Source organism: Cavia porcellus, unplaced genomic scaffold (genome assembly GCF_034190915.1).
Source record: "Cavia porcellus strain 051 isolate PalLab524CR breed Dunkin Hartley unplaced genomic scaffold, mCavPor4.1 scaffold_7, whole genome shotgun sequence".
Lineage (NCBI taxonomy): Eukaryota > Metazoa > Chordata > Mammalia > Rodentia > Caviidae > Cavia > Cavia porcellus.
The window spans coordinates 34,027,922-34,100,010 of record NW_026947490.1 but is presented as its reverse complement, the minus strand read 5'-3'; the positions used below and the strand labels follow the sequence as shown (position 1 = coordinate 34,100,010).

General features: G+C 43.3%; 1 protein-coding gene and 2 long non-coding RNA genes across 7 annotated transcripts; 2 read left to right on the top strand and 1 right to left on the bottom strand.

Annotated features, from left to right (window-relative positions):
* Positions 1 to 4,217: 4,217 nt before the first annotated feature.
* LOC101788369 (leukocyte immunoglobulin-like receptor subfamily A member 5) lies at positions 4,218 to 8,845 on the top strand. 2 transcript variants are annotated; one of them, XM_063253281.1, is made up of 8 exons: positions 4,218 to 4,312; positions 4,412 to 4,447; positions 4,642 to 4,884; positions 5,030 to 5,332; positions 5,636 to 5,734; positions 6,027 to 6,155; positions 6,325 to 6,371; positions 7,420 to 8,845. In XM_063253281.1, exons 1-8 carry the CDS (start codon positions 4,279 to 4,281, stop codon positions 7,606 to 7,608), a joined length of 1,080 nt encoding a protein of 359 aa, XP_063109351.1. In that variant the 5' UTR covers positions 4,218 to 4,278; the 3' UTR covers positions 7,609 to 8,845. The 2 variants fall into 2 exon arrangements, with proteins under 2 accessions (XP_063109351.1, XP_063109350.1); XM_063253280.1 differs by having other exon boundaries at positions 4,221 to 4,312; positions 4,606 to 4,884.
* A 34,999-nt stretch (positions 8,846 to 43,844) lies between these two features.
* On the top strand, positions 43,845 to 59,848 carry LOC134476917 (uncharacterized). 2 transcript variants are annotated; one of them, XR_010048745.1, is made up of 3 exons: positions 43,845 to 46,245; positions 50,267 to 53,708; positions 56,283 to 59,848. It is a non-coding gene; the product is annotated as an uncharacterized LOC134476917 (long non-coding RNA). The 2 variants fall into 2 exon arrangements; XR_010048746.1 differs by lacking the exon at positions 56,283 to 59,848 and having other exon boundaries at positions 50,267 to 52,617; positions 53,538 to 55,631.
* A 380-nt stretch (positions 59,849 to 60,228) lies between these two features.
* Positions 60,229 to 69,766, bottom strand: LOC134476916 (uncharacterized). 3 transcript variants are annotated; one of them, XR_010048743.1, is made up of 5 exons: positions 69,621 to 69,766; positions 68,944 to 69,082; positions 67,615 to 67,766; positions 67,011 to 67,162; positions 60,229 to 63,217 (listed from the first exon to the last, which is right to left on the bottom strand). It is a non-coding gene; the product is annotated as an uncharacterized LOC134476916 (long non-coding RNA). The 3 variants fall into 3 exon arrangements; XR_010048742.1 differs by lacking the exon at positions 60,229 to 63,217 and adding an exon at positions 63,252 to 63,532; XR_010048744.1 differs by lacking the exon at positions 60,229 to 63,217 and adding an exon at positions 63,252 to 63,532 and having other exon boundaries at positions 67,615 to 67,762.
* Positions 69,767 to 72,089: the final 2,323 nt, after the last annotated feature.

The window sequence follows — 72,089 nt, the reverse complement described above, 5'->3', positions numbered from 1 at the left end:
CCAAACACAAGGCAGCCCTGTACATAAAGTAGGCTTTGAGTTGGGGGAAAACCTTGCAGGAATGTAAATGAAGAAGCCACTGATGGAGAGGAGGGGGAGAATGGCTCTACATTTCCTCCTTAAGCCTGATCTGCTTGACAATGAGGTCATGACAATCTATCTACCAGCTTGGGTAAGCCATGTTTTCCCTAGGATGATGTAATGCTGTGTGATCATCCATGCTCACACAAGTTGGGACCCTGATCTCTGAGCCCCACTGTGGATTTGTAAGTACCAAGCTCACTGAGTGCTATTCGTTATCTGATACCACAGCACAAGGAGGACCAAATGGAGGGTGGGACAGGAGTTCCCTGAGCCTACAGCCTCCCCACAGTTGCTAACCCCCACATCCCATGGTGCTGCCTTCAAGGGTGCAACCTGGGGCTCTTATCCCTCCCCTTCCTCCTGCCCGGACTCTACAGCCAAAGACTGCCTTGTGCACCCAGGACTGTGAGCCAAGCGCAGCACCACCCAGAACTCAGCATCCATCAAACCCATGTGGAGGTCAAGCTTCCTCATCCTCTGAGCCCACAGAGCACCTGGAGCAAGGACCTCGGCTTCTCCTGAGCAGGTTTCCTCCACGATGATGTTGCTTCTTCTCAAAATAGCTCTAGATGAATCTGCACAAGGTGGGACCATGGTCCTATCTCCAGAGTCCCTTTGCATTACCCAGGCTCCTGTGACTCCATCAGTGACCCCAGATGTATGGGTATGAGTCACACTCAAGACCTCACTACTGGAGGCTATATTTTCTGAAACTCTTCTGTAATAACACCTTAATTCTTGGTTGGCATGTCCAGTTCACTTTCTTGGAATTATCTCGTAAAGTTTCACAATGATGAAGTGTTCTCTGCATTTGAGCTATCAAAAAGGGCACTGCCGAGCCATGAATACCATTTACACTAAAATTAGAATAAAGAATAAAAACTTCATCACATTGCCCACACTTGCTGGAACTCAAAAGCTGACAGGGCATGGGGAGTGGAAGCTGTGATGCAGAAATGTAAGAATTCAGCCCTGTTCCCTTGTAACTTTCTCCCTACTCTAGGTCAATGGTGCGAACTGAGATTCATAGGTCCTTTTTGTCAGAAGCCCCACAGAGAGCCTTGCAGAAACTCACAGACTATAATATGTTATGATGATGGCAAATTACTTGGACTCCTGGCATCAGATAGCAAACAAAATCTCTCCTGCACTGTCTCACACCTTCTGCCCTCCTGGAAATTGCTGGGATAGAGACTTTGCCCCAGCACTGAGACTGTAAACTTATCCTGAGTCCAGTTTCTGTGAACAGGGAGCCATCAAATCTCTCTTCACTCTGTGTGCTCTGGAAGTGGGTCCTTTGAGACCACCCCAGGCTCCCTTCATCCATCTTCTTCCCTAGAATCAGTGTCTGTGCAGAACAAGCCCTGGACCACTACTCTGAACTTGGGGCTCCCTAACTGTTGGAATTAGCACACAGTGTTGCTTCCTATGGAATTCCCCATACTTCTTCAGCACTCAGTGTGGACACAGTTTCCCTTCATCTCTCAGGCCTAGTTAAGAGAGTCTGTGCTCCCCATGGTATCTGTGGCCTGTGGTGCATAATTCCCTGTTTAGTACCTGATCTCCCTGGACTCTCATACGTGAAACATCAGTGCTCTAAGGCCCAGGTGATTCCCATTCATCTCTCTAAGCCAGGTGTCCTCCAAGAATCCTGTCCACATGAGTGTTCAACACCACCTGACAGGGAATTGTGCTGTTGTGTACCCCCGAGAGAGGCAAACTCTATTAACCCCAGGACCCTCTAATGTGACCCAGTCACTCTTTTCTCCCTGACACAGTAGGGAGATGTTGCTTCTTCCGCTGATTGAGGCCTGTCCCGCAGGGACACAGGCTGTTCAGTAGGTGAGTGGAGTCCACACGCACTGTTAGCCTTCTGTGTGCAGGTCGGCCACCCATGCTGCACGACACACATGGTCCAAGCTGAAGAGGACAGGGCAAGTAGGGACAGAGAGACATCCACAACCTTTCTCTCCCCGGACCCTGCATGGAGCTGGGCCTGATGCGGCTCACCTGGTGCAAAGAGGAATTCTACACCAGCAGCCAACACTCTCAGTTTTGTATTACAACACAGCCAAACTCTCAGAGGTACATGTTGTGTATTATCTTCCTCAAGAGTGATTGACAACAGTTTGCAAATCAGACCTTAAAAAGGTTTGACACTTTGTGGTCATCATTTTCACTGTATAGTCTTGTGTAACTACCAACAATTTTATGTGGGGGAAAACCTGTTAACCAACTTTCCAGGGGTAGAGGTTTTGCAGCTGTTATCTTGCTCCCTGTAAGAAATGATCAGCTGACCTAAAGATACAGTGGTCAAATCTATTTGAGTAGAGCAACTATCTTACTGTGTGTTCCAGTGTTCTCTGTTGGCTCTTTCTTCTGAGTTTTGTAGCATACAGATTTGATCCTATGTAAGGTTTTTTCATAGATTTTCTGTGTTACTTTAAGTTCCTGGGAGAAAAGAGATGTTAAAACTTTAGTATGCAAAAAGGACAGCAACTCTCTCAAACTATTAAAGACCGTCCCTTTCTTCGCCTGTCTTCTCTTGAGCATCACATTCACTGTCTCCACTTGTCTCCATGTTCTGATGCTCTAAGCTCTCTCCAGAACCCCAGGTAAATAACTCATCTCCCAGCACTCTAAGCTGTCTCTTGCCTGCTGCTCCCGACTTTTCCAAATTGCACTCCTAGACCAATTCTACAGCTACTCCCAGTAGTGTCTATAGCTCATGTGACTCGGGACCATTCTTGATCCATCCACAGGAGATGCTGCTCCTACTTTGCTCTGGTCACACTGTTCTGGTCAGAGGTCACCTCTCTCTGTACCTATGGACAATGTGGAGACTCAGAATTGAATACAGTGATCATGGGCCCAGTGTGTTCCTGCACTTCTAGACGTGAGGACTCTGAGCCTCCTGTCAGGGGAACACTCAGTATGCTCACCCCAGGTGCACAAGAGGTGTCACAGTAATGACCTCCTTTCAGCTCAGTCCTTGTCTTTGTAAGCAGCATGTTCTTTCAGCATTGTCACCTTTCGTGGTGCTTTCTTCACTCAGGACAAGGAGGGGCTCACTGCTCCCAAGGTGCTGTCACCTAAACAGTGTTGTTCTGCATTCCATGGTGAAGCCCTGCAGCCCTTCTCCTTCTCCTTGGTCCAACACAGGGCACTGGGTAGGCAGAGCCTCTGTAGGCCCAGCTGAGCACTCAGCACTGGAAGGAGCACATCAGGGAACAGCAGGAGCAGATGCTGTCCCTGAGTGTGCACAGCACTGACTGTCACTGTCTTCACACATAGGTGAACATCCCGATGGTAAAGCACACACAGAAAACAAAAAAGTGCACGTGGAGGTTGGCCTGCCCCCTTCTATTCACGCATGGCCACACTCTATTTGAGAAGAGCCCAGACCCCTGGGACACTGAAGTCCAGCTGAGCTGTCAGCCCACTGCACAGGTGTGGTGAAAGCTGCAGTAACTTGCTCCGGAGCAGGGCCAGGAGTCGTCCTTCAGGTCCTTAAAAGGAAAGCCATGAACATCGGAAATGGGAATCAGAGCGCAGGAAGCAGCACACATTTATTTCAGCTACTGGGTCAGTCAGTGCGTGATTACTACAGTGAAATCCTGGAGACAGTCACTATAGAAAGAGGAAAACCTGATGAGGGAAGAGATCCCCTCCATCTCCTGTTCCTGCAGGATGAGTGATCAGACACTGAGTCTCCTCTGAAGATCTCCCCCTCAGCACACAGGCTACATTCTCCTCTAGACCATGAGGTATTTCTGGATGAGGTATTTCTGGAGTCTGGGAAAACTCTTTTAAGTAAACATGCATTTAAATTGGCCTAGGCGTGTCAGTAGAGAGGAGGCTATCAGAAAGTGAGTATCCTGGTTGGAGTCCTGCTTCTGAGGCCATGAAAGACAGAGTTCAGGTGCTTCCTTTAATGAGTGGGCTCTTGCTATGTGGGAAGTTCTGAGACTAAGAGATAAATAAGAACTAGGCTGATATATCTCCACAGAGCTTTGGATCCTGAGACTGCAGAAGCCAGAGCCTGGCCGAGGGAGGAGCTCTCTGTCCCCATTGGGTGGGTCCACAGAGGTGGGGACAAGAGGCTAAAGAATCTCATTTTACACTTCCGTTCATCTGCATGTCCTGCAGTACTGAGGTCTCCTCTGGCAGAGGCATGCTGTCAGAGTAGGCAAAATGAAGCGCACCATACCTGTTCTGCTCTACCTAGGTAAGGGCTGGGAGGAGAAAGACACCAGGCTGGGATAGAGAGAGGGATCTTGTGAGGTATCAGACAGAACCTCTGACAGGACAGGAAACTCTCTTCCAGGGCTGAGACTGCACATGGCACAGCAAGGACCCTCAGGTGAGTCCTACCCAGCACTCTGTGTCCTAGCCCAGCCTCAGCTCCTGGCCTTCAGCGGGTTAAACAGAGGCTTAGGCTGAGGTTTAGTAAGAGGGAAAGGCCTTGGAATTATCTAGGGGACAAAGAGGTCCTAGATCCAGGCTCTGATTTCCTTGCAGGGACCCTCCCAAAACCCTCTCTCTGGGCCATTCCAGGCTCTGTGATCCCAAGGGGACGTAATGTAAGCCTATGGTGTCAAGGGATCCAGGGTATCCAGAGTTACCGTCTGAACAGAGAAGGAAGATCAAAGTTCTTGGGAAAACCAAATCTACATGGAAACAAGGCCAAGTTCTCCATCCTATCTATGACAAGAGATGATGCAGGGCGATACCGCTGTTACTATCTCAGTGGTGCTGACTGGTCAGAGCCCAGTGAAGCCCTGGAGCTGGTGGTGACAGGTGAGAGGACACACAGGCTCCAAGCCCAAGCTTCTGGCAGGAGGAAGAAGTCTTACTCTCAGGAGTGTCCCCTCCTCACAGTGCCGTCTTGGGGACACTGTGGGAGGTGTGGGACCATTTCACATGCTACCTCCTTCTCTCCTAGGAGTCTATAGCAAACCCAGCCTCTCAGCCCTGCCCAGCACTGTGGTGACATCAGGAGCCAATGTATCCCTCCAATGTGCCACAGAACAACAATGTGACAGGTTCATTCTGACTAAGGAAGGAGAAGCCAACATCTCTTGGAACCTTGAATCCCGACGTCTTCCCAATGGACAGTTCCAGGCCCTGTTCCCAGTGGGACCAGTGATTCTTGGTCCCAGGTTATCATTTAGATGCTACAGCTATGACAAGGAAAGTCCCCATGTGTGGTCCATACCCAGTGACCCCCTGGAGGTTGTGGTCTCAGGTAGGAAGACCTATACCTGTCCTCTCTCTGCTTAAAATGTCACTCAGGCCCTTAAACCAGGGGCCATTTTTTTGCAGTTGGAGTAAGGATTATTTGGGGATTCCAGTCAGGGAGAGTCCTTCCTCTAAGACAACAGGGCTCCTTCAAGGCGAGCTCACTCCAGCCATTTGATTTGAATTTAAAAATTGCCACATGGTCAGGGGAGGGTTTTTGAGCAGCCTCGGAGTTCATTTTGGACAGTGAGCAGTGGCAGGGTGCTCAGGGACAGGCTTGGACATTACATTTTCATATTTTGATTGGCAGAATCATCTACTCCCAGTCCCCCATGCTCAGGGCACATCACCACACCAGGATGCACTGGGGGTCCCATCTCCCCACCCACTTCTCTCGGCTCCACAGCAGGTGAGTCTTGGGCTCCATCCCAAAGATCCTATGTCCAGGCTGCCTGGAGATTCTCTGCCCTTCTCGGCACTTCTCACAGCCTCAACTCCTTTTGTGTCCAGAGACCTGAGCTTCAAATGGTGTGGACAGGACCAGGCAAGAGGGTCTCCTCTCTGGTCATTGATTTTCTTATCTGTATATTTCCAGGGTGGGGACAGCAGTGCCATGTTGCTGGATTCTGAGAGTTTGAGGAGATGGGTGTAGCCACACAAAGAATAGGGTTATCAGTTAAACAAATCACTTCATAATCTAGATGCCACTCATGGCCATGGTCTGGGAAGGAACCTGGAAGTTGTGATTAGGATCTCAGTGGCTTTTCCCCTCCTGCTCACCATTGTTGTGCTCTTGCGACTCCAGCATCAGGGCTACTGCAAGAAGGCAGGTGAGAAAGGAGAGGGTGACCTGGGCTGCACCTAGGGAGGGATCAGAACCTGGGCTTAGTACCCCAAAAGCTCGAGGATCCCATGTCTGACACCAATGATGAGAAGTCTTAGTAGATGCAATGAGGACTCCACGTGGGTGTCACAGGGCTGCCTCCTTCCCATCACCAGGACCCAGCTCTGCTGACACCTGCCCAGAGGACTCCCACAGCCACCAGGTAAATCATCTTCCTTCCACCCCTTGACTCTCACCCCAATTCTCCCTCACCAAAAGATTTCCTTGTTTAAATCTATGCCCCTTGATTTCAAGGCCCTGAGCTCCTGAGGGCACGGACCCTCTTCTGTGTCTTCACTGTGTACTCACCAAGCTCCTTGCAGGCTGCTGCCCAGGGAGTGAGGAATGGTGTACTACATCCCGACCTGTTCGTGCAGTTTCCATCAGCAGCCACACAGGGAGCATTGCCTCTTTTAAGGTTCACTGTCTGTGAGGCTAGGAGTGTGGCTGACGCCCACCAAGACCCAGAAGTCTGTGTCCCCAGAGCAGGGGACAGACAGAGCACTGACCAGGCACAAAGACCTAGGCAGTGCACAGCACTGTGTGCCCCACATGGCAGGGAAGGGCCAGTGCCTATGTGAAGAGAAGGAAAGGCTCTAGGGAACAGTGCAGAGAGGACCCTATGGCTACCTGTGTGTCAGCAGAGACCTGAATACAGGACTTGCCTGTGACTCTCCCAGGGAGAAGCATTCCTGCCACAGAACAAGAACTGTGAGATCAAATGGGGACACAACACCTTGTCCAGGAGCAGTCTGAGGCCCAGTGTCACTTGAGCTTATGCATAAAGTACAGATTCAGAGCTCAAAGGGCTCAGTACCGTAGTTCTCTGGGCTCTAATGGGGTTTGTGAAGCTAATGAAGTTTGTTCAGTGAGTGTCCAAGCTGACTGCTGTCACAGTACTCACTCTGGAGCTCCTGTGGGACCCAGTGATGGTGCAGAGCAGAGTCAAGGTGCAGCCTTTGTCACTGTCTCCCTGCTGCAGAGCCCTGAGCTTGAGGACCCCAGGAAGTGACCTACACTCGGGGGCAGCCCTCCAGGCAGGATGTGGTGAGGTCACCCCTGCTTCTCCAATGTCAAAACCATTCGAGGGCCCGAGTGACAGAGCCACAGGAGAGATGCAGAGGGACAGGAAGTTGAGTCCAGTCTACTGCAGGTCCCCCGAATTTCCCAGAATATACCCTCATTCCAGTACCCACCCTCTCTCCCTCCAGGCAGCTGACTCTGAAGGCAACCAGGGAGTCTATGCCCAGCTGAACAGCTTCAAGCTCAGAGGGGAGCCAACCACAACCTCTTCCTACCAGCAAAAGAAGTTCCCAGCTGTAAGCAGTGCGTATGCCCATCTGGGTGTCCATCAGCACAAGAGAGACCTCAGAACCCACAGTCCAAGAATTGGCTCCTAGGGACCTCAGGAGGGAAAACAGTTTCCCCATGAACCTTCAGCTAAGGACTATGGTCAGCCTAGCGGCCTGACGTGGGACCTGAGATGTTCTAGAAGTTGCCTGATCATGAAATCCAAGATAGCTACATTAACACATCTGAACATTTAACAAGTAAGTTTCTAAAATAACTAAGACTCAGCAAAGGACATCACAAACCCATCAGATTTATCCTAAGATTAAAAACATGCATCAAGGTCATGAAGTATGTGTACTTCAGAGTAAAGGAAAACCTTAAATAAACTGAAATGGAGAAACAAACAATTCAATGATTGCTAGGTGCAACAAAATGACATTAATATTGACAAGGTGTGAAAGTAGGAAATAATGACCATAGCAACAAATAGTAATTTAAATTAAAACAATATAAATATAAACTTAACTTGAAAGTCTAATAAAGTTGATGATACCCTGAGAACATTTCAAAGGAAAACAATATTCACACAAGAAATACAGAAGGAAAGTGTCTCAACTTGTGCAGCTGGGGACATGATGGTCCCACCAGAAACTCTCCCTCATTTTTCATTAGAGGAAAATGGCAGCACAGGACCCCTGGGTTAATCAGCAGCAAACAACACACCCTGGAGTCTAAAAGTATGAGCAAGGTGGGGTTGCCTCAAGAATCAGGACTGGGTGAGTCATTTAGATCATCAGTGTATTTTACTGCACTTACAGAAAAAAGGATAAATGTGTTCACCTGAGCAGAGGAAGAACACATTCTTTGGAAAGCCAGCAGGTGTTCACAATTTCAAATATTAGGAAAAGTGCTCAATTTAATTGGATGGAAACTTACACAGCACCTGGAAGAAGCCTCCTACTTACAAAGGAACTTGGTATCTTTACCCCAAGAATTAAGAAGGAGAGTAGATGCTTTGTTGCTGGGCTCATGTTCAACATTTCTCTGGAGGTCTAGGCAAGGATTGAAGGCAAGATGATGACAGCAAACAGAAATGACCATGAGGACAGAGAAAGCTGAAGGATGGGCTGTGACTCTTCAGAAATTGTCAGAGTCATCATGTGAAAGGAGCTTGATTCTGCTCCTATAAAACAGAAATTCATTAGGAGGAAGATAATAAACATATCAAAATAAAAACTTTTTTTGTCTTTTTCCTTTTTCCTTTTTTTATCGGTACCAGGGATCGAACTCATGACTGCCTGCTTGCAAGGCAGGCACTTATGCCGCTGAGCTAAATCCCCAGCCCCCAAAATAAAAACTTTTTCAAAATGAAAATTAATGTCTCCAGATATTTGTGGATCCCAGGAAAAACAGATAGACCTGATCAACAGGGGGACCAAAGGAGCCTTCAGCCTGTGCTCCCAGGAAGTCCCAGGTTGAGAACTCACACAGGGTGACAGGGTTAGGATGTGTTTCCAGGTGGGAGGGAGATTCTTGGGAAGGATAAGGAGGACAGAGAGGAAAGTAGGACACAGACAAGGAAGCACACAAGGCCACACCCAGGAGGTGACCTAGGACAGTCTCTCAAGAGATGGACAAAGGGACAGTTCCCAGTGGGGTCATCAGCAGGGTCCCGAGTGTAAAAGGTGGAGGGGTCAGGATGGGGCTTCTTTTCCTGAGCAGGGTTCCAGAAGCCTCCCCTACTCCCAGGAGTCAGGACAAGGCAAACTGAGGTAGGCCTTGGTGGGGTGGCTGTGAGGGACAGACCCTAGAAAGTATGCCCAGTGTGCATTGGCTCATGGTATCCTAGGAAGAGCAACCTGAGAAAGCTTTCTCTTCATGCCTTGGCTTTGTATTCTACCTTGGCAAGTTACCAGGATGTGACCTCTAGGACACCTTCATTTATAATCTCAGGGAGATTCTGTGATGTCCCCAGGCTTGATGGGAAACAGTGGGAGAGAGAAGGGGCATTTTGGTGAGTTGGTGACAAGCCACAAAGTTTTCTTTCAGCCACCTTCATTCCACATTTTCCAGAGAGTCTGAGGCTGCAGCCCCTCCCCAAAGCTGCAGTTCCTGAGCTCTGTCAGACACAGGCAGGAGGCTGCTCAGCCTTACTGGGGTCTGACTGAGGGTGAGGCTGAGCCCCCAGCACAGCTGGGGAAACACCAGGCTTCGGGCACCCCGGGGCATGGCCCTCCTGAGTCCCCTGGGCCTCTGTGCTCTGTCCTCACCTGCGACTAGAAAAGGACCAGCGCTACTCCCTGGGTCACCGGGGTCTCTACCCAGCAGGTCTGGAGTGCAGTGCTGCTTAGTTCTGTTAAGCATTTGGGTTTCATACTTGTGTATTGCATTGTCTTTTTCTGTAAAAATAACAATTTTCTATGAAAATTCACGTACATGAATTTGTACATAAAAACGTACATAATAAAACTGTTGAATACTAATAAGTGAACTTCAGCAAAATTTTTGAAGTTTCATTAATTGGAATTGTGTATATACACAGAAAATTTGTAATATGATCCACTATTTTAAAAATTTGTGATAATATTCTTGATGATTTTATGTTTTCAGAATAATATTTTTATTAAAGGAAGCTATTGGTTTGTATACATTAATTTATTTTATATTACCTTAAGATTTCTTCCAATAACTTTTTAATAATCTATGATCATTGATAAAAGACATGTCAAGAAAAATTGATTTCACAACTGAATATCCACTAGTTATTATTATACAATATTGATATTTTATTATATCTAGATCTACTTAATTCATATCCAAGGATATTTATCTTTACTGTCTCTCTGTCTCTGTCTCTGTCTCTGTCTCTGTCTCTGTCTCTGTCTCTGTCTAGTACACTAGAGTAAGAACTTAACCCAGAAAACATGAAAGATCATTTGTTCAGGAAAATAACATAGGCAAAACACAGGAGTCAGGAAATTACATGGGATGAATGTCCTGGGAGCACACATATAATGATTGTGCTTACAGTGTGTGTGTTATATGTTTGCATTTTTTTTCACTTTCATCCATATCCTTTACTTATTCTGCTTGTATCTTTTTACATATTTACTATAGGTCATTCTACATGGATTTATATATGTGTAAACCAGATGCACTGATTTTAGGAAAGCCTGACATTTCCACCTTGTGAAATACAGACATGTGTATGTGCCTGTGTGTGTTATCCTGCACGTGTTTGAAACCATGACATGATTATTTAAGATGAGGTTCCAAGGACAAGGGGATTTAGGGGCCGTGGCAAGGTCACAGGCCCAGAAGTTCACCCTCCATGAACTTGAGCTTCAGGATCCCTGAGGGTCAGAGCTTCATGCTTGGACTCTGGTCCTCAGTCAGTGAATGAGGGCAAACTCACCTCAAGGGGAATCCCTGTACATTGGGCTGTGTTCCAGATAAATCAAGAGCTCACAGTGCTCGCTAATTTCCACACTGGGAATCATGTTTGTTTCCAGTTCTGAGCTCTCTGAACTCAGACAGCCTTGGTTCCTTAGGGACTTAAACCCAAATGCAAAATTCACAGAGCTCAGTGAGGATGCAGAAACCACTAGGGAGATGAGAGGAAAGCCTAATCCAACAGTGAAAGGCCTCCTGTGAATTTCATGAAGTCATGTCATGATGGTAAGATAGAAGTTTGCAAAGCCCAGAGAAAAGGCTCTGGTCCTGTAATGATTCACACATTTTGTTCTTCTTTGATTCTCCAGAGCGATAGAGATCTTCAGCCCATCACAAACCTGATCAGACTCCAAAACTGGTGAGCAAGAGAATTCACAATTATGGAGTTAGATTCAAAGGTCTTTGGAGAAGGCAAGTACACTAGCTGGATATTCAGGAATGCTGGGGTGATTGTAGTTTTTTTTTTTTTTTTTTTTTTTTTTTTTTTTTTTTTTTTTTGTCCTGTTTGTCACTAATCCTGGCTTCAAACCCCAGCATCACATAGTGGACAGTCTCATATGGATAGGCCTGGTTGACCTGGTCCTGGTGATCCTCAGGACCCCACTATTCTACACTCAGCACAGCCAGAGAAGTATCCACGTGCAGTCAGGAGCTGAAATTGTGAGAGGGAAACTCAATGAGCACTCACTGGTGGAGACATGGAAATAAATATGTCTTCCTTGAATGTGGTTTGAGTTTCATTATGCATGGTGTTATCACCCATTTTCAACCTATTCAGCCCAATAGTTGAGGGTTTTCATAATGTCCAACACTCTCATGGGAGGTGATCTCCACTATCACACAGAGAGGACAAAAGAACTACACTACTATTTCTGATAAAAGACTGTTATTAGCCCCAAGTAAAAAAAAGAATGAATAGAGATAATCATGCCACCATTAACAATATAAAGGAAATCATTGAACATAATAGAGCTTAAGCTGCTCAGATATTGACATGCCGTAAGTATGAGAAAAGGCTATAGCTATACCACTCTAACCCCTAGAAAAATGATCCACCATAGCAATAGAGATACAAAGACAGGGCAAATTTTGACATCAGCACACGTCTAGTCAAAGCATCAGCTCTAACATCATTAACAGTAGAAAAGTATTCAGCAATAGGATCCTAGAATAAACTAGAGAGATAAAAATTTAAAAAGCATTATAAGTAATAAAAATAGGTATGAAAGGGGTGGTGAAAGGAAAACAGAAAGAAAGAAAATTTTTAAATATTGACAAGGGAGAGAAGGGGAAATTGGAAATGTAAGGTAAAATATCCAATTGAAGAATAAAATAAATTACTAGAATTAGAATAAAATTACCAAATAAAAGTCAAAAAGAAAAGAGAGATGAATAAAGCAAAGAAGAACAATAAAGCAAGAAAGCAAACAAACAGAAAACCCTAAAACAAAATAGAGAAAAAGATCGAAAAATTCTCCTTTGTGTTTGGGTGAGTGGTTTCTTCCCGAGCTCTGTAAATTGGAATACACCAGATACTGGGGGAGCAGTGAGTCATAGCAAGAGCTTATTCCATTTCAACCCACTTCTTCTGTGTGTGTACGCTGATTCCTGCCTCACAGTACTGTTAGGGAGCCGAGTTAGATAAAAATGTCATAGGCAATCAGGTAGATTTGGGCCTCACAGAAACCAGGGCAGAAGACCAACTGTGGGCGAGGCAGACACCTCCCACTGTGGCAGGACCTCAAGACAAAAGATCAAACACATGTGCCCACATCCTAAGCATAAAGCATCAGGGATTGATATCCTAAATAGGTCTCTATCACCCTGAGGAAGCCAGAAGGAGCCATTAACCTAACCACCTACAGGCACAGAGCCCCTGCTCTATATTCATATATGATTGCTATATGACTTGCTTCCCCACTTGTCCCCAGTTTAATCAATCTTAGCTGAGCAATTATGCTCATAATCTTATTGGTTGCCATAGTTCTTTTTTACCAGGGATCGAACTCACAACCACGCGCTTGCAAGGCAGGCGCTTATGCTGTGGAGCTATATCCCCTGCCCCGGTTGGCCATAGTTCTATCCCACCTCATGCACATTTTGTGAGTTTCCAGTTTTCCCCACCTTGGACCTGCCTACGTTTGTGGTTTTTGTTCTATAAAATCCCTAGAAAATTCAGGGTCCTCCACAATCCACTTGGGAAAACTATTGTCTCTGAGAGAGAAGCTTTGTTTCTCTCAGTAAACATATTCTACACTAAGCTTCCTTTGTTCTTAAAATTCATTCTGTGACTTTAGAGAACACAAACTCATACCAGACCTCTAGTAAGTTGGGTTTCTTTCCACTCTGTCACTTCCTACAGGACAGTGTCAATCAATGATGTGGTGTCTCCGTTTATGACGCTGTTCATTCCAGCTGCTCTTAGTGTTTGTGGCCCTCTGTGCCCCAAGTGCCTACTAACTTCTACTAGCTTCATGGCCACTGGCCTTGTGAAACCCCCTTGCCACAGAGCTCTCTCTGTCCATACACCCCAGTGTGTGGCAACTGTCTAAGCTGAAGCATGTCCTTAATCACACTGGCAAATGGGAAACATAGAGATCTCTGAGGTCTGTGTCTTCTGAGGCATCAAGGGGTTGGATTAGGCAGGCAACAGGACTTAATGCCAGCACTTTCACATCCAAGCCTCCTAGAAACTCACAAGCAAACAGCCTGGCTTACTGCCAGAGACATAGTCTACTATGTCCTGCCTGCCTGACCTGAGCTCATCCTTGCTTAACCTTTTCAGGAAGTCTGTGGCTGTGATTGTCTCTTGTGCTTCTCCCACCCAGCACCTATGGTGGGTGTGATCCAGAAACCCTGAATGTGGTGACACTGTGACTTCTCCTTCCTGCAGTATATTACCTTTAAGAATTAACCTCTTCCCCAAATGGCTCATGATTAACCCCTTCCAATATAACAGAGGCTACAATGGATGTCTTTTCCAGGTCTAGTCAGTCATGTGAAAGTAGACACTTCCAGAGTGTAATCCAACATTGTATTTGCAGTTGACAATAACCACGGGATTTTCTTGGTGCTACCTTTTCTTGTTCAGTCCATTGTTGCTCTCTGAGATGCCAAGCCTGTCCAAATTTCCTTTGTGTTTGCAAAGGCAGGATCCTTTCTCAATAGTTGCGGTTAGAATTCCAGGCTGCTTTCTTCTTTTCTCTGCCCTGTATTGTTTCTCCAGTTCCTCTGTGATGTCTAGTTCCCTTCCATTGCTTTTCCTTGAGTCTCTTGGCCATTCTTCCTTTACACTTCCGTAAGTCATTGTTTGCCCAGAGTCTGGCTTTCTGGTTATGGAGACACTGTATTATCCTCTTCAACTTTAATCTGCCACATTCCAATTTTTTCTTGGCACACTAAAATTTTTGAAAGCATCTAAAGTTTACCAAATTGTAGAAATAATTTCAGTAGTCTTCATCTTTAATAAGTTGACAGAGAAAATGATGACCAGGTTGGGCTGTATGGATCCAAGTGGTAGAAAAATGTTGCAAAGACATTTTCCCTTCTGATTCTTCTCAGAAAATGTGGTCATTTAAATGTTTCACACAACATGAGAAGTCCTTCTCCAAAAACATCTCAGGGGATCCACAGGAAGTCCCTGAGCCATCAGTAGAAACATGGCAATCCTAAATGGGTCCATGTAGCACCAGAGCCCAGGAGGGAGAGAGGAGGATGAATCAGGCAGAGCTGGTGTGGTAGGGCCAGGACTGCACTGCCTGGGGAGAAGATGTTGTCATCAAGGAACAGAGTAACAGTAACCACAAAGTGACACCTCTCATAGGTTTTACTCAAAAACATAATTATTACAATTATAAATATGCATATCTCAGGGTTTTTAGGGCACAATTTGAACTTTCATAAAATGGTTCAACAAATGAAAACCCTGAATACACACCACATGAGGAAAGCTTTCCTTCACTGTAGGAAAACACTAGTCACTTATTTAATGTAAACATTTATCATAATAATTACATGTTATGGATATTAACTGAAGAAAATTACAGAATAGCTCCATTTGAGATCCTAAAATTCAAGTCAGACTTTGTCCAGCTTCATCATGAGTTTATTTCCACATTGTTGAGAAGACTTTCATGTATGGGAAGCATGGAAGTTTTCATCTTCTGTACATCTGCATTGTAAACCACTGCCAAAACTAGCTGAATGATGTATTCTGTGCCAACTTACCTGTAGCTACCATTAGGTCTTTTCTTCTCTCTTTTTTTATGCTTTGAAAACACTTTCAGCCTCTTTTCAGATCTCAAGTGTTCAGTACTATTTTGGTAACTGCAGTAAAGCAGAGCTATGATGGGGAAGTTGAGAGATGTAGGTCATGGGTCCTAATGTACATGCAGGAAGAATGAGTCATGGAGATCTGTCCACACTATGAGGACCATACCTCACACAGCTGCATCTAAGAAAGCTTTCTTTGTTCTTCTGAGCAATGTATGTTCTCTTTCAATTAAGGAGATTGATGAAGAAATTCTCCACTGGGCACAAGGAAAGATCTAAAGAGATGCACTGTGTGTCTTCCTCTGGCTGAAGACAGGAGAATTTCACTGCCCAGTGTGCTACCTGCCCCATGCGCTCATCTTCAGAGCAGCTCTCCTTTGTTAAAAGCAAAAGATCATGAAGGTCAAGCACAATTGTAAGCTTCTTTAGCAGTATGAAAAATGGAAACCTTCAACGGAGTAGAGTAAAGTGTTGTTCACAAGAATAGGAATTATTTAGAAAATGACAGAATTAAAATATAAGAAAGCCTCTGAGAAATTAGAGGCACCATGATTTTCTCTTAATAACAAAACACTGAAAATACCACTGAATTTTCAAAAACATTTTGAGTTAATTAAAGATGTTTACTCACTTTACTAACATAACAAGTTAAGTGGATATAAAGCAGTTAATTTTCAAAGTTTATCTTTAAACGTTAACATAGTGAATCACACAAAGGACAGGGTTTCTGGGGATGAAGGCTTAAGCAGAGTGTGCAAAAGGGGCTGGAAATGTACAACAAAGTAAAAATAGTGACCCAATATAAAATGGAAATGGAAGACAGATCAATACCACAATACTCTTCTAAACTGTAATCTGTGAGGAAGATGTGTGAAATGGATAAAACGCATTTGTTTGATAAGTTGTCAGTATTTGCATATTGGTCACTATGTTCAGGTGGCAGGGGCTGTTGCCTAGAGGAGCAGAATCACATGTGGGTCTCTCAGAGGGCAGAGAGTACACAGCAATGTCTCCCTGTGGTTCCAGATGCAGCAGTACAGAATTTGCAGTGTGCACACATTGGGACTGCTTGGCCGTGGGTTCAGTGTGGCCTTGGTTAAGGCTGTTACACCCTGGGCCTCATCTGAAAGTTTCATAATGCCCTGCCCCCACTGTGCTCTGTTGAGAAGGACCTGGTCATCTTCCTGTGTGGGTAGCAAGAAGTAAACTTTGCAAGTGTGACCTGGGGCTGTGACAATCACATCCTACATGTTTTCTAGCTTTTCCCAGTTTCTAACTCCTGTCCTGTTGAGAAACAGCATGTCCCAAATCAGTCAACCTCCCATGTCCTGTAAATCCTGGAAGGTAATGCAGCATAAGGTCATTGTGGAAAAACCTGTCCTGAGGCATGGGGTCCACAGGACCCAGGCTTGAGGAGGAGTCTCAGGAAACTCAGTTCATGCACTATTTTCACTCAGTCTAATTGGTGCAGGCCAACACCCAAGACCAGGCATAGTCATGGAGAGCAGGGTCCACATGGGCACAGATCACCACCCGTAGGATTGTCTCTCCAAGATGTTGTCTGGCCCAGATCCTCTGAGACACATGCTGTCCTCCCTGTCCCTGCTCACCCCTCAAACACAAAGGGCTTTCCAAGTGAGAAGTATGGGGTGGGTGCAGGTAACATAGCAGACTTTCCTGGGAATTCCCTGCCAGCACATGGGCAAGGTGTCTCAGTACCTGAGGGGCTTATTCTGTTCACAGAGCTGAAATGGCTCTGCCTCGTGCTAAGCCGGTCTGCAATAGGAGCCTGTGATGCTTAGAGTCCTGGATCTCTGGGGTGAGCTGGAATCACTTCTGTGAGGAGGAAGCCCCTCCCTCTTTCCTCTCTAATCCTGTTCCCCTTCCTCACCTATGTGGTCATGACAATCTTTCTAAGTCCTGGTTTCCCTAGGGATGATGTGATGTTGTGTGGTCAGCCATGCTCAAAAATCTTGGCCTCCTCATCTCTGAGCCCCACAGTGAAGTTTTAAAAAACAAACTCACTAAGCACTGTTCTGTATTTGACACCACAACACAAAGAGGACCAAATGGTGGGTGAGAGAGGAGCTCCCTGAGGAAACAATCTCCCCACAGCCACCAACCCATGCTGTAGAGGATGAGGTGAGGAGAGACAGACAGACATCCACACATTTTCTCTCTCCAGACCCTGCACCAAGCAGGGCCTGGTGCAACTCACCTGGTGCTAAGAGGAAGCTGCACCAGCAGCAGATACTCTCAGCTTTGCAGCACAGCACAACCAACCCCTCAGAGTAACAGACTGTGGATTTGCTTTATCAAGAGTGATTGAGAATAGATTACAAATGAGACCTTAAAGTGTTTTTACACTCTGTGATCATCGTTTCCACTGTATACTGGAGTGAAGATGCCAACCACTGTATGTGGGGAAAACATCTTAACCAATTTTCCACTGGTAGAATTTTACAACTATTATCTTCCTATTTATTAATGATGATCACCTGACCCAAAAATACCATGGTCAAATCTACCTGTTGAGGGAATTCTCTTCACAGTCTGTTTCAGTGTTCTCTGTTTGTTATTTTCCATCATTTTCCTAGTATGGTCTTCTGATCCCTTATAAATTTTTCTTAGTATTTCTCCAGTGCTTTCAGTTCACGGATGATATGAGATGTTTACATTTTAGTTAGCTAAAAGACAACAGCTCCTCCAAACGATTAAAAAGCAGTCTTTGTTGCACTTCCGGAGACAGTGCTTATTTCCGTCTGAAGCCTTCTGAGCACAACATTCACTGTCTCCACTTCTGTCTGGGTTTTGATGCTCTAAGCTCTCACCAGAACCCGAGTTCCCCCACCAGCACTCTAGGATGTCTCCTGCCCACTCCTCCACACTTTTCCAGATTCCACTCCTAGACCAATTCCACAGCCACTCCCAGTGGTGCCCATAGGTCCTGTGACTCCGGACCATTCCTGATCCATCCATGGGAGATGCTGCTCCCACATCAGGCTCAACTCTTGCTTCCCTGTGCTCTGGTCACACTGCTATGGCCACAGGTCACCTCTGCCAGGGCTTCTGGCAACTCTGGAGCATGTGAAGTTTCTGACTTGCACACAGGGACCATGGACCCACTGTGTCCCTGCACTTCCTGGTGTAAAGACCCTGACTCTCTTATCGGGGATCAGTCACCAATCATACCCCAGGTACACATGAGATCTCACAAACCAGGAGCTCCCACCAGCTCTTGCCACTGCCCATGTGCTCAGAAGCTCTGCACACACTGAGGACAGTGACTCTGCAGGGGAGGCTCAGATAGAGCCTCACCACTCAGTGTTCTCTCACCACTGTCACCTTTCACAGTGCTTTCTTCACGCAGGGCAAGGACAGGCTCCTTGCTCCCTGTGACTTGGAATATGGTGCTCTGTAAGCTGTGGTGAATCCCTGAATCCCTTCTACTTCCCCTTCCATCCATCACAGTCACCTGGGCAGGCAGAGCCTCTGTAGCCCCAGATAAGCCCTCAGTCCTGGAGAGAGCATGTCAGGGAACAGCAGGAGCAGCCGTTTTCCCTAGGTGTCCAAGCACTGACTGTCACTGTCCTCACACAAAGGTGAACATCCTGGTGGTAAAGCACACATGGAAAGCAAAGACCTGCACGTGAGGCTCAGCCTGCCCCCTCCTATTCATGCAGGGCCACACTTTTCCCAGGCCCTGGGGACTGTGAAGCACAGCTGAGCTGTCAACCCACAGCACAGGTGTGGGGACAGCTGCTATGACTCTTTCTGGAGCAGGAGACAAGAGTTTCCTTCAAGTCCTTAGAAGAAAAACCATAAAATGGGAGTCAAAGCTAGGAAGCAGCACACGCTTATTTCAGCTGCTGGGCCAGTCAGTGTGTGATTACAGTAGGGGAATCCTGGAGACAGTCACTATAGAGAGGGGCAAACCTGATTAGGGGAGAGGTCCCTTCCACCTGCTGTTCCTGCAGGATGAGTGATCAATTGCGAGGTACCCACTGATGATTTCCCTCTCAGCACACAGGCCATGTGCTCCTCTAGACCACAAAGTATTTCTAGAGTCTGGGAAAACTCTCCTAAATAGACACTCATTTAATAAGGATCCAGGAGTGACAGTACAGAGGAGGCTCTCAGAAAGTGAGTGTCCTGATTGGAGTCCATCTTCTGAAGCCAGAAGGACAGAGCCCGGGTGTTCCCTTTAACAAGAGGGCTCTTGCAATGTGGGAAGGTCTGGGACTAAAGAAAAACTCAGAGCTAGGCTGAATGATATTTCTCCACAGAGCTTTGGATCCTGAACCTGCAGAAGCCAGAGCCCAGCCTAGGGAGAAGCTTTCTATCTCCTTTGGGTCCACAGAAGTGGGGACCAGAGGCAGCAGCTCTGACTTTCCACTTCCTTTCATCTGAGTGTCCTGCAGCCCTCTCCTCTGTCAGACCTGGTATAGTCAGAGGAGGTGACACACCACTTTTGGTGCCTATTTTGCTCTGCCTAAGTCAGGATGGGGAGGTGCAGGGGACTAGGCTGTGGTCGCGATAAGGGATGTGCTGAGGCATCAGATGGAACCTCTGAAAGGACAAGAAACTCTCTTCAGGGCTGAGTCTGCAAGGACCTGCAGGGGAGCCCTCCCAAGCACACTATGTCCTGCCCAAGCCTCAGCTCCTGACTCTCAGTTGGGGGAACAGAGGATTAGTCTGAGCATGAGGATGAGAAAGTACCTTGGAATGATGCAGGAGGTGAAGGCCCTTAGCCGAGCCTCTCACTTCTTTGAAGGGACCCTCCAAGCCCACACTCTGGGCCAAGCCAGGCTCTGTGCTGCCATGGGGGACCTCTGTGAGCATCTGATGTCAGGGAATGCTGGGAGCCCGGAAGTACTATCTGTACAGAGAAGGAAGATTCAGAATTCTGGATGTATCACTCTTGCTTCAGAGCATGGCCAAGGTCTCCATCCCATCCATCACAAATGGCCGTGCAGGGCAATATCGCTGCTACTGTGAGAGCACTGCTGGCTGGTCAGAGCAGAGTGATGCCCTGGAGATGGTGGTGACTGGTGAGTGAACACTCGGGGAGCCAACCCCAGGCTCTGCCCTCAGGAAGGGGTCAGCTTTCAGGAGTACCCCCCTCTCACTGCTGATACCTGGTGACAGTGTGGGAGGTGTAAGTCCATTTCACGTGCTGCCTCCTTCTCTCCTAGGAGTCTATGCAAACCCAGCCTTTAGCCCTTCCCAGCCCTGTGGTGATGTCAGGAGGGAATGTGACCCTCCAGTGTATCAAAAGACAACAATTTGATGGATTCATTCTGACTAAAGAAGGAGACAAACTCTCATGGACTCTGGACTTAGGGCAACTTCTCAATGGACAGTTCCAGGCCCTGTTCCCTGTGGGTCCTGTGATTTCTGGGAACAGACGGACATTTAGATTCTACAGTTATTAAGAAGGAGCCCTCAAGTGTGGTCCATATCCAGCAATGCGCTGGAGCTCCTGGTTTCAGGTGGGAAGACCCTGTCCCTGTCCTCTCTCTGCTCAAATGGCCTTTAATCCCTTTACCTGTAAAGAAATTTTTCTCAGTTGGAGTGAGAATGACCTAGGATTCCAGCCAAGGGAGGTTCTTTTCTCTAAGCCAGCAGGGCTCCTCCAATGCATGCCCACCCAACTGGCTTGATTTGAATTTAGCAAGTGCCATGTGGGCAGGTGATGGTGTTGGAGAAATCTCAGGGGTGATTTTGGACAGTGATCAGTGACAGGGTACCCATTTCCAGCCCCCCAACCACTGGACCCATCAGCACACCAGCTTATCCACAAGATGCTCTTGGGGTTCCCTCACCCCGTCTTCAATGCTTGGCTCCACAGCAGGTGAGTCTTGGTCTCTGCCCCGAATATCCTGTGTCAAGGCTGCCTGGAGACTCTCAGCCCATCTCAGCCCTCATCACAGCCTCAGTTCCTCTGGTGTGCAGAAACCAGGGCTTCAGGTGGAGGTGTGGACAGGGGCCTGGGCAGGACAGTATCCTCTCTGAACATTGGTTTTTCTCGTCTGTAGACTGCCTGGGTGAGGACAGCATTGCCGTGTCACTGGATTCTGAGAACTTGAGGTGATGAATATAAACCCCACACAGGGCGGGGTCATCAATTAAGCTCATCACTTCCTGATCTACATATCACTCGTGACCAAGGTTCAGGAAGGAACCTGAAGCTGCTGACTTGGATCTCAGTGGCCTTCCTCCTCCTCCTGCTTGCACACCTAGTGCTCTTGCAACTCCAGCATAAGCACCACTACAGGAAGGCAGGTGAGGAGGGAGAGGATGGCCTGGGCTCCACTCAGGGAGGAATCAGTAGCTGGGCTCAAGACTCCAAAATCTGGAGGAGCCCAGGTCTGATATGGATGATGAGGTGCAGATGCAATGAGGGCTCCACATGAGTGTCACATGCCTTCTCCTTCTTATCACCAGTTCCTAGCTCTGCTGCCACCTCACCAGAGGACTCCTGCAGCCATGAGGTAAATCATCCTGCCCTCCAACCACCCTCTCCAAACCACTCTGCTATTTTCTCCATTCTTTCTAACAGTCTGATTTTGTTACTTAAGTCTACAGTCTTTGCCTTCAAAGCCATGAAGTCACCAAAGGCAAGGACCCTTTTCTGTGTCTCCACCCTGAGCCTCACCAAGATCCCTGAAGACTGCTGACCAGGGAGTGAGGAGTGGTTTCCTGCAACCTGGGCTCTCCTCCCCGCAGTCTCCATTGCCAGACACACAGGGAGCTCTGCCTCTTCCAGGGTTCAGTCTGTGAGGCTGGGACTGTGGATAATGCCCTCCAGCACCAAGCAGTCTGTGTCCTCAGAGCAGCCCAGAGCAAGGGATGGACAGACAGTGACAGAGCACAGGCTGGGAACAGAGACCCAGGCAGTACACAGCGCCGTGAGCCACACAGGGCAGGGAAGGGCAAGTGCCTGTGCAAAGAGCAGGGAGGGCTCTAGAGAATGGTTCAGGGAGGACCCTCTGTGCACATGTGTCTCAGGAGAGACCTGAACACAAGACATGCCTGTGACTGTCCCAGGAAAGATCCTTCCTGCTACAAAACAGGAAGTGTGATGTCAGATGTGGACACAACACCTTGTGCAGGAGCAGACTGAACTTCAGTGTCACTGGAGGTGATGGATGAAGGACAGAAGTGTCAGTGCCCAGATGCAGAGCTCAGCAGGGCTGAGTCCCAAGGGTCCCTGGGCTCTGATGGAGCTTGTGAAGTCACTGAGTTTGCTGATTGAAGGTCCGAGCTGACGCTATCACAGTGCTCACTCTGGGGTCCCTGTGGCACTGAGTGATGGTGAACAGCAGTCAGAGAGCAGCCTTTGTCACTCTCTGCCTGCTGCAGAGCCCTGAGCATGAGAACCCCCAGGAAGTTACCTAAATTCAGGTGCAGCCCTCCAGATGAAGATGTGGTGAAGTCTCACTTGCTAGCCTCACATCAAGGCCATTCTAGGACCTGAGCATAAGATCCACAGGAGAGGACAGGCTTAGGAACAGGCAAGTGAGTCTCATCACTTGCAGGTCCCGAATCTTTCACACACTTCACCCAGATTCCCATTCCTACCCTCTCTCCCTCCAGGAAGCTGACTCTGAGGTCCCCCATGAAGTGACTTATGCCCAGCTGAACAGCATCAAGATGAGATGGGAGCCAACCACAACCCCCTCATCCCAGGAAGAGGAGCTCCAAGCTGTGCCCAGTTTGTATGCCCACCTCGCTGTTCTCCAGCACAGGAGAGATCTCAGGCCACACAGCGCAAGTACTGAGACATGAGCATGGGTTGGAACAGACCAACCCAATGGACATTCAGATTGTAAACAGCAGCTGCCTGGACTCATGGTATGAACAGTCAAGGACTCCTGTGCTATTTTAAAATAGTTTGATTCCACAGTGAGTCATAGCTAACATAGCATGTCTGGGAAATATAATAACCCTTTTATTTAAATAATGACTGTGTAAAAGAAGAAACTTCAAACCTAGTGCAAAATGTATGATAATGAATACTTGCACATGAAATTGATGAAATGCAAGACATGAGGACTTTTAAAATAACTCAAAATCTTAAAAATTCAGAATGGAAAAATGTCTCAAAATAAGTCAGTGATTCAAGTGCACATCACAAGAAAGAAAGAGCAAATGAGGTTTTGAAAGTGGTATAAAGAGGGAAATAATAATTGTAATATGCAGAGTAATTCAATTCTGCACTTCAGGCTCTGGAGCTAACCAAACTCCAGTTGAGTGGGGCTGCAAGTTTTGTGTTCTCCAAGTGTTTGTGGTTTGAAGGGGAGAAGTGTTCTTGGCATTGCAGGGGTCTTTTGGAAGGCAGAAGAGACTAAAAGCTTTTGCTGCAGAAAACAGAAAGGTCCACTGTCTGTAGCAGGGATGCCTCAGCAGGGGCCTGGTGAGACACAAAGGCTGTGAAGTAGGGAGCCTGGCACCTGGGCTCAGGAGGGGATGGGCCTCCCCTGTGCTCACCAGGGAAGGGACAGAGCAGTAGTCTGTCCAGCAGGGGCAGAGCAGGTCAGCAGCCCCTCAGCATTTCCCAGTTAATTGGGCATCTTAACAAGATTGTACATGGAACCGCTTTAGAGGATTCATTTGGCCTCTTCACACTTATTATTGTGTTTGAAAACATGAACATGTTTTGGGTTTTGTTTAGCACTGCTGTGTCTTGAATTCCACATGGATCCCAGAGGGGATTATAGTCCTTCCAGCCTATAGATCTTTGTAGAAATGAAGCAGAGACCAATTTTCTTTCTGCACAGGACACAGATGTGGAGAAAGACAGAAGCCACATGTGAGATCAGAGCTCCCAAGAGAATGGCAGACTCCCACCCCTGCCCACAACTCCCTGGCTGCTCTCTGAACACCCTACTTCCCCCACCACACTGCCTGCCCTGCCACTCAGCCTAAAGCTGGAGGACAACTCTGCCAGGGAAGAACAGGGCCACGTGGGGAGGAGAACTGGGCTGGGTAGGTGACAGCCATCACAAGGATGAGCAGAAATGCTTCTCCTCACAGGTGTGAGAGAGCAGGTATTCCTCTCCTGCATGGCCTTAGCCAATTGCTACTCTCACTGTACTATGTGGTGTGAGAGCTAAGGTGTCCTAGAAAGACAAACCCCTTGTTCTGTTTCCCTCCCTGCTACCTGCTGTGCTACTGTGAAAGACTGGAAGGTAGTGTTTCTATTTTAAATGTTGGGAGGAGCTTCCATCTCTTCCCCACCATGGCTGTAATTACTCACAATCCCACCAAGAGAATAGGGTTTCTCCTGTCCCCACAGCCTTGCCAGAATTTTCTGCTTGACTATTGATCATAGATACTCTAATGATGTGAGGTGATACCTCAGTGTGGGGTTCATTTTCATTACCCTGATGAAGGGTGGTTCTGGGTATCTTGTCATGTAGCTGTGGACCATCCATATGTCTTGGTTTTATTTTTATTTTTAAGGATTTTTTTTTTTTTTTTTTTTTTTTTTTGGTACCAGGAATAAAACTCAGGACCTTGTACTTCCAGGCAGGCTCTTGTGTCACTGAGCCATTTCCCCAGTGCTTTCAGCACTTGTGTTGGTTTCAAAAATGTCTTCAAGAAAGTTATGCATTCTTTGATGGTGTTTGTGCTGAGCCCGTGGGTCACTTTTGGTAGTATGGGAATTGTGGCAATGTTACTTCTCCCAACTCATCAATCCAGAATGTCAGTCTGCACATTTGTATCCTCCTGCTAAAGATTTCTTTGAGAAGATCTATTCTCACACCACAGGTGCCCCACCTGGAGGAGGGAGCTGAGCCAGCTACGGGTACCTGCTCAGGCCTTGCTGGTGACCTCTCTACCAGGGGAGCATATCACAGCTGTGCTGCCTGCAGGTTGGAGTTGAGCTGAGCCGCTGGAACCTCCTTGGGCCTTGCCTGCAAACTTCTCTTGGCCTAGAGAGCACCAGAACTACTGCCACCACCTGGAAGAAGGAGCAGCCCTGCAGAGGAGGTTTGAGGCCTACCTAGGCCATGGAGGTGATCTTCTTTCAGCCTGGGGAGCTGTGCCACCCAAGGAGGTGGATGGTTACACTACATCCGATCCCAGGGAGAGTTTGAGATACTTGCTCTAGGTGGATGGGGGCTTGCTCGGCTTCTGGCCACACTAGATTGGGCTTAGCAGGAAGCTTGTCTGCCTGGACCATGCCTGGTGGCCTTCTTTCCATCACAGGAGCTTTGCTGCCAGAGAGGAGAGCTGTGAAGCTTGAGGAGGAATTAGGCGTAGCTGAGACAAGCCTGGCAACCTTCTTTTAATCTGGGGGCATCGCTGCCCAAGGAGCAAACTACATTACCAGAGGAGTCCCAAGAGCCAAGGACATAGGAGATAATTTCCAACCATCCCAGGGGAAGCTTTGCAACAACACTTGAAACATGAAAATATAGGAAAAAGGCAAAACAACAGACCAAAATGGAATCTCAAACATCTAGCCCATTCCAAGAAAGCCTAGGAGCCATGTACATAGAAGAAAACACATGCCATATGCCTGAAACACGTGAAATAATAGTAACTGTAAAAAAGAAACAACTCCAGGAAGCTTTAAAGGAATTGAGATGAGAAATAATCTTCCAGGAAAAAGAAGAAATGATAAAAGTAATAACTGAGATGCTGAACACATCTAAATAAGACACAGTTAAAAAATCAGAGGAACAAAACAAAAAGATAGAATCCCTGGATGGACAATACAAGAAACAAACAGAATACAAAAGCAGATTTAAAGAGATATGCATGAAATCAAAACTTACATTGAAAGCTGTCAAAACCAACGAAAATGAAGATAGAATTTCAGATCTCAAAGACAAGAATGTAGCTAGTGCACAGGAAAGGAAAGATCTCTTAACAATAACAAGGAATCAGAAAATAACAATCCAACAGCTGCAAGATGACTTAAAGAAAACAACATAAGATGGATAGGGATAAATGAAAAAGAAGGAGACAACACAAATGATATCAAGAGACTATTTATGGAAATCATAGCTGAAAATTTCCCAAACATGAAAATGGAAACTGACATTAGGATTAGTGAGGCATACAGAACTCCAAATAGCCATAACCAAAACAAAACCAAACCCAGACATATAATAATCACCATCCAGAAATCCAACATAAAAACAGAACATTAGAAGCTGTCAGAGAAAAGAGACAGATCACCTATAAAGGAAAGTCTTCAGAAGTACAGAAGACTTCTCAACACAAACAATGAAGTCAAGAAGAGCATGGAGTGAAGTATTTCAGATCCTAAAGGAAAATGATTTCCAACCTAGACTGATATACCCAGAAAAACTATCTTTCAAAATGGATGGAAAAATATAAGATACTTCCATGACAAAGAACAGCTGAAGAACCTCATGATCACCAAGCCAATCTGCAAAGAATACTGAAAGACACTTTAGACGCACATAGGAAAAAACCAATAAATAAGACAGACAACTAAACAATATGAAAAGATAAATATGAAAGAGCAAAAAGATAACACATCAACAATAAACCAACATATAACAGTTACAACAATTAATGTAAATGGTCTCAATGCACCAATTAAAAGAAACAGAATGGCAGAGTGGACCAAGACACAACATCCAACCATATTCTGCCTATAAGTAAACCATCTAACCCAAAAGGAAACACATAGACTGAAAGTCAAGGGATGAAAAACAATACTATATGCAACAGGAACCAAAAAAAAAAAAAAAAAAAAAAGCTTGGGTAGATGTCCTGTTTTCAGATAATGTGAACATCAAACCAAGAATGATCCTAACAGATAAAGAAGATCATTCCATACTGGCTAGGAGAAAACTTTAAGAGAAAGAGATAACAATCTTAAATATATATGCACCAAATTTCAGAGCACTCCGTTATACAAAGCAAGTATTAATAGAAATTAAAAATCATATTCACAATAACACAATTATAATAGGAGACCTTAACACACCATTGACACCAAGGGACAGATCAACCACACAGAAAATCAGCAAAGAAATAACAGAACTCAATCACACTTGTAAACAAACAGACTCGATAGACATATACAGAGTATTCCATCCAACAACATGAGAATATACATTCTTCTCAGCGGCACAAGGGACATTCCCTAAAACAGACCACATACTAAACCACAGAACATATTTAAATAAATGCAAAGGAGTTGAAACTATCCCATGCATGTTATCAGATCATAATGCCATGAAACTAGAAATTAATGATAAAAGGAACTACAAAAATCCCACAAACACATGGAAATTTAATAACACACTCTTTAGCAATCAGTGGGTCACAGGGGAAATTAAATAAAAAATTAAACAATACCTACAAGCAAATTAACATACAAATACAACTTAACAAACTCTGTGGGATGCAATGAAAGCAGTCCTCAGAGGAAAACTTATTGCACTGAGATCCCATATAAGGAAAACAGAACGAATAAAATAAAAAAACCTTATGCTACAATTCAAACATCTAGAAAAAAAAGAGCAAGTCAAGTCCAAAGCCAAAAGAAGGGAGGAAAACATAAAAACAGAGCAGAAATTAATGCAATAGAGACTAAGAAAACAATCCAAAAAAATCAATGAAACAAAGAGGTGGCTCTTAGAAAGAATAAATAAAATTGCCAATCCCTAGTGAACCTAATTTTAAAAAGGAAAGAAAAAGTTCAAATTCAGGCAATAAGGAATGAAAAAGGTGAAATCATACAGACCCTGCGGAAATACAGAAGATCATCAACACCTATTTTGAAAACCTCTACTCTCATAGGTTCGATAACACAGAAGATATGGACAGATTCCTAGAAACGTATGAAGTATCAAAGCTGGGCCAGGAAGATGTAAAACTGCTGAATAATCCAATTTTTATGAATGAAATTGAAAAAGCAATTAAGTCCTTACCTATAAAGAAGAGCCCAGTTCCAGACGGATTCACTGCAGAATTTTATAAGAAATACAAAGAAGACTTAATGGTGACACTCCTCAAACTCTTCAATGAAATCGAAAGAGAAGCAATTCTTGCTAAGTCATTCCTGGAAGCAAATATTACTCTAGTACCAAAACCTGAGAAAAACCCAACTAAAAAAGAGAACTACAGGCCGATCTCCCTCATGAACACAGATGCAAAAATTCTCAATAAAATATTGGTAAATAGGATGCAGCAAATCATCCAGAAGATTATACACCATGACCAAGTGGGATTCATCCCAGGAATGCAGGGATGGTTCAACATACGTAAGTTAATAAATGTAAACCATCATATCAATAAAGCCAAAAGTAAGAATCACATGATCATTTCTATAGATGCAGAAAAAGCCTTTAATAAGGTACAACACACATTCATGATAAGAACCTTACAGAAAATTGGAATAGATGGTCTTTACCTCAATATAATAAAGGCCATCTATGAAAAACCAACAGCCATCTAAATGACCAAAAATTGAAGGCCTTTACCTTAAAATCAGGCACAAGACAAGGATGTCCTTTATCACCGCTCCTATGTAATATAGTCCTGGAAATTCTAGCCAGAGCAATTAGACAAGAGAGAGAAACAAAATGTATAAAGATATGAAAAGAGGAAGTTAAATTATCACTATTTCCAGATGCCATGATACTCTACATATAAGATCCCCAAAACTCCATTGAAAGACTCCTAGACATAACAAATAAATTCAGCAGTGTAGCTGGATACAAAATCAGTGCTCAAAAATCAATAGCATTTCTATACACTAACAACAAAATTATGAAGAGCAAAAAAGGGAAGCCACATCCTTCACACTAGCATCCAAAAAAGTGAAATACTAGGGAATTAATCTCATGAAAGAAGTAAGAGATCTATACAGGGAAAACTGTAATACCCTGAAAAATGAAATTGAAGAAAATCTCAGAATATGGAAAGACATTCCCTGTTCATGCATAGGAAAAATAAATATTGTTGAAAATGGCCATTCTCCCACAATTGTTATACAGATTCATTGCAATACCAATGAAAATAACGTCAACATACCTCACAGACCTAGAGAAATCGCTCCTAAAATTCATTTGGAACCAGAAGAGACCTAGAATAGAAAAGGCAGTTCTAAGTAGCAAAGGCAAGGCAGGAGGCATCACAATCCCTGACTTGAAGTTATTCTACAAAGCTACTGTAATAAAATCAACATGGTACTGGAATAAAAATAGATCTGAAAGGCAGGCCTCTCTCTCTGTCTGTCTGTCTCTCTGTCTCTCTGTCTCTCTGTCTCTGTCTCTCTCTCTCTCTCTCTCTCTCTCTCTCTCTCTCTCTCTCGCGCGCGCGCGCGGGAGGGGCATCAGAGCTTCCTGCTGGGAACAGTGAGGTGGGCCTAGCCATGTGACCTCATTTCCAGCCTGGCATACCTCTGTCTCTTGCCTGGGGGCCATGCCACAGCATCCTGCCGGAAACAGTGAGGCGGGCCGAGCCGCGGGACCCCATTACAGCTTTGCGGACTACCCTCTCTCACCTGGAGGGCACAAGGCAACTCCCTACCTGAAGGAGGGAACTGGGCCAAGCTGCAGGAAACTGCGGAGGCTTTAGGTCTACCTGAGAGGACCCTGGCAACCTTCTCTTAATCCAGGCGCTTTGCTGCCCAAGGAGGGAGCTAAACTACCAGAGGAGCCCCAGGAGTCTAGGACATAAGAGACAATTTCCAACACGCCCAGGGGAAGCTTGGAACAACACCTGAAGCTCCAAAATATAGAAAAATGACAAAACGAAAGAGCAAAATGCAATCTCAAACATCCAGGCCATCCCAAGAAAGCCTAGGAGCCGTGCACATAGAAGAAAATACATGCTGCATACCTGAAATACCTGAAATATAGTAACCGAAATAAAGAAGCAACTCTGGGAAGCCTTAAAGGAATTCAAACTAGAAATAATCTTTCAGGTAAAATAAGAAATGATAAAAGTAATGAAGGAGATGATAAGCATATCTAAAGAAGACACAGTTTTTTTTTTTTTTAAAAAGGAGGAACTAAACAAAAAGATAGAATCCCTGGATGAACAATATGAGAGACAAACAGAATATATATAGCACACACAAAGAGATATTCAGGAAATAAAAAATTCCATTGAAAGTTGTAAAAACCACCTCAATGAATGTGAAGATAGAATTTCGGACCTCAAGGACAAGATTGCACTCAGTGAACAGGAAAGGAAATATCTTTTAAAAATAACAAAAAATCAGGAAATAACAATTCAACACCTGCAAGATGACACAAAGAGAAACAACATAAGGTGATAAGGATAAATGAAAAAAAGGGAACTACATAAAGAATGTCAAGAGGATACTTAGAGAAGTAATAGCTGAAAATTTCCCAAACATGAGATTGGAAACTGATATCAAGATCAGTGAAGCAGACAGAACTCCAAATAGCCATAACCAAAATAAAACTACAGCCAGACATATAATAATCACCATCCCAGAAACTGAACAAAAGAATAGAACATTAAAAGCTGTCAGAGAAAAAAGACAGATCACCTATAAAGGAAAAACCTATCAGAATCACAGCAGTCTTCTCAGCACATACAATAAAATCAAGAAGAGCATGGAGTGAAGTATTTCAGATCCTAAAAGAAAATGACTTCCAACCTAGACTGATGTACCCTGCAAAACTGTCCTTCAGAATTGATGGAGAAATGAGATACTTCCATAGCAAAGAACAGCTGAAGAACTTCATGATCACCAAGCCAACCCAGCAAAGAATACTGCAAGACAGCCTAGATACATTTAGGAAAAAATGACTAAGCAAAGCAGACACTTAAACAGAACTGAAAGATAAAGATGCAACAGCAGAAAGATAACATGTCAACAATAAACCAATATATAACAGTTATAACCATTAATGCAGATGGTCTCAAATGTACCAATTAAAAGAAACAGACTGGCATAATGGATCAAGAAACAAAAGCCAATCATATATTGTCTAAAAGAAAACCATTTAACCCAAAGGATACTCACAGACCAAAAGTCAAAGGATAGAAAACAATACTTCATGCAACAGGAACTCAAAAAACAAAACTGGGAGTAGCTATTCTGTTTGCAAACAATGTGAACTTCAAACCAATAATGATCAGAAGGGATAAAGAAAGTCACTGCATACTGGTTAGGGAAAAACTTCAAGAGGAAGAGATAACTATCTTAAATATATATGCACCAAATTCCAAAGAACCCAGCTATATGAAACAAGTATTAACAGAAATGAAAAACCAAATTAGCAGCAGCACAATTCTAACAGATTTTAACACACCATTGACACCAGTGGACAGATCAACCAGACAGAAAATCAGCAAAGAAATAAAAGAACTGAATCACAGCTGTGAACAAAAGGAATTGATAAACATATACACAATATTCCACCCAACAGCAATAGAATACACATTCTCCTCAACAGCAAATGGATCACTCTCTAAAACAGACCATATATTAACTCACAGAACGTATTTCAATAAATGCAAAAGGGTTGAAACTATCCCTTGCATGCTATCGGATCTTAGTGCTATGAAATTAGAAATTAATGATAAAAGATATTGGAAAAATCCCACAAACACATGGAAACTGAATAACACACTCTTGAGTAATCAGTGGGTAACAGAGGAAGTTAAAGAAGAAATTAAACACGACCTACAAGAAAATGAAAACACAAATACAACTTACCGGAATCTGTGGGAAGCAATGAAAGCTGTCCTCAGAGGAAAATTTATGGCACTGAGTTCCCACATCAGGAAAACAGAACCAATACAAATAAATAACCTGATGCTACACCTCAAAAAGCTAGAAAAAGAAGAGCAAGTCAAGCCCAAAAGAAGAGAAGAAATTATAAAAATCAGAGCAGAAATCAAAGCAATAGAGACTAAGAAAACAATCCAAAGAAGCAAAGAATCAAAGAGTTGGTTCTTTGAAAGAATAAATAAAATTGATAAGCCCCGAGCCAACCTTATTTTTAAAAGGGAAGAAAAAGCTCAAATTCATGCAATAAGGAATGAAAGAGGAGAAATCACTACAGACTCTATAGAAATACAGAAAATCATCAACACCTATTTCAAAATGCTCTACTTTCAAAGGTTTGATAACACAGAGGAAATGGGCAGATTCCTAGAAGCATACGAAGTAGCGATCATGAAGATGTAAAACTACAGAATAACCCAATTTCTATTAATGAAATTTAAAACCTAAATAAGTCCTTACCTACAAAGAAGAGTACAGGCCCATACAGATTCACTACAGAATTCTACAAGAAATACAAAGAGGACCTAATGCTGACACTCCTCAAACTCTTCAGTAAAATTGAACGGGAAGCAATTCTTCCTAAACCGTTCTTAGAAGCAAATATTACTCTAGTACCAAAACCTGAAAAGGACCCAATTGAAAAAGAGGACTACAAACCAATCTCCTTAATGAAAACAGATGCAAAAATTCTCAATAAAATATTGGCAAATAGCATGCAGCAAATCATCAAGAAGATCATACACCATGACAAAGTGGGATTCATCCCAGACATGCAGGGATGGTTCAATATATGTAAATCAATAAATGTAATACACCATATCAATAGAGCCAAAAGTAAGAACCACATGATCATTTCTACAGATGCAGGAAAAGCTTTTGATAAGGTCCACCATTGATTCATGATAAGAACATAAGAACCTTGCAGAAAAATGGAATAGATGGCCCTTACCTCAATATAACAAAGGCCGTCTATGACAAATCAACAGCCAATATCATACTAAATGGCCAAAAATTGAAGGCCTTTACTTTAAAATCAGGTACAAGAAAAGGACGTCCCTTGTCACCGCTCCTATTTAATATAGTGTTGGAAATACTAGCCAGAGCAATTAGACAAGAGAGAGAAATAAAAGGCATAAAGACAGGAAAAAAAGAAGTTAAGCTATCATTATTTGCAGATGACATGATACTCTATATAGAAGATTCCCAAAACTCCATTGAAAGACTGCTAGATATAATAAATAAATTCAGTGATGCAGCTGGATATAGAATCAATACTCAAAAACAATAGCATTCCTATACACTAACAACAAAGTCACAGAGAGAGAAATAAGAGAAGCCACACCCTTCACACTAGCAACCAAAAAAATGAAATATCTAAGAATTACTCTCATGAAAGAAGTGAAAGACCTGTACAAGAAAAATTATAATACACTGAAAAATGAAATTGAAGATGATCTCAGAAAATGGAAAGACATCTCTTGCTCATGAATAGGAAGAATAAATATTGTCAAAATGGCCATTCTCCCAAAACTTTTATACAGATTCAATGCAATCCCGATAAAATACCATCAATATACCTCACAGAACTCGAAAAATCAATCCTAAAATTCATCTGGAGTGAGAAGAGACCTAGAATAGCAAGGACAGTTCTAAGCAGCAAAGGCAAGGCAGGAGGTATCACAATCCCTGACTTGAAGTTATACTACAAAGCAACAGTAGTAAAATCAACATGGTACTGGAACCAAAACAGAGCTGAAGATCAGTGGAATAGATTAGAAGATACAACCACAATTACAAACATTCAACCACCTTATCTTCGATAAAAGGGGCCAAACATGTTCACTGGGAGAACGACAGTCTCTTTCATAAATGGTGCTGGAAAAACTGGCTCTCCATATGCCGAAAACTAAAACTAGACCCATGCCTATCACCATGTACTAAAATAAAATATAAATGGATCAAGGATCTAAATATTAAAACAGAAACACTAAATCTATTGGAAGATAAATTGGGTAAAAACCTTGAAGATATAGGAGTAGGTAGAGAATTCATGAATAGGACTCAAACTGCACAGCAAATACATCCCAGAGTCAATAATTAGGATCACCTCTTATTAAAATGTTTCTGCACATCAAGAGAAATCTCCAGCATAGTGAAAAGAAAACCCACAAACTAGGAAAAAATCTTAGTGAACTGTCCCTCAGACAAAGGACTTCTGTCTAAAACATATAAAGAATTTAAAAAATCAGACCCCCAAAATTCAAAGACCCAATCCCAAAAGTGGGCATCTGAGATGAATAAACAATTCTCTGATGAAGAAATACAAATGGCAAATAAATATATGGAAAAATGTTCATCATCATTAGTCATCACAAAAATGCAAATTAAAAGCACACTGAGATTTCATCTCACTCCTGAAAGAATGGCCAAGATCAAGAAAACCAACAACAACAAATGCTGGAGAGGCTGTGGGGAAAAAGTAACTCTCCTGTCCTGTTGGTGGGAATGTAGACTAGTCCAACCATTGTGGAGGTCAGTCTGGAGATTTCTCAGAAAACTGGGACTGGAAGCCCCATTTGACACAGCTATACCACTTCTAGGCATATTTCCAAAAGAACTGAAAGCATCATACCTCAGTGATATATGTGCACTCATGTTTATAGCAGCAGAATTTGTAGTAGCCAGATCTTGGAAACAACCTAAGTGTCCATCAACTGAAGAATGGATAAAAAAGTTGTAGTATTTTTATACAATGGAGTACTATTCAGCTATAAAGAATGATCACATTGAGACATTTATAAATAAATGGATGCAGCTTGAGACCATACTTATAAGTGAAATAAATCAAAATCACATGTGTAAATAGCGAATAGTTTCCCTAGTATAAGAAATGGTAAGAATACATAAAAGTATGTGGTAATCATGATTCCCAATCATATTGGTTTGAAGCCATATAATGTTCTCACTCATTAACCGCAATGGTTTTAACCTGGGTTGTTCGATTTTATATCTACGATAGTACAAATAGGTATTTTGAAGAAAACAACACAAGATTAAATCCAGTGCTGATTTAATATCATCTTGTTTTGAAGTCCCATCAAGCTGTGGCACATCTGTTTCCACTGGTTTTAACATGTTGTGTCTTACTATATTTCACTATATGCTATAGTATAAACCAAATCTTTTATAGGCAAAGAGATAATAAAGAAACCGTTGTTCATTTTCTATTAGCTGGTTCTAAATACCCTGTAATTCTTGCATTCTCTTGAATGGCTTCACACTGTCTTGATATGCTTGATGCTATAGCATACAAAGTTACACTCAAATAATTCAAGGAAAGAGGCACTGTGGCGACTACTATTATGTTAGATTATCTGGTGGTGAAACACAGTGATGCTTGAATGGTTCGGTTCTGCCCTGCGTTGTTCTGTTACAATGTCTCTTATCTCAATCTTCCCCCTTTTTTGTAATTAATCTACTTTCTCTCTTTTTTTAATTAAGAGAAAACTAAATTAAAAATACCAGGACATGTTATAGTAACTTTCTTGGTTTTCCTATTAACCTGATTTGAACCCCAGTATTTCTCTCCCCATCTTGTTCTGTCTGATTATTCTATATTCTATTTTGTTTGATAGTATCAAGTTTGAGGGTATAGGACTCATGATATAGACAACCGAATTTAAAAATAGCAAGAGGCACAATGGTAACCACTTTTGATCACCTGGTATTCTATTTTTGCATCATATGCTATGCCCACCCATCTGTTCTGACTCTGTTTTGCTTAGTCACATTTGGTTTTATTCTCTTCAAAAAAAAGTAATAAGAACCATGAGAGTAATAAAACCCAAAAAGTCTAATTGTTATTGTAAAAAAGAGAGGAAAAGAAGGTGAACTAAGGGATATAACAGCAGATACGTTCGCGTGTATAGGATGGAAAACTATATTACTGAGCTTTTGTTGGATTATTGAATGGAACTGTCTCCAATTTCATTGTACGAATGTCCACTTTATATGCTTTAATTTTGTAATTTGGACAACTGTTTCTGGGAAAATAATATGTAACCTATTAACTGGTGATTTCTTACTGTATATTTTTTTCCTTGAAATACTGTATTATTTGTACCCTTTTACTGCTTTGTTTTTTTATGTCCTTTTTTCTCTTTAAATAAAAAAGTTACTGAAGCATTTACTTCTGTGTTTCTATCAAAGAGAACAACTCAAATATAAAATCAAATATATGAACAGATACAGAACACTCTAATATTCTTAATAGTCACATATACATAACTTCTTAATTTCATATTTATCTGTGTGTTAACTATACAAATTAATAGGTTTCATTGTGATTTTTACATGAGTTCAATATTCCTTGATTGTATATCATGCTCCCCTGCATTTTCAATCATTTTCTTTTTCTCCAACAATTTCCCTTCAACTTTCTTGCAATCTTTTATTTTCCCCTTTGAGTCCACATAAGAAATAAAATATGTGATTCTTCACTCTTTGAGTCTGGCTTATTTCACTTATCATGGTGATCACTATTTCCATTCATTTTCCTGGGGGATGACATGATTTTGTTTTCCTTTATAGCTTATTACTTAATTCTAATAAAATCACTTTTAACTTTAGTATAAAAATTCAAGGACAGGGCTGGGGATGAAGTACAGTGAGAGAGTGTTTGCTCAACATGTGAGTCCCTGGGTTTGGTTCCCAATATTAAACACATATAAACCATAAGGAGAAGTGTATTAGTAAACTACAAACATGTGTTCATGAACACACAGTGATGAAAGAGTTGTAAATTGTGACACTAATAACATAAAGTATCGGGAAGAGAAGTTAAATAGAGAGCTTCAATACGCACTTGAATTTAAATTGTGATTATGTTAGACTAGACTGCTGTAAGTATAGGATGCCTCATGTTGACCATGAAGAAAATATCTACAGAATATCCACTGTAGTATAAAGGATAGAATGTAAACACGTCAATACAGAAAAATGAACAAGTCATGAAGGCATATGGCAAGAGAAGAAATGATAGACCAAAGAACAGGACCGAAAGTAACTAAAACATTGTCAGTATTTATTCTTTACATTAATGGTACAAACACCTCAATTAAAAGACCCAGAGGACCTAGATGAACTCAAATAAAAATGCAACCATACACTGTCTCCATAGGGCTTAGTTTTACTTATATTTGTTTGTTTAATGTTTGTTTGTCATTGTGGCTGTTTTTGAAATTGGGTCTAGCTGTCGCTAAGTGCAGCCTGGAAATCCTGGGTTCAGGCCATTCTCCAACCTCAGGCTCACACAAAATTTGGACTCTAGATTCACCCACCACAGCCAACTCTAGAATTGCTTTAGACCTAAACTCACACTTGCTTATGGTGACAGGTACAGAAACATATTCTGTGCAAATCCACTGAAAGAGAGCTGGTATGGCCATGTTTACATGAATAAAGAGAACCTGTCACAAAAGACAAAGTAGGTTGTTAGATGATGGTACAGTGCTCAATCCTTCAGCTTGGGACTTTGATGAAGACATACAAGTTTAACAAAAAGCACCAGCCTACACAAGACGAATACTTACAGGTTCTAAGAGAGAAAGAGAGAGCAATACAATAGTACTAGGACATGTACATATCCCACTATACCATTAGATGAAGCATTCATAAAGAAAATCAAAAGAAAGCAGTGGTTACAAACACCACCATAAACCTCGTGGACCTAACAGCCATTTGAGAACAGTCGGACCAACAGATCACATTACTATTTATGTCTGGAAGTCCTCCCAGAGCCTCATGTGCTCATAGGCAAAGACCTTGCTGTGCAGATAGAAGGGGTTAGGAAAGGATGTAGACCTCATGGGGAGGCTCTGATGGTAAATGTGGGGCCGTTGGTCACATTCTCCTGGATGGGCCCAGCTCAGGAAAACACCAAGTTGATTTGCTGCCATGTTGAGGCCCTCTAGGAGAGAAACACAGGAAGTGCACAGGGCAAGAGATGTCCCCATTATTGTCTGAAAAATCACTGAAAGCTTGGTGCCCACCATGAGGAAATGAGAGCCTGGCATCTAGAGAGGGCATTTCCCCTTTTTCTCAGGCTTCTCACTGCACAAAGCCTGGGGTGGCCCCACCATGCATGTCTGTCCCTGCTGCCTTGCACCATGATCTCATTCATCTGCACAGCCCAAGAAAGTGGTTGCAGACACCATGACCCACACCTTCAAAGCCCTGCTCTGCCTGGGTGAAATGAGAGGAGAGGGAACAGCCTGTAATAGGAGGGACCCTACCCCACAGACAGTGCCTTGTCCATCAGGAGACCACGGGATTAAGAGGATCCAGGGAGCAGAGGACCTGCTCAGGCTCTAGGGCAAACTGTCACAGGGAACTCTCTTCCAGGGCTGAGTCTGGGCCCCAGGACTCCAGTGCAAATAGGTGAGTGTGTCCCCAGCTCTACCAGGCTCCTTTTCATGCTGGAGATAGGGGGCAACCCCTGGACACTGGGGATGGAACACGACAGGAGTGGGCTGGTGCTGGGAGGTCTGGAGTGTCCTGGGGCTGAAAGCAGGGATCTGAGGGGAGGAGCAAGTTACTGGAACCTAGCTATGACTTCCCTTCAGGGACCCACACCAAACCCAGGCTCTGAGCTGAGCCAAGATCTGTGATACCGTGGGGGAAACCTGTGACCCTTTGTGGAGGGGTCCCTGGAGACTGCCCCTCCTTAGGAATGTTTTAAAGTTATTTCACAAAACTTCTACACGTTCATGCATAATTTTAGAATTTTTTCACTAATTTTAATAATTTCTAACTAAAATGTTGATTGATTATTTGAATTTTGTAGGTAATCACAAAACATACATAGGAAAGCTATTGAGTTAAGAATATTGCTTTCCTGGACCCTGGACTCACAGTGAGGTCCAGGTGCCGAATTCCAGGTCCTATTCCATGTGGACCCCATGCTTCCCAGCCAAAGATGGACTTTCAAACCTTTGAGTGATAGCTACAGCTACCACAGGAGACATCGTCAGGCATGGTCCATACCCAGTGACCCCATGGGTCTCCTGGCCTCAAGTGAGGAAGTCTCAGTCCTGTCTAAAAGAATTCTAGGACACCAAGGAGGTAATTGTAGACATTTTCTTCAGGACAGCTCCAGGTGACAATGATGAATTTTAGAATACTCTGATTCTATGAGATGTTGGAATATTGATCAGAACTGCATTAAATCTGTACATCAATTTTGGATGTCTGGCCATTTTCACTGTGTATGTTATTCCTATCAAAGACAAGGATTTCTTGTACTTTTCATAATAATTTTCAATGTGGAGATCTTTTACATCCTGCAGTAGATTGATTCTTAGTTATTTCAGGTTTTTTGAAAGCTCTTGTGCAAGGTGTTGTTTCCCTAACTTCTCTCTCAGTGAGTTTTTTATTCATGTACAGGAAGTCTATTCATTTCTGAGTATTTATTTTGTATCCAGCTACCGTACTGAATTTTGCTTATTAAATCTAGGAAACTTTTAGTGGACATTTGAGTGCAGTATCTGTGCACTCATCCACAACTACTTACAATTTAACTCCTTCCTTTCCTATCATTATTCCTTTGTTTCTTTCTTTTGTCTAATTGCTCTGGCTAAAGTTTCCAGCACTATATTGAGTAGGAACAGAGACAGTGACCTCCGTGTCACTGTCCTTATTTTAGCGTGAGAACTTTCACTTTTGTCCATTTACTGAGATGTTGGCTGTTGGTTTGTCACAGATGGCTTTTGTCAGATTTAGATAAAGACCATCTATGCCAATTTTCTGTAGCGTTTTTATCATGAATGGGGATTTGGTTTGTCAAAATATTTTCCTGCATCTACTGTAATGATTACATAGTTTTTACATTAAAATGGTGTGTTTCACCATTTTAAAATGGTGTGTTGAACCTGCATCATGGGATGACTCTAACTGGTGTACAGTTTAAAAGTAAATAGTAACCCTGCAATTTTCAAAGAATCAGGATGATGCATTCCTTAATTATGGTAAATAACTTCTTAGTATCAATTCATCTTATCCTAACAATTAAAATTGTTTCTTATTAATAAAATTTAGGAGTAATTTTAAGGCTAATTCACAAAAACTTCTATGCCTGTATGCATGATGTTAGAATTTTTCACTAATTTAAATAATTTCTAACTAAAATTTGGATTAATTGCTTAAATTTTGTGCTGCTTGTAAAGTATTCATAGGAAAGCTATTTACTTTTGTATGTTACTTTTAATTTTAGTTAAGTTAGAATTCTTTCCCTCTTAATTGATTTTCAACGGATCTCTTCTGATTTAATGATATTTGTATCAAGGCTGGGGATATAGCTTACCAGCACAGCAAGTGAACTTGATTCCCAGTACCAAAACAATTTTGTATCAAGGAAAATTAAACAAAAATTTCACTTCAGCTGAGGATATAGCTCAGCAGCCCAGAACCTGCCTGGCAAGCATGAGATCATGAGTTAGATTCCCAGTACCAAAAGTAAAAACAAAATACAATGAAATAAATGAAATAAAAATATCACTTTGTGGTATATAAATTCCACTATGGTTTTTCCTTCTTCAGTCATGCACATGTGTCACTTTACATCTATCTACCATCATATGAATGTGCACACATCCGCATGGTTAGTATCGATCATTCACCATGGACATGCACTTGTAACAGGCAGGAACACTGCATTTGTGAATTGATGACTTCATCCCCTCCAGGAACACACTCAGATTTGTGTGTGTAGCTCTGTGTCGCTGTGTACTCACTGCAGGTGCTGCTCACTGTCCAATGCTGAGATAACAAAAGTCACAGGGAGGAGGAGGCACCAGGATTCTGGCTGGGTGGTAAAGGGGAGGCAGGCCCAGACTTCACCCTTTGTGTCCCTGGTGTTCAGGGTCCTGAGAACCAGCCCTCGACCCTGGGCCTGGTGAATCAGGGACTCATCTCCAGGAGAATTAGCTCACATCTTCCCATGCCCCACAGCATACAATGGCTTCGTGTCACCCCTTTGTCCCTCAGCCCTTCAATACTATGAGATGGCTTCTCAGTCATTGTTCAGTTCTGAGGTTCTATGATGCATCCTCAGGCTTGGAGGTCTCCTCCTGGTCACATCTCATCCACTATTATCCATGATTACAGTGCCCGTGTTGGTTACAGTGCTTTAGGATCTCTGTAGCTACATATCGGTTCTCTCTTGGATTCCCACCCACTTTGGGACACCCCAAATATTCTTGCTGTTACTAGTGTGTCCATCTTGGCTTTGAGCCCTTCTTCTGACAAGTCCAGCTCCTCCTTCTACTTGTCTCATTTGGAGATTTGTTGTATTCTTCAAATCACATTTTCTCGATGCCTTGTAGTTTATTTTAGACAGCTAGAGTGACCCCCCAGTTGAAAGGAGCTGCTGTCATCAGACCTTCACTGTTGCACTGGTCATGTTGGGGGTCCATTGCTTCCTAATCTAAAAAGTACCCCTGGCTGAACCTCCCATGTCCAGGCACTGCTGATTCCATAACCACTCAGAGAGTGAGGCGAGTACAGAAGAAGCAGAAGCCAAGGTCCAGAGAGAGTTTCTAAAGTCCAGACAGCGTGGACAGACAATGATGAACAGGAATGAGAAGAAAATCAGCCACCACCCAGCTCAGGAGAATTCTACCCAGGAATCAGGGGTGCTGAGGGTGTGAGAATGGCTCAGAACTCATTCACAGGGAGATGGAATTGGACTCCATGCATTGGGAAAGGGAGGTCCTTGCAAGGGAGTTTAGCACAGGAAACCCACAGCTACACTCTGGAAATGAGCTGCTTCCCTTGAAGTCTCCTTCTTGTCCTCTCCCCGGGACACAGCTTCAAGTGAGGAGTACAGCCAGGGATCAGTGAGTCTGTGCTCCCATTTACCTGCAGCAAGCCTGCACCAGTGTCTTATACAGGCAGCAAGGTGTCTTCCTGGCCAAGTGCACACGAAATGGTGCTGAAAACAAACATCAAATAGAATGGAAGACTTCTTACACTGAAGAATCTTGAACACAAGTTTTATTTTAATGCTGGTGTGATGAAACGAGTCAGAGTCCTAATCATCAGACAAAATTCAGCTTGGAATTTCAGTTTAAATACATTTCACAAACAGGAAATACAAGCCTAATAACTGATTATTACCTGATTGGTTACATGAATTAAGCCCTACGTTGTCAAGTAAGCTAGTTCTAAGTAGATTTACTCAAAAGGAATTGTTTATCACAAGGTAGGAACACTGTGGGAAGGAGGGAAAGGAGGGTTTGAATGGAACAGGTGGAGTTAAATATGTACTTGACTGGGCCAGGCTGTTCCAGACGTGAAACTTGTGAAGAAAGTTGAAATACTATGCATATTTTTCTATGGAGTGGAAAACACAAGCATTACAGCTGGACACAAAGAGGCTGACCTAGCCTGTCATCTGAGAGAAGCAGCTGGACACAGACAGACAAGGCTGAGCTTCGCAGGTGTTGTGTGTGAAAGGCACGATGGGCACAGTCGCAGGTCATTGATAGATACTGTTACTTTTGTCGTGATGTCCATGAGTTTGGTCCTTCTATGATTTTGCTCTTACAATAACTTTGATTGGATTAATCCAGGAAAATATCCTGAGCGACATTTCTCTTTCAACATTTCCAAACTTGTAGTAATTTACTTATCTATTCTGATTTCATGGACTGAAGGAAAGTCACCCTCTTTAGCAAATGGGCTAACTCGGAGAGCTGACTACATGTGAAGAGGAGGGAAGTGACAGACAGATCCTTCAATAAGTACTAAACTACTCTCAAAATGCCTTTAAATCTAATAGTGAAACAGAAACACTTAACCTCCTAGAAGTCTGGGTAGGCAAAACATTGAAATCATGGGCGTGGGCCAAAATCTTCATAACAGAAATTCAACTGCCCATAAGATTCACTAAGATGCTCATTCTGGCTTGACTATTGTCTCCTATGGAAGTCCTGTAATGTTTACAATGCTTAAGTTTTATTGGTCTTGTTCTCTACTGTTTTGTTCAACTTTATAATATCTAATGAGATAGACAATTCTTTTTAAGGAAACAAGAGACATTGTTGATAACCATTGTTGATAACCTTGTACTCTGTTTTACATCATGTGCTATGTCTATCCTTGGTTTTGACTGACAGATGTGTTTTGCCATATTTGACTTTATTCTCTCCCCCCAAAAAAGTAATAAGAACTAAGGAGTAATAAAACCCAAAACGTGTATATTTTGTTGTAAAATAGAGAGGGAGAAAAAAGAGCTCTAAAGGATACAACAGCAAGTGTGTTTAGGGGTGTTAAATAACTGACCATATTAATGTTTTTGGTTGGATCATTGAACACAACTGTTTGGAGCCTCACTGTTTGAATGTCCACTTTGTATGCTTTGATACTGTGATTTGAGCAACTATCTCTAAGATGATAATATGTAATCTATTAACTGGTGATTTCTTACTGTTTTTTTTTTTTTTTTTTTGCAGTTCTGTATTACTTGTACCCTTACACCGCTTTGTTTTGTTTTGTATTTTTCTCTTTTTCCTTTTAAATAAAATTAGAAAAAAAAAGAAAAAAAAGAAATTCAACTGCCCAAGAAATAACGTCAAGAAGCCATAAACTGGCATTTATCAAATTATGACACTTGAGAAAGTGTCATGGTTTATGTCTGTGTCCCCCAGGCCTCATGAGTTTGAATTGTGCATTTGTCATTCATTCATTTTCTAGTGCTTGGATTGATGGTGTCAGTGCTCCAACCACAAAGGGGTGGAGCCAGGATGTGATATAATGGCAGGAAGAAGGTGTGTCTTGCTCTTTGCTGGTTCCAGCTTGCTATTTGCAGCTGCCATGAACTGCAGCCCAGCCATGCCTGCCTGCCCTGGAGCCAACTGAGTGTGGACTGAGACCTCCAAAAACTGTAAGAAATAAACCTTTCCTTTCCCAAATTTGGGCTTCAGGTATTTTGACTCAGCGATGAGCATAAAGTAACTAAGACAGAATTTGGTACCAAGGAGTGGGGTCATGTGCTGTGACTATACCTGACCATGTTTTTCGAGAGGCTTTGGAATTCGATTGTGGGTGGAGTTTAGAAAGGTTTGGACACATCGCCTGGATGTGTAGAGCTGGAGCAGCTTAAGCTGTTCTGTACAGAAGATTCTGGTCAGAGCTCAGGAGACCAGAAGGCTGATAAAAAGCCTCATGGTAAAGAGCAGGCTTTGGAGGATTCTGCTGGGAAGGACTGCATTGGCTGTTGGACTCCACATGATGTGTGTTATGGCTTGGCAGAAAGTTTGTCTACATTTTGCTCCTGCCCAGAGACTTTGCCTGAGACTGAGACAAAGGGCAATGGACTGATTAATCTTGAAAAAGTAATTAAAAAGCAATCAAACATTGAGGCTGTCCCATGGCTATTGTTGAGGGCTTTCAGTCAGCTTTATGTTTCGAATCAAGAGCAAAGAGCCCAGGAGGATAATTTCCACTACTGTGAGTTTGGCCAGAAGGAAAATTCCAAGAAGGCTGTGGATTGTAAAGACAGAGTTGAGATTTTGATTCCTGAGGGGAAACAGAGAGATAAAAAAGATGGCCCTGGGGCATCCCAGGAAGCAGGTCCAAACCATGTGCAGCCTCACAGCAAAGCTGAAAGAATTTGCTCAGAGGAGAAAGCTGCAGAGTGCCATGTTCCAGAATGGCGACAGAGGCCACATGAGGTTCCAGAATGGTGGCAAAACAGTGAAGCTTTTCATCACAATCAGGAAAACAGGCCCTGAAATCCTGACCCCTACAGCCAAGAAGCAGAATAGCCTGTCTGCTGCTTCAGCTAGCAGCTAACCTTGGCGGCATTCACAAGGTGCTGATTTTAGGTGCAAGGAAAATGCACAAATTCTGAGGGTAAGATGGCTTCCACCTCGATTGCAAAGGGGCTGGGCGGCCACGCAGTGTGTCCCTGAGAGAGCAATTTGAGAAGATGTTAAGGTGAAGCCCAAGGTGCAGTGGAAACCCCAGAAGTTTAGAAAAGCCAGGAAAGTGGATGATCCAAGGAAAGCTGCAAAAAGTGAGCAGAGAAGATTTAAGAGAGAAGCTGCAGGAGCTGATATCCCGGGAAGTGCCATGGGGGTGGAATCACCCAAGCCTTTTGGAGCTTGCAACCAGATTGCTTCAGATGCTGAGCATGGAACTCTAGGACTTAATGTTTGCCCTTCTGGATGTTGGACTTGCTTTGTGTCCAATGCTTTCTATTTCACTGTTTGTAATTTTGTAATGGTAATTTTTATATTGTGCCTTTGCATTTCAGAAATGTTTAACCTTGTTTCATTTGTACAGGGGTTGCAGTTAAGAGTTTGCCATAGATCTCAGAGGAGATTTTGGACTTGGACTTTTCAGCAATGCTGAAGCTGTTAGGACTTTGGCAACTCTTGGAGGTGGACTAAGTGTCTTTTGTATAGAGGATGTACATGACTCCTGGGGGCCAGGGGTGGAATGTCATGGTTTATGTCTGTGTCCCCCAGGCCTCATGAGTTTGAATTGTGCATTTGTTATTCGTTCATTGTCTAGTGCTTGGATAGATGGTATCAGTGCTCCACCCACAAAGGGGTGGAGCCAGGATGTGGTATAATGGCAGGAAGAAGGTGTGTCTTGCTCTTTGCTAGTTCCAGCTTGCTGTTTGCAACCGCCATGAATTGCAGCCCAGCCATCCCTGCCTGCCTTGGAGTCAACTGAGTTTGGACTGAAACCTCCAAAAACTGTAAGAAATAAATCTTTCCTTTCCCAAATTTGGGCTTCAGGTGTGTTGACTCAGCGACAACCATAAAGTAACTAAGAAAGCAAAGGAAACAACAGAGTGAAGAGGCAATAAAAAAATGTGGAAACATTTTATTCCCAGCTACAATTGAGAGAGAGGACTGATATTTAGAATATATAAAGAACACAAAAATTAGATATCAAATAAAAGACTGTTATGGGTGATACATTTTGTCAACTTGAGTAGTTTAGAATTTTAACTGATTCAGCAGGGAGCCAGGATCTTGTTGTTAATATTCGCATCCTACACAGATTTCCTGAGTGCTACATGCTCCTACTGGAGGGAAGGGGTGGCCAGTGTACAGTATAAAGGAGGAGAAGAAGCTTCTGTCCCTACTTTTTCCTAAGACTGCTGCCTTGAAGTGTTGCCTCTGTGCCATGACACCCTGCTATGGAGCCAGCTGTTTATGGATTGAAACCTCCAGAAATGGTAAGCTAAATAAACTTTTCCTTCCTTAATTTTGAGTATCAGGTATTTGTCCCAGCAATGAGGAAAAGTAACCAAGACAAAGACCTACTAAAAAGTGAGTGACAGAAGAGAGGAGACAATTCCCTGAAGAACCAGTAGATATACCAACAAAATACAAATAAAATGTTTGACAGTTCTAGCCATTAGAAAAATGAAAATTCAATGACACTGAGATTTCCTCTTACTGAAGAGAGAATGATAAACTGCAAGCAATCAAATAGTAACAAATACTGTTAAGAATGTGGTAGAAATACAACCTCTTACATCTTTGGTGGGAATGTAAACTAGCAAATAATTAAGGGAGTAAATAAATTAATGTAAATATTTCTCAAAAAGCTAACAATGCTAACTCATTTGATTCTGCTACCCCCTTCTAGGCTATCTTCCCAAATTATTGAAAGATATATTAGATGCGTGTCAGTAATTACAACACCATGCGTCATAGCTGCCAAATCTCAGAAGGGCCCTAATGTCCATCAAGAGATGCATGGATGGAGAAAAGGTGGTAGCCAGGCATCATGGCAGACATCTGCAATCCCAACACCTAGGAGGCTAAGTAGAAGGAGCACCTTGAATTTGAGGGCTGCCTGGGTTACTTATTCATTTCTAGGCCAGCCTGAATTACTTGGTGAGACCCTGTCTCCAAACACAAACAAACCAGAAAAGAAAAGGCGGTACTTACACAGAACAGTATACTGTTCTTTTATTAAGAAGTCTGAATTTGAAACATTTGTAGGAAAATGGATATACCTTAAAAACAATGCTGTATAAAATAAACCCATCACACAAGCTTAAATCCCATGTTTTCTCACATATAAGGAAATCAAACTATAAATAAGAAGCAAAAAGAAAGAACAAAAATGTGGAGCTTATACACAATGGATCATTACTCTTGCATTAAAAAGGTAAATTAGTTTTACTTTTAGGAAGTTGGATGAACCATGAGATTAGAATTTTAAGTTAAATAAATCAGATACAAACTTTAAATATTACATCAAGCAAGGAAATAAAACTATCACATGTTTAAGATAAAGTACAAAAGAAACACTAACTATACACAAATTAAAGAACAAAATACAAATAGTTCTTAAAAACTAGGAGATTAAAGTTTTGCAAGAGATGGAGAAAGACTGTAGGGAGGGGTGTGGAAGAGGGTGAAACATGAGTCAAATGTGTGATGTGTGTATTGCAGCTCCACACACAGTGTCATTAGTATGCGCTGGAGTCATTCAGCAAAGAGAACAAGGGTTCAGTGTACACAGGAAGAAGCTGGTTTGGGTACATTACCTTTATTTCATATTAACATACATGCTTTTCTAATCACATCATAATCACTTCCATTTATTTATTAATAAAATTTATATATCACAATAGGATGGAACTAAACTTTTAGGTTCTAAATCTAGTTTTCTTGTTTAAAATATGTATACAGCTATACATGTACACATAAGTTGTATATACACATCTGTAATTATGGGCATTTTACTGTATATCCATATATACAAGCACAGATAATTCTAAGTATTCATACAAATTTTTAATATTGTTCAATTAGAATACTTTGTTTACCATTGATTATTCTACAAAGACTACACAACTAAAAGGCAGAAAAACGGGGCACCTCCCCTTTCTGAAATCACTGCCATCCTAGAGTATTGTTCTCTTCTCATATTTCCAGGAAGCACTTCCACTTTAACCTGCTCTGTTCACAATTTCATAATTCAGCTTTGCAAATGAAGTCAGTGTGTACAATGATAGCTGTTTCCAATTTGGAGGTGACACCAAGACAGATGGGAGGACACAGGTCTCAAAGACACAGAACTCTGGAAAATTTTTGTCTTGCTAATGACCTCCAGACTGCAGTTGTATGTGATGGTGAACTTTTTCAGGCTTATGTATGAGTGAGGTTTTATGCTATTGTGTTCTAACTGCTTTATAAACCTAAACAGTATACAGAGTTGTATGTGATGGTGAACTTTATCAGGCTTATGTATGTGTGAGGTTTTAGGCTATTGTGTTCTAACTGCTTTATAAAACTAAACAGTATACAGAGCAGATAAAGTCCCTCTAATAATGAGGAAATTTTAAGCTAAGAAATACAGCTGTAGGGGCTGGGGATTTTAGCTCAGCGGCATAAGCACCTGCCTTGCAAGCAGGCACTCGTGAGTTCGATCTATGGTACCGAGAAAAAGGAAAAAGACAAAAAAAAAAAAAAGAAGAAAAGAAAAGAAAAGAAATACAGTTGTAAACAAGTACATTCTACTTAAAAGGATATTTACTAAAAGAGAGCAAATTTAGATGAGACCTTTATGTCCTTTAATATTTAATACTTGGACCAAGCTAACCAACTGGTGAAGTGAACATTTATAATGGCAAAAACTTGATGTTTCCAGTATAATAATATCATAATTGTTCTACTAAAATGCTGTTTACATTTTACTTCAAACTTTCCCTGTACAAATTCTGTTATCTATTAACATGCTACAAGAACTTGTCTTCTAAAAGATTACTATGATTGATAAAAGAAATAACAGTTCTCTGCCATACTTTATATTTCAAACTGCTCAATATATAGACAAGTTTAGAACTGCTAAACCTGCTTCTTGCACTTCAGCAATAGTGTAACTGATCTCTTGGTTGTTCACCAACCAATACTGGGGAATCAAACCTGAACTGGGCCAAGAAAACATTCAATAATGTGGCCCTTGGCCTCCAAGTCGTCCAGGACCCAGGTATAATGGGACAGTCCAGTTAGTCACCCAACCTAATGAGTAGGGGGACTGCTGGACTCCAGAGGCAGGAGTCAACCATGACACCTTATGGTCAAAGGAGGGTTACAAAAGACAGAAAGTCTTCCAGACTTCCAAGGGGAGCCACACAGGCAGACCACGGCCATCCTGGAAAACTACACCGCATAGTGAAATATTAGAGAAAGCTAAGAGACTCCTCACATAATCCAAAGTAATCGTTGAGAAGCCTTCACTATCTTTGAGATGGGTGGGTAGATGAGGAGGAGGAGGAAGATAGATAGATAGATAGATAGATAGATAGATAGATAGATAGAGCAACTAGTTTTACTTAACACAAGTTTTACAATGACTTCGTTTTAAACACCCAATGGAAAAATATAACAAAAGACATACAGAGTGAGAGTAATGTGAAGCAAAATCCTAGGCTCCAATCTGCTCTAGCCCATTCCAGAGTCTCCAGTTGCATCTGTTACTCATCATCATTGTGGCTCAAGACTACAAGGTAACAGTGGCAGTGTAGAAACACAGCCAGAGCCTTGGGGTCTGGAGGGCCCCTGGGGTCTTTGTAGACATTCAGAGAGGCATCTATGGGAGAGTGGTTCCCAAGAGATTCTTGCAGATGTGCAACTACAGCACATTTCAGAGAATCAGCTGAGTGGCTCTGCCCAGGTTTCTACCCTAGACCCCTGGGAAGGAGATGATTGGGGAGGCTGGGAACACAAAGTCCCTACCCTGTGTCAGCCTCAGACATTAGAGGGTGGAGCCACCCATGTTCGGGATCTCTTGGAACAATAGATCTTCTTCCTCAAAAGTTTAGGACCCAGGCTGACAACTTGGGGGGCAGTGGCCAAGCCAAGGTCCCAGGATCTGCTCTCTGTGCCTCATGCTCCCAGCAGTGGGATGGGTAGAAGCTGGAAATGAAGTCTCTTTGCATTGTCCTCAGGCAGAAGGACTGTGACCTGGGGCCCTGGAAATAGGATGCGGGCCATCCTTTGGCCTTTATGGTGTCCTCATATGTGGGTGTTACTTTCCCAACTAGGCCTGACAAAAGACCTCCTGGTCAGGGTGAGTCTGGGCTGAGCACCAGGGTCTGGGGTGCTAAGGGAGAGGGAGCTGTGCCTGGGGACAGCCAAAGCCACAGATTCCATCTGGGAAAGGGGTCATTGGCCCCCATCAGGGCTCCTTGTCCAGGTCTCATCCACTGGCAGTGACCCCTCATACCCTGCTTCCAGCCCCCCTCCAGGAACTCCTGGGTGCTGAATGGTGTCTGGGCATGAGCCATGAGTGTCTCCACTCTGCAGAATGGACCCCTCCTTGCATGGATTTGATGGCACCACAAGACTCTTGGTGAGAAAAGGGAGAGAGATAGCATTAAAATAAAGTAGCACCGCTGACCTGTGGACTGGTGTGAAGCCATGTAACACAGATGTAACTGGACACCTCAGAAAGGGGCTCAGAAGCTTTTGCAGATTCAATAGCTAAAATATTTCAGATCTAATACAAACTAGGAGCCCATGGGATCCTGACTTGTATGACTGTGTTCAGGGCCTCAGAACTGGCCCAAGTTTTGAAGTTGGGCAAGAAATTGTGATTTTCATAGAATGCCATGCTGTTCCCTCAAGGAAGCATGAGACACAGGTACACTGCATGGCAGAGAGGAGTGATGAACTGGGTCTTGTGTGCTTCCCAAAGCGTCCTGTGCTGTGGACCTGTGCAAGCCACACCCCAGGAACAGGGGAACTCACAGACAGAAAGTAGGAGCTGAGAGGAGTGAAGGGAGAGGAGGGGCAGCTCCATGGGCTGTGGGCTCTATATTGGGTCACAGATTTTCCTCAACAGCACTGAAGTTGCAATAAGAACAGTAAACTGAAGTACTGATGACCTATAAACTCCTGACCCCAAGAGGAGGTGCCCACGTCCCCGCAATGAAGCAGGACCCCACCAGGGCAGGGAAGCCCTGGTTGTCCGGGGTCAGACATCACCCCCTGGTGACATATTCCCATCAGGCTCAGGGATGGCATGTCCCTGTGCAGGACTCAGGCTGAGCTGCAGCCTCTCACATCCTCTGAGTCTTGGCCAGGTGTCTGCATGTCACAGTGGAAGTCCTTCTGCACTGAGCACCTTCCAGATGAGCTGATCCCAAACCACCTCTGGGAGGTGAGGTCACCACCATCTTCCTACTGTGATTTTGAAGGCCAGGATGGCACATGCCCTAGGTGGCCACGAGTAAAGGTCACTTACGTCTTACCTGTAAACCAGGCATGCCATGTACAGCACAGAGAGGGCCCAGGGTGGGTCGAGGAGCTGTGGTCTGAAGCAGAGGGGAAGGCAGCAAGAACAGCTCAGCCATGCTGACTGGGAGCCTGTGCAGGAGTTGCTGACTCTTCCTGAGATGGGAGAGCCTGGAGCAGAGTGGGAAGCAACACAGGCCCAGCCCGGAAGTGAGGCCTTGCTCTGCATGAAGCCGTAAGGCACATCTCCTGCCTCCTCCTAACTAACTCACCCAGCTGTCAGTGCCCCCTGGCTTCTACAGTCCACCCAGGTGGGGAGAGGAGCAGCCATGGGTCCTGTCTTCCCCTCTATACTGGTGAGCAGGAAACACTTGCACCCCGAGTTTCCTTCTCCCCACCCCCTGCCCTGATTACCCTGTGGGCCCCAGGGAGGATCCAGGCCATCCTGTCTGTGCCACCACAGTGGCCTCTCCCTGCCCTACTCCAGGCTCTGCTGCCCACACTGCTCATCATTCTATCTTCTGAGGCTTCTGTTGTTCCCATTCTCACCAGCCAGAGCCTCTGCAGGGCTCCATCTTCCTGCATCCACACAGCTTCTGTGATGTCAGAGTAGTGTAGCATCAGCAGAGCTCCCCACCTTCCCCTGTGAACAGAAGGACAGACACAGACAGGCAGACAGACACACAGACTCACAGACAACAGGCCCTCTCTGAGTCACTGCCACACTTGTGCCTTCTCACCGTGGCTCCCTGGCATAAGGGGAGCTGGAAAGCACCATCCTGCCCTCCACCTGTGCTGTGGGAAGAGAACTTCAGGTGGCAGCCTGATCCACTGCACATGAGCTCAGACCTTTTGCAAGGTCCTAGGGGAAACCCACACTCCCGCAGAGAACACCCATGGGCTCCCTGCAGGGCCTGAGGCTCCTGCCCCAGAGTCATCAGAGGTTTCCAGGTGTGCATTCCTCCTGCCTGTCGTCCCCACCTGGTAGAGCTCTGCAGAAACCAAGAAAGTGTTCATGTTTAAAGCTTTTCTGACTCCTTAAAGATAAAACTCAATCCTACAGGGGACACCACCTGGTGATTGAGTTCTCTGTGCTCCTCTTCATGGAGGAAGCTCTGACCCCACCCTGGTCCTGCTCTGGCCTCAGCCTCTGTCCCTTACTGTCTGCAGATTTGCCCTGACCCAGTTCATTGCACTCCATCTGCTACTGCATCCTGTCACCCCCTTGCTATTTCTGTGCCCCTTCTGTGAAGCACCCATCATCTGACATCAGGGGTCTGAGTCCTGGGAGATCTGGAAAAGAAGGGTTCAGCTTCACCAACAACTCACACCTGGCACTGTGACTATGCATGGTGAGTGCCTGGTTGGCAAGGCTGGGTGACAAGGATGATGGCAGGAGGACACGATGGCAGTCACAGGAGGTCTGCAAGAGGAAGGACTTGTTTGCCCCAGCTCATAAGCTTGTCTTCCCCAGCTGTCTCCAGTGAGCTGACAGTCAGGACTGAGTGCATCTCTGCTTTCGTCCACCTGCAGCAGGATGGGCTGAGGGAGGGAGGAGACTCTTGGGAGGCTCTGAGAGGAAGGAGCAGCCCTGGGCACCAGCTCCTGGAGGGGATAGTTTTGGATGGCTCCAGCGGTACTTCCTGTTGTGTGCTGGCCTCAGGGAGGTGAGGCCAGATCATGTAGACACCCGGATGGGGTAGACAGTGGATGGGGAAGGGGAATCCCAATTTCTGTATGAAGAGAACCTAACTACCACCCTGCCTCAGTTTGGGAGATCCACAGCCAGACTCAGGGCAGGCAGTTCCTTTCCCTGTACAGAGCTGTTGTGAAAGCCCTGTGACTCAGGGACCCAGCACTGAAGTATCCATATCATGTGTGTGTTGCCTGCCAGGCACTGTAGTCTCCTCTAGCTACCTAGTGACAGGAGCCCTACTACAAAAATCCCTAAGAGGAGGTTGGGTCACAACATTTACAGAGCTTGAAACCTCAACATGACAGTCATGGAAAACTGCAGAGAAGGACAAGAGGAAAGGGGTGGCAGGAATCTGCCCCTCACTCTGGCTCATCCTCTCTCCAGAGCTGTCTGGGAAGCCCTCCCACCTGAACCAGCATGGCCCTGTCCTGGACCCTAGATAAAACTTGACCCTCCAGTGTTGCTTTGACATTGGCTATGGCAGATTCTCTCTGTCCAAGGAAGGGCCAGATGACCCCTCTAGCACCTTGGCTGACAGCCCCAGGCTGGGAACTCTCAGGCCGACTTCCCTCCTAGGCCCTTGGAGTGGATCTCATGGGGAATGCTACAGATGCTATGGTGGACACAGCCTCTCCTCTGCATGGACTGCATCCAGTGACCCCCTGGACATCTTGATCACAGATGAGGACCCTAGGGCTCAGTCAGAGACCCGCACTCTACACTGGCCCTGATGTGGGAGTCCAAGAGGTAATGGCCAGGTTGATGATGGGGTCTTATACATGGAGAGACAGAGACAGGGGAGGAGAAGAGGGACGGAATGAGAGGAAAGAGATACAGACAGAGAGTGAGAGACAGCCCTGCTGAGACCTCAGCTCAGAACAAGCTGGGGCAGCCCCTCACTACCTGCTTCTCTCAAGGGCAGATACCTGCCACACCCTACCTCTTGGTGCAGCCAGGACCCACGGTGTCCTCAGGAGAGAATGTGACCTTGCAGTGTCAGTCACGGATTCCAATGGACACTTTCCTTCTGTCCAAGAAGAGGACAGCCAATCCCCCTATGCGTCTGAGATCAGAGTCTCGTACCAGGCTGAATTCTCCATGGCAGCTGCGAGCTCTGGGGAACGTACAGGTGCCTTGGCTCTCAGGACTCAGCTCCATATCTGTTGTCATAGTCCAGTGAGCCCTTGGAGCTCATGGTTTGTAAACTGAGCCTATTGTTTGTAAACTGAAAGGGATACTTAGTGCCCTGCTTCTTAGTACAGCTGAGGGACACTGAGGATTCAGGCCACAAGAAGGGAGGCTCACAGGGAGGGCCTCCCCTACAGATAGAGCTGAGGAGGACAGAGGATGGAGTGAGCTGTGCAGGGACTTCTCAAACTGAGCACTGAACACGGAGGCCTCAGGCCTTGCTCCCACTGTCCCCGTGCCAATATCAGAACTCAGGGTGTCATGTCTCCCAGCAGACACATTGTTGCTGCCACTGTTACCCTGCCTCTCCTTAGTCACCTGTGGATTCTGTACTCAGTGCACACATGACTCTAGAGGGGCTGTGCACTGCTCACCTGGTCCCTCGGGGATCCCTGCCAGCCTGTAATATCTGCCCTGCAGTCTCTGTGTGCTCAGGACTACTGTGCTCCCTGCTTCTATGATGTTTTAAAGAAAAACTCATCCTTACTGGCAAAAAAACTAGAAATCTGAAGCCAGGAAGATTTTTGGTATTTTTTGAATCTTGGTCACGGGAACTGAGATCTAGTTCCTAACTATTCAATGGGTCTGTGAAGAAATTAAATGAAAACTTTAAAAAAATTATTGAAATGAAGATATATGTTTATTAAAAGGAATCGTTCTTAAAGCCACTACTATTAATCCATTGTGGTCTGTCTTCCATTTGGTCCATATGTATCGCTCTACAAGTGTATCAGCTATTTACAGCTATTTACAGCTATTATACATCACTGCTGAATAAGACTCTTTATCATTACGTACTGACCTGCTTCATGTGTTTTTCCTCTTTTGGACTTACTAGTCCAGACTGTTATGCTGACTTATATTTTCTGTCTTCATGAGATGTCTCTCCCATCCTCTCGACTTCAGTCTGTATGCTCAAAGGCATCAGGATGTCTTATACGCAGTGCGCAGCTGGGTCTTGTAATTGGTTTCTTTTGTATTTTATTAAATCCACTTTCCACCACAAGACTGTAATTTAAAAATAGAGACATCTAACTGAAGAGATTAATCTACTACCATTCAAGAGTGTTCATAGGTTAATCTCATACTTCCTTTTTGTGAACTGTTTCATACCTGTTTTGTCATCTTTGGTAACTTTTTTCTTATCTTCTTGCCTTTGTGGTTTTGTGGATATTTGTTGAGATTTTTTTGCAGTCACCTTGGGTATCACTATTAAGACTTTTGTCAATATCATTTTATTAATAAAGCACCTAAAATTAATGTTTCACTTCCTGAGGATTTATTGCATGTTTTATTTCTCATAATGTATGCAAACTTTAGTTAATATAAAAATTCTTCAACTTCAATCATTCATAAAGTAGGTCTTGATTCCTTTTTTTTGAGACAGTGTTTCATCATGCAGCTCAGACTGGCCTTGACTCACTTTGTAGCCCAGGCTGGCCTTAAACTCTCAGAGACTCTCCTGCCTTAGCCTCCCATGTGCTGAGATTACAGGAGTGCACCACCACACTTCACTTTTTATATCATGAAAAATACCCAAGTGTGTATAAGAAAAATTTCAGTTTAGATAAATCAGTGTAGACTTCTATAAACCTACTGTGGCACTGTCCCCCTCAATAGATTTTCAATGTGTCTCTGATTATATACTGATAAATCGTTATGAACATCAGGGAGTGGAAGTTTTCATTTGTTTCCAAGTCACACACTATTTTTTCACTTCATGTAGATACATATTTACTACACTTCATTGTCTGAATATTCACAGCTGCACATGTGTACACAGACACCTTGCATGAGGATATAAACTTCACATGTGTGCATAAATTTGCAACAGCACAGGAAGGCTTTGCTGGGAACCATGGCACAGTCAGGAGAAATGGTGTGGATTTGATCACAGAATCCCAGGGAGTCACTGGCTCAGGTGTCTGGAATCCCTGTCCATCTTTCCGCTTCATGCTCATTCCTAGCAACTGCACCAGCAAAGAACAAGTCAGATCCCACAGCTCTCAGCTGTGGGGCTGGGCTACCAAGAGTAGGCACTTCCCTGGGAGTATGCCCAGGAACCCAGGGAGGACTTTGGGTTTCCCTGGCTCTGTGACTTCTTTGTTCACTCTTACTAGCTCTCACTTCCAGGATCACACAGTGGAGAACCTGGTATGCATGGGCATGACTGGTCTGGTCCTGTTGGGTGTCAGGATTCTGTTATGAGACCCTCGACAAAGCCAGAGAAGCCCTTGAGATGGAGCCAACAGATCAACATGAGAGACAGAAGACAATGCATCTTCTGAAGAGCAGAGGACTGGGAGTTAATCCAATGTTTCCAGGAGATTCTGGAAAGGTCCTGGGGTTGTAAGTTGGGGACTGTCAGCTGAGAGGAATAAAATCACTGCTGGTTGGGGAAAATGGCTGGGAGGGGCTGTGAAAGATTCTTCCTCCAGTATTCTGTGACTCTTTCTCTCCCTCCTGGTCCTGAGGTTCCCCGACTGTCCCTTCTTTTCTCACCCCCAACACAGGAGGGCCCAGTACAAGGTCAGGGTGGTCACCATGAATTATTTTGCATCATGGTCCAGGCCTCTTCTATGTAATTCATTTCATTTTGATCCATGCATGCCTTGATATGCATTAGTTCATCTGTCTACACAGCTGTGAAAATGTCTGCATTAACTGAATAAGTGTGAAAAGTAATCTAAGTGTAATATGCTGGTGCTGCATCCTCTGAGAACCTTAGTTCACTCTCCATCGAATGCCACCTTATGGTTTCTAGAGAAATGTCATATTTTGGAATCAATACCCCACTAATTAATGTGTCAGCTGGATGTCACACTGGGGAACCAGGTCTGCAAAGACAAATTTTTAGCCAGGTGCAGGCAACGGCACCATAATCTAGCACTCTGGGAGACGGAGGCTGGAGGGTTGCAAGTTCAAGCCCAGCCTGAATGATTTAGCAATTTACAATAAACTTGTCTCAAAGTAAGCAAGAAAAATGGGCTCTGGCTGTAGCTCAGTGTGAACATTCTGGGTTGATTCCCAGGACTACAAGAACAAAACCATCTTCACAAGCCCAAGCTTATAGCATTTGCCCAAGACTGTGATGTAAACACTCCCTTCCTAGGCACATGGGGATAATAGTGTACCCTGCTACAGAGCTGACCTCAGAGCCAATCTAAGTAATAAATTGGGGTATGTGGAGCACAAGGTGAGAGTACGAATTCCTTAAGGCAGTGTGTCTTCTTTCTACTTGGACTCGTGGCCCTTTAGGCTCTCTTTTAATCTCTAACCATGCGTCCCAGAAGTTTTCTGTTTGTAGCACCAAAAGTTCCCTACCTCTGCATATCCATCTCTCACATGAGTCTATTCAGCCCCCCATACACTGCCCATTTATTGTTTTGTGCACAGATGGGAGGAAGTGAATTGGACTTGGTGGAGAAAGGTCATCATGTCTTTAGCACACAGCAGCCACTGAGGGCTCTTAGGGAGGGAATTCTTCAGCTAAACAGTACCATTACTGAGGTGGAAAAGGCATCCAGCATGGCCACATCCCTTCCATAAAACTAAAGGGCCAGAAGGGGAGGGACAGTAAGGCTCCACCGGTAGAAGGGGCTTCACTAGGACAGAGGAGGCTGAGGCAACCCCACGTGACTATGTCTGGGGTGAGGATCCTCAACACAAATCCCACACTTCTTGTGAGTCCATCTTCTCCTCCTCTGGATTATGGTGTTTTGATCATATGTACAGTTTTCCCTTAGTATTTTTGAAATGTTTTAAATTATTATGGAGCAGTTTTCATTTATCATTTTTGGAATACTTTAAGTTATTATGAGCATATAAAAGTTTGCTTTGTTGAATTATGTAAGATCCACAGTTCTCTTTTCTCAGAACCAGTTCTATTCATTTTGTGAGTTAGTTTTTCTTTTTATGAGTCATTTGGAGTGCATGAAGTTTACAGTCACCGTGGGGAACAGTACATGCACATAATATGACTGGTTTCTCTTTCATTTCTTCCACCCTCAATCTTTCCTCATTAATTACCCTTCCCCCATTTGTTATGGATTAAGAATTGGTGGTCAACTTAACATCAGCTGAATTAAATCAGCATGGTGCTGAGTGTAGATGGCCCCCCTGAGGAAAGTTGCCAGCATAAAAGGAGAGGTGTCAAAGAACAGTGAGGCATTGTGGGTTCTCCTAAGTATTGCTGTTATTTGGAGTCACTGGTTCTCCTGGAGAAGCTTGTCATGCTGCCTTCCCCAATATGAACTTAGCTGTTATCATTGGAGGAGAATGGGACTTTATTCCTGAGAATGATTGCAGGTCACTTTGGTGGAGTTTTGGTCCTTATTTTAAGCATTGCTTCCTGGCTCTGGATGGAAAGATGTGTGCTATTTAATCTCTAGGAGAAGTTGTCAAGCTGCTTCCTGAAATTCTGTTTTTGGGCTAAGAGTGAGGAATAGGAAGAGGCCTTAGAATCACCTAGGGGACAGAGAATATTCTGGACCCATCTTCTGACTTCCTTATAGGGACCCTACCCAAACCCATGCTTTGGCCTGAAGTGGGTTCTTTGATACCAAAGGGGAGACATGTGAGCTCCCTGCTGTCAGGGTGCTGGAGCCTGGAAGTTCAATCTTCACAGAGAAGGGAAATCAAGGGCCTTATTGAGACCACTATATAGGACAATATCATTCTACACTACTAATAAAGCAGCATGAGAAGAAACCAGGAAAACAACTGCCTTCACAAAAGCTCCCAATACTGTTTTCCGGGTGGTGAAGTCCAGGAGGAAAAACAAAAGGCCAATTCACCCTTCCCATGAGCCAGCAGCAGTCATGCATGGCCTGGGAAGATAAACCACAAGCCAGGGTGGTGAAGTCCAGGAGGAAAAACAAAAGGCCAATTCACCCTTCCCATGAGCCAGCAGCAGTCATGCATGGCCTGGGAAGATAAACCACAAGCCAGTTCACCCCTCCCATGAACCAGCTGTAGACAGTTGGGACCTAGAAGGAGAATCAAGAAGCCAATTCTCCCTGCCTAGGAGTGAGTGGCAGCCAGAGGGTGCCTAGGAGGAGAAACAACAGGCCTATTTACCCTTCTTGTGAGCCAGTGGCAGGGAAGTGGGGCCCAGGGGGAAAAACAATGGGTGATTTGACCTTCTCTTGAAGCAATGGCAGCCATGCAGGGTCTAGGTGGAGAAACAAGATGCCAGTTTGCCCTTCCCACATGCCAGCCAGTGTGTGGGCTGGGAGACAATAACCACCAATCCCCAAACCACAACTCTTCACCTCCATACTGCTTCATCCTGCCATAAATAATCAACTGATTCAGAGAAACACAGGCTGAGATCATAGCACCTAAGGTACAAAATAAACTTAATGCTTCTATTGTTTGATTGATTTAGCAGCCCTAAAACTGGTAGTCTGGGCATCTTCTTAGAGAATAACAATAAGCAATGTGGCAATTGTGAGGGCCTCCCTTCTGTCTTGTTTTTGAAATCCAATATTGTTCTTACTGCTTTGGTTTGTTCCACTTGATTGTTTTGTTTTCTTCAATTTTCAGCTTTGATTCATTTTATTCTGTTCTGTTTTGTTTGATTTTATTATGTCTAATGGGCAGCACTTTTGAAGATAGCAAGAGGCATTATAGTAGCTATTGTTGATTTCCTATTATCCTGTTTTGAAATCCTGTGTCACTTTCACTGTTTTGTTTTGATTGACTTTATTCTGTTTGACTTTGTTGGTTTTATACTCTTTAAAATAAAATTTCAAAAAGAATAATGAAATCCCCAGGAACCAATGCAGTCAAGGAAGGGAAAGATATATACAATGAAAATTACAGAAAGTGGAAGAAAGAACTCAGAAAGGAGACTGTTATTAGGAAGATGAAGTGATTGGTGGGAGGCATATGTTTAACAATGAAGAATGGGGGGATGAATATAAACAACAAATATTTACACATTGAATCAGAAATTGTGAAACTAGTGGAGAGGATGAGTAATGGGGAGATAAGTGAGTGAAAATTAACAAAGGTTTTCATGTGCCTGAGAAAACTGCCAGAGTGACATCCATTAATCTGTACAGTCAGTGCACATTAATTTATTTTTCTTTATTTTTTATTGTACGGAAAACAGTAAAATACAACTTCATAGCAAAGTAGTAGGAGAATAATGATGGTTAGTGCATTACATATTATTATTTTAATGTAACTAATCAGAGTACAAGGCATGGGCATAAACATTCTCCAAACGATATTAGCACAAAACTTTCTTTTTAGTGAACTAAGAGAAACTACCAGCATAACTATTTTGTACTTTATTTTTGCTTTCTTCTTTTCCTTTCCCTCCTATCTCCTTTTTCCCATCCTAGTTTACTATTCTTTTGAACAATTTCTTCACATTTCACAATATCATTTTATGCTTTCCGCTCCCCAAACCAGGGAGACAATACAATATTTAGACATGTGAGTCTAATTTATTTGACTGGTCTCTGGTTACATCCATTTACCTATAAATGTCTTAAATTTATCCTTCTGTGTGGTCTAGTAGTAGTCCACTGTATAAACAGACCACATCTTTTTTTTACATTTTTTTTGTTTGATGAGCATTGGGTGCTTTCCAAGATTTAGCTATTACAAATCAATACACATTAATTTTAAAAGATGCAAAAAATAAAAACAACATCTAAGTCTCACAATTTTCCTTTCATATACAACAATAGCTACTACATATCTCTTCAATCATCGCTACCACCATCACCAATCAGCACTATCATCACCACGACCACATCCACACTGCTGTCACCATCATCTTCAGCATCAGCACCAGGATGCATGGTTGAGTTACCTGTAGAGGGTAACACGGACGTCTATGTCACCATGCCTAATCATGTACAGGTCACAACCTGAGCTCTTCATTTTGTAATAACAGCTTTCATGAGACAACTGCTATTTAAATTCACAAACTTGCCTTACAGCCCATTCGATTAAACTCCAAATGAATAAAGTATACCAAAAAATAGTGAATTACAGCTAATTCCATTGTAACATAATCATAAGCAGTTACTTTGAATCTATCATTAGGAAAGAAAATGAGGTAACAAGAAGATACTGTAAATTGAGCAACATAAAATAGACATTAATTCACATGGTACACACACAGAGAAAAGAAGACCAAGCCAAAATAGAAAATTATATATTGCTTAAGAAATTATATACAATTACCATATACAATTACAATACAATTTCAAAATATATAATTCCATATATCATTTTATAATTATGTAGTACATATGAAAGTAACATTGATCCACAAGCACATACACACATCAATTTTAATTAATAAGAATAGACAAGTGGCAAAGGATATGAACTATAATTAATAGGTTTAAAAGGGCACCTTTACCTATCAAAAGGTATTCATATTTACCTATGTCAAAGAGAAGTAGAAAATTAAATATCAAAAAAGTACAACATTATTTTTTGATAAAGTTAGAACGCTTTACCTACTGCTTTTAGTAATTATTATGATAGTCAGGTCTTGGTGCTGTTGGCAGAAATGCAACACTGGAGAATTTATACTAAGGGGAAAAGTCAATATCCACCAAAACAGAATGTGTATTCCCCAAAATATATATTCAAAGAACAGAAAAGGAATCTTCAACAATATAAAATTTCATACCCTAGTTTACTAATAGAAACACTGTTTGCACTTGTGGACTGTTTGGAAAGAAGGCTAAAATGTCACCAAAAGTTCATGGAATCAATTAAATTCATGCTCAACAGAGAGGAATTTGCCTTTGTAAAAAAGGAGAAAGTTGCCTTTGCCTGGAGTGTTTCCAGGACATACCGTTAAGTGAAGAGAACAGACTATTATAGCCAAGAAAAATACTGTGCTGGAGAAAACTGGATATTGATACAAGAATGCAAGAAAGTAAAAGAAATCCCCGACATGCCTGAGTATTGTTGCAGAAGGGACCCTTGGAAGGATCAACCTCATTCTTTTGTTTTTTTTTTTTTAAAGCAAAAGGACACCAAGAACAATAGTATTCAAATGCAAATGAACACATCTAGGGGCAGAAAAAGAAAGCTTTTCCTATAATGTAACTATCAGTGAGACAGAAAAACAGACCACTCTGAGACCTCCTGCTCTAAGAACTCAACCCAGACTGAGCCCTGTGCACCAGGTATAGTTATGCTCTTACATTATCTATCTTTTAACCACAAGAGTGCAGCAGTTTCCTCACCATCCTCCCTTAATGCACAAGCTTCACAGCCCCTTGTTACATGATTGCCTGGCCAGCCAAGGCCAACCAGGAGTGGAAAGCTGTAAACCTGTCACCTTTGAGTACCTGCTTTTGTTCAACTCTGCCTTTCCTGCCAGAAACTCTATGTAACAACTCCTCTAGCCCATATTTGGGACCCAGGTCTGGGGGTGCTGAACTCTTTAGAGCCTGTTGGCAGAGCAAACAGCTCCCTCTACTCTCTGAATGCCACTCTGTTATCTGATTCAAGGGTAAATCCAAAGTTACTGTAACATTTGACAAACTGAGATCACTGTAACACAGTGGTCTTAAAATGGGAACTACACATTCACTTAGGACCATGGTATTACACTGACTCAAGTTTCCTGCTACAAATCAATTATTCTTTAGGAAAAACAAATGGAAATCTTACTGGGAGAAACCTGGAAGGAATAAAATTACCCAAACAACCAAAGCGAACAATCCCCAATCAGGAGGAGAGAAGGACAATATCACTGGGGAGGTGCTCCAGCCAGGAATAAAAGCCGAGAATCTCATCACCAGGCACTGGACAAGACTCTGTCCTTGGAATTATCCAGTGACCTCAACATTTTGCTCAGCATCCAGCAGCAGCATCCCCAGATACCCCAGGATCGAAGCAGCTCCAAATCCTGTCCTGAATCCCCTTTATTCCCATCTGCCTCAGTCACTTCACTCACTAACACCAGCTGTGAACTGCAGCCATATGGAAAGTCACACCAAAGTCTCTTCACACAATGACTTGCACAATCAGTCCACTGGCCCAACCCATGCAGCTCCTGAGGTTCTTGGGGTTAAGGACCACTAAAGGATGAGAAAAATAAAGAAAAGTCAAAGCTGGGGTCAGGGGGAGCCCTTACCCTCCCGATGGGAGTAAGGAACTGCTCACCCACTGTAGCACCTTTAGTTTTACACTGGGAAAGATGGTATCAATTTCAGCCCCTCTGCCTAACAACCCACTGCTTGGCAGGCCTGGGCTCCTTGCCTTCTTGGTGCTGGAACAACTTGTTTACATTGCTTGTTTTGGTCTTTCTGTTTTTTCTGGGCTGGCCTTGCTTTAGCCCCACATGTCTATCTCCAGCTTCAACGGCTTCCTGAAGTCCACACAGGATCTCAAGACTAGGACAAAATGGAGATAGCCACAACTTCTGAGGTCAGGGAGTAGCAGCTCCTTGGTATAAGGAGTCTGCTCCTGACCCTTTGGCAGCGGGCTCCATCAACTCCATGAGACATTTGGAAAAGGTCTAATGGATACAAGCTAGGATCAGTCATACTGGAAATTCTTTCTTGAGAAATGAGAAATCTTGCACCATATTTGTGACCACCGTAGAAGCTGATGGACTGTGAAATAGCTGTTTGCTTCTCATAAAATATTGTGTGTTGATACAGAGACAGGGTGGATGCTCACCCTCAACATCCTCTCACTACTGAGAACTCTCACGTCTCATCTTTCTGCCTCACCCAGGACAGTGGGGAGGAAGTGCACCAGGATTGAGAACCTCACCACCCAGCTATGCCTTCTCCAAGGAGAAGACACAGAGACACAGCTGTTTGTTTGTTTGTTTGTTTTTAATACCAGCAGTTGCACTCAGGACCTTGCACTTGCCAGGCAGGTGCTTATGTCACTGAACCAAATCTTGGCCCAGTCACAGCTTTATTATCTTTCTCTCTTTTAAAGGACACCTTGTCTTTTACTCTCATGATAAGCTTCAGCGGGTCTTCCCATTGACATGTTTTCAGTCAATATTTATTATACATGTTTATAAATTAAACATTGGTTCCATAAAAATCCAGTCTCACTGTAAGAGATCTTGTTACAAGATGCTCTGAGAACAAAGAAAGAGGCAGACAGAGCCAGGAATGCAGAGTACAATTCCCTGGGGACTGACTGACAGAAGGGAGGTTGTGGGCAACAGTAGGACCAGTGGAGCCATGAACTTTGCATGGGAGAGAGGAGGTTCCTGTAGCTCTCAGGACAAGAGAGGCGTCACCCAAGCCATCAATGTGCTGAGTTAACTCTAGATAATAACAAAGATGCAAGCAAGTTCCTGTGCTGATGGTGCCAGGGTTTGGTCACAGAGCTCTATATACCTTTTGAAGGGTGTCACTTATAACACAGTGTGCTGGGGACTATGTGGGGAAAACAGACCAATGGGCCTTGGCAACCTCAGTGGTTACAGTGCTGGGTGACTGCGGTCCTGTCACACTGGGTTCCTATAGCACTGGTAAGGATCCTGGGGCTGAGAACTGGGATCTGAGGGGAAGAGGAAGGTCCTGGGACCCAACGGTGATATTCTGCAGGGACCCTCCCCAAACCCAGGCTCTGCAGTGAGCCAGAATCTGTGATCACCTTGGCGTGGTCTTGAACTTTTGGTGTCAGACCACAGAGTCCAAAGTGCACCTTCTGCACTGAGCAGGAAAAATCAGACATTCTGGAGACACAGTCATTTTTAAACCCCAGAAACACGCCCATGTTTCCTGTCTCATCCAGAAGAGAGCTCCATGTGGAATGACATCACAGCCTTCTGTCTGGTCAAAGTGCACTGAGCACCTGCAGCTGGTGGTGACAGGTGAAAGGACACTTATAGTCCCAGGCCCAGGCTTTGCCCTCACGAACTGTGCCTCCTCTCACAGCCCAATTCTGGGAAAGGTATGGGAGGAGTGAGTCCAATAAAAATGCTGTCTCCTTCTGTCATAGGACTCTACAACAACTCAACCCTGCCCAAACCAGAAGTGACCTCAAGGGGCTCTCTACTGCGGTTTAAGGCTTGGAATTGACAGGTTCATTGTGACTAAGGATGGAGAAGACAAGCTCCGCTAGACACGAGACTCACAGGGAGACCACAGTGGGCAGGTCCATTGGCCTTGTGACCCCTGGTCACAGGGGACATTTAGATGCTATAGCTATTATATACACCACAAGTATGGCCAGGCTACAGTGGTTCCCTGGGCATCCTGATCACAGGCAAAGAGCCCAGGGTTCAGTCTGGAACCCAGACTCTTCACAGACCTTAAAGGGAGGCCCAGGAGTTGATGATCAATGTGGCATAGGGGTGTCAGGAGTTGAAAAAAAGAAGAGGGGAGGCCAAGAGGAGCAGACTCAGAGGAAAACAGAAACATATGGAGACTGAAGGTCATCAGAACCAGGCCGCTGAGGCCTTAACTCAAAAAAAGGTGGGGCAGCCTCTTACCACCGTCTTTCTCTCCATTATAGCTCCCTGCACACTTTCCATCTTGGTGCAGCCAGGACATATTGTGTCTATAGGAGAGGATGTGACCCTGCTGTGTCAATCACAGTGCCCGATGTACACTTTCCTTCTGCCCACAAAGGAAGACTTGTGAAGCTCCCTTTCATCTAATGTCAAAGTTTTGAGCTCAGTGCTATGAGGCAGAATTCTCTGTGAGAGCTGTAGCCTCAGCCTTCAAGAGATCCTACTAATGCAATGATTCTCAGTACCTGTTGTTACTGTTCAGTGACATCCTGGACCTCGTTTTCTCAGGTGAAGAGGCCCAGTCCCTGTCTTGCATGCACTTAAATGATCAGTAGTGACATGACTGCAGGAGTTGCTCTCAGACCACAAGACATAATCAGATGGAGGAAAAGGTTAACCTAGCAGTGTCAACCCAGTAGAGGAGGAGAGAGCTGGGGCCTGCACCCCTGGGTTCTCCATACCTCTCCTCTCTGACAGGGCCAAAGTGTCGGGAAGGATGGCTTGAGACTCAGGGAATCTTGGTTTACTCTAAGCAGGTTCACTCTGACAGCCAAGGGCAGAGACTCCAGCCCTCTCTTCCTGATGCCCCATCTCAGAATCCAGACCTCTGTTGTCCCAGGACCCTGAATCGAGTTGAGATTCCTGCATGGCAGGAGCTCCTTCACCTTGACCTGAGGAAGTTTCTAGACATCCCCACCCTGTTCTCAGTAATCTGGGGAGCAGCTGTCTCCAGAGAAGGAGGGAAATGGACATTCAGGTGAACAGGTGGCTTGCTAGTGCCTGGCGATAGGTTTAAGGAAACATCTGGATTCTCCCAGTCCCAGAGTTCCGAGTGAACAAGGTGGAAGCTAAGGGTGGTGCTTCCATTCCTGAGCACGGGTCCCAGGAGTCAGGATGAGGGGAAACTGAGGCAGACACTGGGCAGGGGCAGGCTCCATGTGTGCTGGCCCAGGCTCTGTTGGGAAGAGCATTCTCTTCATGACTTAAATTCTGTATTCTGCTTTAAGAAGCTACTGGGATGTGACCTCTAGGAAACCTTCATTTCTACCCCATGGGAGTTCTGTGGTGTCCCTAGGCTTCATGGGAAACAGTGAGGGCGAGGAAAGGCATTTTTCTTGGTTTGGTGAAAGCCACAGAATTTCTCTTTCAGCCATGCTCATTTCACATTTTCCAGAGTCTGAGGCTGTAGCATCTCCCCAGAGCTGCGGTCCCTGAACCCTACGAAACACAGGCAGGAGGCTGCTCAGCCTCACTGGGGTTCAACTGCGGGAGAGATTGAGCCCCTAGCACAGCTGCTCCTGCAGAGAGAAAGAAGCACCATGCTGTGGGCGCCTCTGGACATGGTCACTCCGGAGTACCCTGGGGCTGCTGTGCTCAGTGCTCACCTGAGACTCGGAAGAGGCCGGCACTGCTCCTCGGGTCACTGGGGTCTCTACCCAGCAGTCAGGAGTGCAGTGCTGCTTAGTTCTGCTATGCATTTGGGTTTCACACTTGAGTATGCTTGCTGTCTTTTTCTCAAATTCAAAAACACAATTTCCTGTGAAATTTTAAAGATGTATGAGTATAACTTAAAAATATAAGTAATTATACTCCTATTTTCTGGGGATGTTTTAAAATCTATACAATAATTACAGAGAATAGCTTCTTAATACCAACTCTTTTTATTCAAGATGTTTAAAATTGAGTTATATAAGGGAACTGTAACAATGTTTCAAACTATAACAATGTTTCAAAGTCTCATTAATTTGAGTTGTGTATATTTACCAGAAATTTGTAGCATGATCCACTGTTTTAACTGTTTGTAAGTCAAGTCTTCATGACTTTATGTTTTCTGCATAATAATTTGCTATAGAGGGTAGCTATTGGTTTTTGTATGTTAACTTTATTTGATATTATCTGAACCTTTTCTTCCAATAACCCTTCAATGACCTCCTAAGATTCACTGATAAAACATATCAAGCAAAATTGATTTCTCAACTGTATACCTACCTTCATAATTGTTAAATGAATGTGTTGATATCTGTTAATATGTCTTGATCCACATAGCCAATATCCAAGAATTTCATTCATATTCTCATATTTTTTTTTCTGCACTAGATTAGGGACTTTGCTGCACAGATCGAATTCTCAGACCCGCCTGTCTTCATATTGTTTGTAACACAAAAAAACATAACAGATCATTTGTTCAGGAAAATAGCTGTCACATCTGCAAGAGCTAAGTTCCCAGGGGAAAGAAAAACAAGGAGATGAAGAAAATATATATAAAGACAGAAAACTGAGGTCAGTGGAGGCCTTATTCCATGTGGGAGGAAGAGTCTGGCTAAACCACTGCAATGCACTGATTTACATATTCCTCATATGATGCCCCCTGTTAACTAGCTCATCTCATGCCCCAGGTTCCTGGTGCTAGACTGCTTGTTTGCTGCTAGTGCTCCATGACCTCTGTGTACTCCTTAGATGCTCAGATGCACTGATGCTCCCCGGGCACTGGGTGCATTTGGGCTCTGCACATATGAACAATCATTAGTTCAGTGACACCCTCTGTATCATGGATTAACTTATCCTAGTTTAACCTTTGGTCACCTCAGGGTCTTTGTGCTATACTAGGCCATATGATTGTTTGTTCTGGAGGAGGCTTTACATATGTGTTATGTTTAAGGAAATGAATGCAGGCCCTTGAGTCTCATGGTAATGCTATTGGGACAGCAGGAGATGCTTTACTAAGATGTGTCCAAAAGGATGGTAAATATGAGGGCCAGAGATGATCCCTGGGAGACATAAACAATTGAGTTGTACTGATTCTGAGCTTTGATGTCCCCTTGTGGTCATTGTGAAGAAAAGACTAAACTAAAAAGCCAGAGAAAACTGTGACTGGGGCTCCAGTTCTAGAGTTTGCTGCCCTGATCCTATAACTTTGTTGCTGTCTTGTTTTCTTTTCATCTGCAGCATCTTGTTTTGGGGACCTGTGTCCTCATAGAAACCAAGAGCTCACAACATCTCCCTCTTTTTCTGTTTTGTAGTGGATTCAGTTGAATTTGGAGGAGCTGTGTTTGGAGAACACTGCAGACAAATTCCTTCCTTATTGTGATACTTCTCTGCTGAATGTTTAAGCCCAAAATAAAGTGAGATGTGTACCAATCAAAATCAGTTTCTTGCTATCCATCAAGGTCAGTCCATTCTCCTCAGGAATTACCCTGGAACCACATACAGCACTTGTTAGTATTTCTGTCAGTGTCCCTCATCTGGATGCACCATAGCCAGTCTTGACCAAGCTGATTTCTGTGAAATCTTAGGAGATTTCCTCACCTGGTGACTCACCTTAGGCACAATCCACATCACTGATCACCTCCATCTGTGGTCTCACTATCCTTTCATTAGAAGACCAGAGACTCACCAAGTTATGGGATGTTTCTGCAGAGGTTCTCTCATGTCCTCGATACTTTCCAACCTTGGGGGACTAGAACCAAAATATTGACTGTCCTCTATTTCATCTATCTTTTTAACTTTTTTGTTTCTAAATCTGAGCTTTTGAGCATCCAGAAGAATAATGACATTATATTGTAATGGATGCAACAATCTTAATATTACTCATATCTGAATATCAAACACCTTAGAACATAATATAGAACCATTATTCTTTAACAACCCTAGATATTCTAATATTTGAATTTTTAAAGAATATTAACATAAACAGTTACATATTTTACACAGAAAAGTAGAAATTAAAAGCCATACATAGAAGAGATCAAGATGGCAGAGCATAGGAAGCAGAGAACACAGCCTCTCTGAGAGTCACCATTCAGCCCCTGGATTATAGCATTATGAGGAAGACAAGAAGGAGGGAAGTGGGTCCTGGACCCAGGAAGATTCTGAAGTGTGAATGGAAGCCCATAGAGAGGGTGAAGAGAGAAACACAGTGTTGGTTACTATTCCCTCATTGCTGAGACAAAAACTTGAAGCCCAAAATGAAGGAAGGAAAGGTATATTTGGCTTACCGTTTTTTTGGAGGTCTCAGTCCATTCTGAGCTGGTTGGAAAGCAGGGTGGCATGACTGAGGGCAACTATCATGGCAGCTGCAAGTGACAGGACCTAAAAGGGAACAAGGGAAATACACACATCCTTCCCTCCCTTACATTGTATGCTGGCTCCCTGCCCCTGGGCGGGTGCAGCACTCACACTAACAATCCCAGCACTAGACAATGAACCAATCACAAATGCTATACTAAACCACCCTCAAAAGGCCCACCCCTATGATCACATGAGGCTTTTGGGGGGACATTTAAATAACCCACAAAAATATCAATGAAGAAAATGGTAGACAGCAGCATGTTCTCCCTGGCGTTGAGCTCACTCCAGGAGAGTATATTTATACAACTGACTTCTCTGAGTTCACTGAAGAGAAGGGTTTGCACTGGTACTGTCTGGACAACTGAATGCAGGTGTCTTGTGCTCTGGGTGACTGATTTGGGGATGACAGTACGCAGTGTGTGTAAGATTGTTGTCCCCTGATTGTTGTGTTTTGAAATTTTGTTTTTTTTATCTTTAAAATGAAATCATACTTTAAAAAATTGTCAGAATGAATCATTCTGACATTTTAGAACATAGTTTAATGTTCATTCTGACGTAATATTACTCCCCCCTTTTCAATTATCTGTATCTAATACATAAGATTTTGCCTAATTAATCAACCTTTAAGGTAATGTACATTACATAACTTCTTTGTTAAAGACAGACGTCTAAATCTCAAAGAAAAGTTTATCACTACAAACTGTCCTTATTCCATACTTTGGAAGACCTGTATATCCAAAAGCATTCAATGCACTACAAAAACAACAGTGACCAATTGTCATAGCCATATGAAAACCTTAGTGCCAAAGTATCTTCAAATCAAAAGATCTTATCATCTGAAACATTTTAATCCTTTGATGATGACCAATGTAAACATATCACTATACCATATTTTTAATAACATTTATGGCAGTATCATCCACAAAGCTATGGAAACCATTGGTGCTTCCTATAATGATCAAAGGCTGGGATTTTTCCCATGAGTTTTTCCTTTATTCACCTGAGGGAACATAACCAATAAGTCTTCAAATTCAAAAGGTTCCCTTAGTTATCTTAGCAAATTTCTGATGACCTCTGAGAAAACCCATTTTGATGTTATTTAACCAGTTGGTGCAGCCCACTGTTAAACTTGTAACCCGGGTTAATTTAAAAATACATGACCCAAAAATGTAAAAGGAAAAGATTAAATGAAAAAAATTCTTGAGCTCAAATAAAAACAGCTGTTTATGGATATGACAAGCTGACAAAGCAATCCAAAGCTTTACAAACTGACAATCAGTTCAACAGATACACAGGCAGACTGACAGTCAAAACATCTTACAAAATCAGAGTACAGTCACGTAGATTTTAACTGAATTAAATTATAGCACCACTTTTACAATTTTAGGAATTATAACTGAACTGTGAACTATTGAGATTTTATTACAAGTCAGAAAGCAACAATATATTTTTATATTTTTCTTTGGCTTAAGAATAACAAATAATCTCATGTCCCTTTCTTTCACACTGTCTTCAGTTCAGTTATCTCCGTATACTTTATCACCTTACTCAGAACTTGATTCCTATTTTTGGTTACCATCTCCTGGGTATCTTTGGTCCATTCCTTTAATTAGCCCTAGGTCAGACTCAGTCCCATCCTTGTCTGCCAGTTGTGCAATGGTCCCTGAGGAATCACTGTCTGCAGCTATTTTAGCAGTGGGATCAATTCCTTCTCCAGATCTGGGTTCATGATACAACTGGACAGCATGTTCTGGCACTCCGATCGGCTGTTCAGTGTTTTCTGGAAAAACACAAGCACACTCTCTATCCTAAGTAAGTAGTGGGGTAGAGAGCAGTGGTCTCTTCCATTGTCCAGCATGAATATTTTTCCAAAGGATCCTTCCTAATCTCTCTTCTTTTACCTGAAGAAATTGTCTTTCTGCTCTGTAGTTTGATCTTTAGTGGGATTTTAAAAGTTAACAGTAATGTTTACAATGCCTAAGGAGTAATAAAATCCAAAATGTGTAAATTTTGTTGTAAAAAAGAGAGGGGGGAAAAAAAGAGCTCTAACGGATATAACAGCAAGTGTGTTTAGGGGTGTTAAATAGCTGACTATATTAATGTTTTCGGATCATTGAACACAGCTGTTTGCAGTCTCTCTGTTTGAATGTCCACTTTGTATTCTTTGATACTGTGATTTGAGCAACTATTTCCAAGATGATAATATGTAATCTATTAACAGGTGATTTCTTACTGTTATGTTTTTTTTTTTTTTTTTTTTGTAGTTCTGTATTATGTGTACCCTTACACCGCTTACTTTGTTTTGTGTTTTTCACTTTTTCCTCTTAAATAAAATTTTTTAAAAAGTTAACAGTATGTACTTCTGGGTGAAGTCTATTATGAGATGTAAATTTTGT

Coding starts and splice junctions, on each gene's coding strand:
- LOC101788369 (XM_063253280.1), top strand. CDS start 4,279: ATGAAGCGCACCATACCTGTTCTGCTCTACCTAG. Junction 4,313..4,411: donor ACCTGTTCTGCTCTACCTAG/GTAAGGGCTGGG, acceptor ACTCTCTTCCAG/GGCTGAGACTGCACATGGCA. Junction 6,372..7,419: donor AGGACTCCCACAGCCACCAG/GTAAATCATCTT, acceptor CTCTCCCTCCAG/GCAGCTGACTCTGAAGGCAA.